This window comes from Prosopis cineraria, unplaced genomic scaffold (assembly GCF_029017545.1).
Source record: "Prosopis cineraria cultivar Desert tree isolate PC_DT_omini unplaced genomic scaffold, ASM2901754v1 PC13, whole genome shotgun sequence".
Lineage (NCBI taxonomy): Eukaryota > Viridiplantae > Streptophyta > Magnoliopsida > Fabales > Fabaceae > Prosopis > Prosopis cineraria.
In genome coordinates this window covers 9,140,447-9,212,535 of record NW_026555344.1, presented here as the reverse complement: position 1 = coordinate 9,212,535, position 72,089 = coordinate 9,140,447, and the positions used below count along the sequence as shown (strand labels likewise).

At 30.3% G+C, this 72,089-nt stretch overlaps 6 protein-coding genes across 6 annotated transcripts in view; 4 read left to right on the top strand and 2 right to left on the bottom strand.

The window, feature by feature from the left end:
- Nucleotides 1-23,423: 23,423 nt before the first annotated feature.
- Nucleotides 23,424-23,987, bottom strand: LOC129289866 (uncharacterized). The gene is made up of 2 exons (XM_054926628.1): nt 23,963-23,987; nt 23,424-23,866 (listed from the first exon to the last, which is right to left on the bottom strand). Exons 1-2 carry the CDS (start codon nt 23,985-23,987, stop codon nt 23,424-23,426), a joined length of 468 nt encoding a protein of 155 aa, XP_054782603.1.
- A 9,207-nt stretch (nt 23,988-33,194) lies between these two features.
- Nucleotides 33,195-35,258, top strand: LOC129290132 (transcription factor NAI1-like). Its single transcript, XM_054926840.1, has 3 exons — nt 33,195-33,408; nt 33,571-33,954; nt 35,003-35,258. The coding sequence occupies exons 1-3, from the start codon at nt 33,373-33,375 to the stop codon at nt 35,069-35,071; spliced, it is 489 nt and encodes a 162-aa protein (XP_054782815.1). The 5' UTR covers nt 33,195-33,372; the 3' UTR covers nt 35,072-35,258.
- A 9,103-nt stretch (nt 35,259-44,361) lies between these two features.
- On the bottom strand, nt 44,362-50,196 carry LOC129290129 (3-isopropylmalate dehydrogenase 2, chloroplastic-like). Its single transcript, XM_054926838.1, has 11 exons — nt 49,913-50,196; nt 49,350-49,479; nt 49,130-49,241; nt 48,478-48,553; nt 48,196-48,284; nt 46,607-46,693; nt 45,564-45,680; nt 45,322-45,429; nt 45,170-45,223; nt 44,933-45,085; nt 44,362-44,707 (listed from the first exon to the last, which is right to left on the bottom strand). Exons 1-11 carry the CDS (start codon nt 50,133-50,135, stop codon nt 44,633-44,635), a joined length of 1,224 nt encoding a protein of 407 aa, XP_054782813.1. The 5' UTR covers nt 50,136-50,196; the 3' UTR covers nt 44,362-44,632.
- A 7,705-nt stretch (nt 50,197-57,901) lies between these two features.
- Nucleotides 57,902-60,192, top strand: LOC129291334 (pentatricopeptide repeat-containing protein At1g80550, mitochondrial). The gene is given in 2 exon segments (XM_054928624.1): nt 57,902-58,178; nt 58,181-60,192. Coding segments are annotated over 2 exon segments (1,329 nt in total). The 5' UTR covers nt 57,902-57,967; the 3' UTR covers nt 59,299-60,192.
- Nucleotides 60,193-62,039: 1,847 nt separating this feature from the next.
- On the top strand, nt 62,040-63,821 carry LOC129289865 (putative UPF0481 protein At3g02645). Its single transcript, XM_054926627.1, has 2 exons — nt 62,040-62,556; nt 62,602-63,821. Exons 1-2 carry the CDS (start codon nt 62,092-62,094, stop codon nt 63,796-63,798), a joined length of 1,662 nt encoding a protein of 553 aa, XP_054782602.1. The 5' UTR covers nt 62,040-62,091; the 3' UTR covers nt 63,799-63,821.
- A 7,910-nt stretch (nt 63,822-71,731) lies between these two features.
- The window catches only part of LOC129289864 (uncharacterized), a 1,867-nt gene continuing 1,509 nt past the window's right edge, over nt 71,732-72,089 (top strand). Inside the window, exons 1-2 of the mRNA XM_054926626.1 lie at nt 71,732-71,976; nt 72,087-72,089. The exon at nt 72,087-72,089 is cut by the window's right edge and continues 173 nt beyond it. Of these exons, the coding sequence (XP_054782601.1) occupies nt 71,871-71,976; nt 72,087-72,089 (109 nt within the window). The 5' untranslated portion in view covers nt 71,732-71,870. The remainder of the gene's footprint in view (nt 71,977-72,086) is intronic.

Here is a 72,089-nt window from a genome sequence, read left to right as displayed (position 1 = left end):
AGTTAATACTTGATAGTTATTTATAAAAAAAAATCAAATATATACACATATTTGAAACAGACTTAAGTAGTACAAAATTTACCATAATTACATGACCATTAGTTCATAGTTGTCGAGTATGTGATATAACCGTAAAGTACTTTCTCATATTTAATAGTTATTTTGACATAACTGTCAATAAATTATAGTAATTTTTTTTAAAGAGGAGAGATGCTTTACATTTGTATTTTAAACCAAAAAAATATAGTCCAAAATATCATAGCAACAACAAGATATATATTTACATTAGATTAAAATCAAACCTAAACAACATATTCATGTTTAATTTAATCCGGTGCCTATATTTACATTACTATCAAACATAAACAATATGTGCTAACTGCAATACTAAATAGCCTAACATATATCAAAAGTTGCCAAGTACTTAATAAAATTCAAACTAGCCCTCCCCTTATTTGCACATGCTACTTAAAGACATTACTCACTATTTGAACAATATCATGGCTAACTTTTAAGGACTTCCTCCATATGAGCAATTGAATATTTTACATAATATACACCCTTAAAGTACTATGTGCAAAGAACCACAACATAATCAAGTTAGTTAACTAAAATTGGTTATAATTTATAATTTAAGCTAAGGTTTATTGGCATATATACTTTGTCAAGGATTGTGTGAGGGGTAAAGGTGATGGTATCCTTCATAAATTTCAAGAGGAAGTAGCCACAATCTTGACTTTGATTTGGGTATAGTGGGTATTGTAAGAAAATAATAATTAAAGATCAATGAAATAGAATAATAATTGACAATTTCTTGATTTAAAATTTAGCCAAACAAATACCTTTACTTAGTTTCGTATGTATATGGCATGGTATGACTTCAAGTGAGGGCAAGAAAAAATTGCACATAATGCGATACATTGCCATAGTTCTAACAAGGAAGTATAATTTGATGTGAGAAATTATATGGAAATTAAAATGTAAGTGCAACTCTTATTCAACTTACTTATTAAAGAACTCTAATTAACATGCCTTTTCCTATTGCTTGGTTCTCCATTAAGAAAATCCAAATACCATATTTTTCTTAGCTATATCATTAACTGCAATAAGCATCTAGTGCCCTCTTACAAGAAATAACAAAGGTTAGCAAATATCTAGATATAAAAAAAATTTAGTTATATCAAGTAGCTAGATAGTGGCTTACCTTTAGTAGTAATGAGCTAAGAAAAAAGTATCATTGCTTGTTGCCCTTTCCTTGAATTAATTTGAATGCCTTATTACTTGATCTGAATGCCTTATTGCATGATCTTTAAGAACTTCTCGAGTAATGTAATTGTAGGGAGAGATGTCATGGAAACTAATAAACATAAACCTCAATTATAGGCCTTTAAGGACAAGGAATGAGTTGTAAAGTTACCTTACATGTCAAACTAAAAGGGTTAAGTGTGTGTGTGTGTGTGTGTGTGTAAATAATATAATATAATTCAAGTAAATGAGCACGGTTAAGGAAATACCTCATATAAAAGCTCATCAAACTAGTGTTTGTCATATCATGCTCGAGGAATTCATTTAAAAGTTCATCTTGAATGGAATCAAATGATATTAATATGTCGTATAGCCCATCCTAAAAAAATAATGTCTCCAAGATATTGAGTACATATTAACCTTAAAGCCTCAGTATCAGCTCAAGTATGATGTGATATTTGTTTCTTACAGTTTGAGGCACTGACATTGGATGCTTTGAAATCATGGTTGACTCTTTATTGTACCACTGTTGAGTCCACATGTGGAGTTAGCTCATCCAAGGCCAACAGGTTTGATTCATTAGTATCTCATATGTAAGGGTTACCAGTGTTCAACTCGACGATCTCTCATCCTCTACTCTTTTGTGCTTCTTTATCATTCCTTTATTTATGATGGTTGAATTACAATTTCTTCTACCTACTCTATCCTTAGCATCTTTACATATCAATTTATGATCCAGTTTTTGCTCCCTTGCTTTCTTCTTTTATCTTCACAAATCATGGTTTTATAATTTATTGCTTTTATAGAATTGAAAATGGTGGCAGCTTATAGTGGTTTTTCTTGAAACTTGGAATAAAGTTCTAATAAAACTCTCATAGATATTTTTCGCAATATGTATAACATTAAAAAAATGCCTAGCATCTAAAGTGGTTTAATAAGAGAGTTCAAAGACAATAAACTTCTTCTTCCACCCACTTATCCCAAGGTGCCTCACACAAGACTTTCCAAAAATTAATATCTAAATTCTTTATCTTCTCAAACACTTATCGCTTGTTAATGACAAAGATGGCTTACCTTCTTATGAATTTCAATTAAAGGATTTTCTTAACTGCCAATAATGATGATCCTGATGTAAAAATCTATTATACCTGATGTAAATATTTTTCATACCATGTTGTAACCTCATGAAATTTTCACCTTCTTTGCAAATAGAGCATTTAAATTGCCTTTTAATGCAATACCTTAATAGACTATCATAGGCAAGAAAGTCATTGACTATACTAAAGAGTATAGCTTTTAAATTAAATCTTTCTTCTTTGTAATTATTGTATACTTTTACACCTAAATCCCATTAAATCTCCCCTGTACCCATTGTCTTGCAATTAGCATGTACAATATCATATACTTGTACTTCATGTAAAGCTATGAAGAAATGTTATAAACCAACAAAATCACTAGCCAAGTATTACAGATATTACTTTGAAACCAATGTAGATTCATCTTGTCTGTAGACAAAGCAAGGCATAAGTTCTTAGTTTTTTTTTACCTAAATTCAGGATACTCATGATTAATCTTCTTCTATTATGGAGAATTGATTGGATGTGATGTAACATCCGAGAAAGTTTAATCATGATTTATTAATCTAATGAGTGTAATTGTGAGTTAATGAGGTGTATGGCTAGAGAGGCCTAATTGGTGTTGTAACTAGTTATAATTATAGCCCTAAAAGTAGGTTTGGATCGATGGTAGGCCATCCGGGCATGAAAAAAGGGAGAAAAAGTAAAGGAATGCCTTCTGTACCACATGCCACGACGTTGTGGTCAATCCGCTATGGCGCATAGAGATAAATTTAAATGCAATGGGCCTCTCTATGCCATGCATCACAGTGCACGGTCAAAAATTAGATATATCTGGTTCATATTTACATGAGAAAGACAGAGAAGAAGAGGAAGAAAAAACAAAGAACAAGGTTAAGCTCTAGTAAGGCATGCACATTGAGACCCTTGAGGATAGTTTGAAGCTTCAAAACACCCAAGGTTAGTAAACTAAGCTTTCTTTCTTCCTTTCTCCATCATATTTATAAAGATTTAAGTTAGGGTTTGAATTGAAAAGTTGATTTTCAATTAATAAGAGTTATGGGTTCGATTTCATTGGATAAAATGGATATATTGGGAGTTGTTTATGGTAGATAAACCCTATATCGATAATTTTATCAAGAGTTAGTTAAGGTAAGTTATTGTTATGCAAATTTTACAACAAATATAGTTGTTGGAAGTGTTCGTGGACCATTAATAGTGGTTTGAAGATCTATTAATGATAATGTGCGTTAATGAAGTCTAATTAACCTATTAGTTATGGATGGGTAGAGATTTATAAGATTGGTAAAGTAGAGAAAATGTAGAATTAATGTTGATAAATTTCTAAGAGTGAGATTATGATGATATCCTTGTAATGTGATTTAGTTTAGCACCATTCAAGTTTAGAAGAAGCCTTAGAAATGTTTTATATGAAAGGTAAACCTTTGACCTTTCAAAGGTTTGAGGTAACCAAGGAAAATCTATTTTTGTATAGTTGTATGTTAATTAAGTTAATTGTTGAATTTCACATGTTGAAGCTTATTTGTTGATATAATATATGAATGCAAATTTTGGTAAATGGTGAACTTGTGAAATGGTTTTAAAAAATAAAACCTCTTGTATGCCACCCATTTGTGATTTATGAATTTACTTATGGCATGTTGTTGTGAAAGTGAAAGATTGTGATATGTAATGTGTTAAGTATGTGGACTATATGAAAATGAGTATGTGAGTTTATATGACATGAATTGAATTATTTAAATGCATAATCATGTGAGTTATGCATAGTTTGATCATTAGTGGGAGTTTACCTAGGGAGAAGAGTAGTTTATTTAAATTCACGTGGTATTGGCAGTGACCGTTGGAATTGAGAACTTGCCTTGACACCAACCATTATAATCATAAGATAGCTCATGTCCCATGGTTGATTTGAGATTGTCCTACTAGTTTTATAAAGGACTCAAACCTAACTAGTCTCCACCGATTCATGAGAAAGCTAGATTAGGGGCACAACACTCTATGGTTCTTAGTATTAGGAAAAATTGGATTACATAAGTGAGTGAGTTAACCCCTGGCCTGATAGCTCCTCACAAGTGAAAGGTTGGGTTAGTCTGTGAAGGACATAACCATGTGATAGCCACCAGTTTCATGTATAAGGTAACAAGAGGATATAAGGCTGATATTCAATCATGCATATAAATTCAGCCACATAATTGTTAGTATTGTGGTTTGGCATTTGTTAAGGGCGCATAGTTGATAGTATTGCAATACTGTATTGTGCATTATGATTTAAAATGAATATATGTGTTTTTGGACCCAATCACATGGTTGTTAGTACTGTGAATTGTGGCCAAGTTCCTTACATGTGTTGTATTATGTTTGCCTATTTATATATGTTTACAATTGGTATGTAACTATATAGATTATGTGAAACTTGATTACTGAGAGGTTGTACTCACTCTTTAATTTTTAATATTTTTAGGGCCTAGCTCATCGAATTTAAGGTGGAAAAAACACGCAAAGGCTTAGGATTGTAGAGTAATCCTTTTGTATGCCTCCCTTAGTTCTTTTATGTGTATAAATGTTAATACAATTGCCAATTAGGAGTTACATGTTATTTTTATACTACCTGCATGATGGTAGCATATAACTTACATATTTTATGCCCTAGGTTAGAGATTTTTAGTTGTAAACCCATGGTTAGAGCTAAAATACTTGTGCAAGTAGAAACATGTGTATTTTGAATGATTTGAAATGAAAATGATGGTTTTGTGCATGATTTTCCTCCCTCTTGTGTTTTGTGAAATTTGGGGTTGAATGGTGATTTTTAGAAATATGTGTTTTCAATTATGTACGGTGCATTGTATAGGTCTACTAGAGTTCATTGAGTGTGGTCAGATGATCGGTATAGGCTTTTTACATGTGAGGTTAGTTAGGATACCATGATTGTGAAATTTTAGTGAAAAAGTGGTAAAATAGGTTTTGGTATCTAAATTTTTATAGAAAATAAATTTAAGTGTGAAACTTGTGCCATTAGCTAGAGTTAGAAGAAAGTTTCATGTAGACACTGAAACCACCTCAATCGAATGTCAGACAAAGATTTGGAATGCATTTGAAGTTCGCTCCTTGTGCTATCATTTTGACAGCTAATATCTATCAAATTCGTGCAATGTGTTGTAGCGCATAGCATAAAGGTGAGTGAATCACGGCACATGGGTCATTTCATATACAAAACACAGTTTTGAATTTTAAAACTCATTGTTTTAAGTCCCATATGATTTTTTAAGCTTCCATACTATTTTCAAACTCTAATTTGAGCATTTCAAATGTGTTTGAAATTGAAAATATTGAATTTTGGGATCTCATTGTAAATGATTTGAGAATTCTTCATTTTTTTAATTTTACTATTTTGGTAATCCTTTGATGGTTAATCAAATTAATCCTTTGATTACCATCGTTATGAAGTTATTTAGGTTAAGTAAAAGAGAACTTACAACTTGCTTACACGTGGAGCATGATGTCTTCAATCCTTTGATTTGCATTCCATGTTAAGTTTTTTTTTTGCAACTTTTGCATAGCTATATATGTATCTAAATCTAGGTAAAATTAAAAAGTACTAGAAGTCATTTGCTAAACTCAATCCATTCTACTTGTAACATGAGGCATTATACTTAAAACACTCAATTAGGGATGCATATTCATTCTTAAATAAAAGAAAGTCATTAGGGTATGCATGTAAATTTTTATAACTCATGGCAATAGATCGCAACACTAGTTTTATCTCATATGCCAAGCTAGGAAGCTCATTGTCCTTCAATAGCATTTCTTTCACAATTATAATCAATTCTGTGAAGCTCATATCACTCCATCTATTCTTTGCTTCCAAGTTGTACAATTCAACATTGGCAATTTTGTGAATTCAGTACAACCAGGGTACAACAATTTCTCCATATCACTTTTCAATTTCTCAAACATTTCTAAACAATCCTCAACATCCTCCTCAATTAGTTTGGCTATCTTTTTAGGATGATATTTCTCATATGTACTTATGTGTGAAATCAGGTGATGATATACAGCTTTCATCATACTCCTAACTATTAATAATATCATCCTTTGTCTCGATTTTCATTATTCAATACTCGTAACTTTGATTAGTTCTATAAATTACTAAGTATTCTTCACAAGTAGATGGAGTAAACCACTTAGAAAGGAATTACTTTAAACATAGGCAAACAATTCTATTAAAGTCCTTGACATGCTTAACTGTATGCTTAATGAAGTCTACCACCCCAACTCAATATTTTTTAGATAGACAATTAGTAAACATCTATTTCTTATCCATAATTCTAATTTGGCATGAAAGGTTTAGAGAAAAATGTGATTAGTGACTCACAAATATTAGGAAAGCTAAGGAGATAGGAAATCAATTTTCAATCTAAAAAGAAAAGGGGTAATATATGAGTCACTAGATACTTTCTTGCACAAAATTTTCCTCTTTAATCTTGTTAAGAACTTGTAACTAGTTAAACTAACAACTAAACTAATCTAACAAAGATCTTATCTTACAAAATAATCCTATTTCATAAAACTAAATGCTGGCAATTGATAAAAATTGGATAGCATAATGACTTAAAAACAAGAGTTTCCTAGACTTTATGGCCTCTCTTAATACCAAAATTTCATCTTGTATGTTTTAATCTAACTTAATTTTACCTAATAAAGTTACCCAACAATAATAGCAAAAAATTCGACAGCATATAGCTTAAAAACAAGTATTTCTTAGGCTTTATGCTCTCTCTTAGTGCAAAAATTTCATCCTGCAAGTATAATCTAACTCAATTATTCCTAATCAAGTTACCCAACAAATCATACCTATCAAGAATAATAGCAACAAAAATTTACAGACCATTAACAAGAAGTTACCAACAAATTCAAACACTAATTCTCTTTATAATCTAAAAATTTACAACTAATTAAGAGAATATATATATATATATATATATAAAATGGAACTATAAGCATCGAATTGAAAAGAGAAAGAGTAGAAGAGGAGGAGCAAGAACAAAATTCACTTGAAAGAAGACACCCACGAGAAAGAACAAGAGAAGATGACACCCACAAAGACCTTCATCCACGAACTCACCACCTAGTGAGAATTAGAGGACACGAGACACTAGACCTTAGTGTGAATGAGAAAAAAAAACCCACAAAATTGTTGTTTGGGTGTGACATGGAGGTTTCAAAAGTTATGATAGGGAGTTTCATTAAAAAAAAAATTATCGTAAGGAGATAATGAAGAACAAAGATGCTCAATCAAAGAGAAATATCTATTGGGGATCAGATTTAAAAAGCAAAACTTGATGTAATTGATGCTTTTTTTATAGATAACCAACAAATACATGTTTTAAATATTTGATTATTATTTAATATCAGGCAGAGATTTATCTTCTAAAAGAAAATAAAAGTATATATATTCATTAGTTACTCAAAATAATCATCAGATATGTGTTTATATATTTGACAGGTGTTTTAAATAACTGTCAAATATTCTCTGCCTTGGCTTATTTGTTGGCTTTTGTAAATAAACAATAAGTATGAAATGTCGTATTTAGTGTATTATGTATTAGAGATAGGATAAGAAAGAACTTTGCTATAAAATCTATTTATACTCTCCCTTTTTACATTTTGTAGGAAAAATAATAAATTAAATTTTAAAAATACTTAAAATAATATGCGCATGTGCGTATGTAAGGAAGAAAGAACTTGAAACAAATCTTATACACACATATGCATATTACATATATTTGAGTACCATATTGATAAGGAGGAGGAGATGGAGTCTCAATTTTAATTACAAATACTCCTTCCCATTATGGATGGAGACATCCGATCATTTATCTGAGTAGTTCAAGAGTTCTCATGAAGTTAAGGGAAGAGAGATTATTAGGGAATTCTTCACATCTTAACTATTCTCTTCTAATACTCCATAATTTTCCCTACGATTTGTATTTAAGATTAAAGATTTTAAAATAATGTTTATTGCTATTTTCACATGTTTCAAAAATACCTCATTGTGGTAGGGATCTATAACCTACTACTGTAGAAAGGATTTTTAACAATAATTATTTTAAACTTTTAATGTTAGTTATTAAAAAGAAGTAAAAAAAAAAAGGAGAAGTGAAAAGTAGACTTTTAATGTTGGTTATTGAACCAATGTCAAAAATCATTTTTCACGTCGATTATACAACTAACTGATGTGAAATGTCTATAAAAAATCAATTAATTTTTTTAAATTAACTTTTAACAACAATTATTTGAAAATCATTGTTAAAACAACAGTTATTGACTTTTAACAATGGTTTTTTAAATAACAGTTGTTAAAAGTTAAATTTTTAAAAAAATTATTTTTTAACATCGAGAACTTAAAATCTATATTTTTTTCTTAAAATAGGACATTCAAAAATTTTAATAATCACAAAATACTATCCAACAACAATTAAAAATATCTATTGAAAGCATAATAATTTTAAAACCTTAACTATCAAAATTACACAATAAATTTAATTCTTCTTATAAAGTATAAATTTTACTTTATAAAAAACTCAACAAAAAAGCAAAAAATTTCAATTTCTCCCCTTAACATAATATTAGAAAAATAAAAAATAAAAAAAATATAAAGAACAAAAATAAAAATGTGAAGACAAAAATTCAAACCCAGCTACTATAATTTTCATAAATCAATAAAAAATAGAAAAATAGCAATGAGACTTACTTGAAGTTTACTAAAAAAAAAACACAACTCAAAGAACCCACTTAAAGTAACACCCAACAATGGAGAAGGAAGAAAGCAGCAACCATCCATGAAAAAAAATGCATCTAAAGAAGATCCACCTACAATGGGAGAAGAGGGAAGAAGGAAGAAGGAAGAAGCAAATGGAGATCCAAAATCAAAGAACTCACTTGAACCCATACACAAGAGACGGTAACAATGGATTTGCTCCAAAGATTAAGATTGACAGCAACGGAGCTTGACAGACTTCGAACGGTGAACTGAGATGGCCAACGAATGTTGATGGACGGTGAACAGAGCTTCTTGGAGACAAAAATAGGCAAGGTTGAAGCTTTAAATGCTAAACGAGTTCAGCAAGAGAGAACTTCAGAAGAGAGAGAAAGAGGAAAAAAAGAAATGGCTGTTCGAATGGGGGACGGAGATGTAAAGGAATTAAATTTGCAAATAAACAACGTTAGTTTTTTGAAAAACTAATGTTGTTTCTTTTTTCAACATTGGTTCTATGAAAACCAACATTGAAAATTTTCAAATTTCTCCCCTTTTTATTTTTTTAAGCTTTTTGATGTCGGTTATTTGAATAACCGATATGGAATATACTTTTAACATCGGTTATTCATATAATCGATGTTAAAACTCTTTGCCTTATTTACAAGCTACCACCGCCTTTTTTTTTACAACAAATTTTTGCTTAGCCGATGTTAAAAAGCGATGTAAAGAATGGTTTTTTAGTAATGAACTCACCTGAGAAACTAGTTTCTATTTCTTAATTTGTTTGACTTCTTTGGATTTTGATTTGTAATTATATTTTGATTTATTTTTTAATTATATTTATCTCTTTTATTCTTCTTGAGATATTAATTTTGATCAACATATAAATCTAATTAACATCTAGTTAATGGGTAAACTCAATAGAGTGAGAGGTGAAGGGTGATCCTGGATCTAGAAGAGATAAACCCAAATAACTAAATTAGAGATAAATTTAGGAATCCGTGATGACTTAAATTACATTAGGAGTTTGAGTTGCACAAGAGTGAATTCAATCCTATTTTTTTTTGACTGAAAGAATTCAATCCTAATTACATAGGGACTAATTACTTGAGAGGTAATTAGGACAATTTGAAAATGATTACCTCTGTAGTTGATAAAGAATCAATTTAAAGAATAGAAACTACTCCCCCTATCCCAAATTATAAAACACTATTAAGTGAGATTTGTCGTACCAAAATATAAAATACTTTGAAAAAATAAAGGTTTTATTAAATATATTTATTTCAATATTACCCTTTCTCTCTCTGTTTAATATTAATTAGGTGTGGATTTAAGGTTATTAAATGAATGGTATTTTTCAAAATTTACATTTTTGTTTTGAAAAAATAAAATTGTTAAAAGTCTTTAATGAAGGTTATTAGTATGTGAGATTTTGACTAAAAATATCTTATAATTTGAGACGGAGGAAGTATTAATTGCTAGGATGAATCCTAAGTCCCAATACTTCTATTGACTGGAAATTTGCTATATATATATATATATATATATTTTCTTTTAACTCTCAACTCAAATATTTTTTCTCAATCTTTTATTGAATTAAAATAAATTGAATTAACAAAAAGTTGGCCTTTTGAATTCAACGGAAATACCCCCAAATAATTTATTACAACAATCCCTACACTGGCGGGAGTGACAGGCATGTTTCAAAACAGTATGTATTCCTTTTACAAACCACCATTTTTCACAAAAAAATAAAAATATGTTTATTTATATGCCATCTCAATGCCATATGATTTAATTTTTGAGAAATTAATCTCTCGTTCACACACACATGCATGCGTGCAATCTGTTAATTAACAAAAAACATGAAGTTTCAAGCGTTGGCAAATTATACCAAGAGACTGGAGTCTTGTTAACAGGCCCAGTGTGTTGAGCATCCACCGACTTCCTAGGATCTGTACCAAAGAAACAAACATTAGTTTCTTTCATTAATTGATCGTAATAATTTGAACACAGAAACATGGGAGAACACACACACACACTCTCTCTCTCTCTCGCTCCCTCCCTCCCTCCCTCTCTCTCTCATATTTATGTATGAATAAAGAAACATAATTATAAAAAGAAAAGGTGGTAACATGACGTGTAACATTGATCCGTGCTAGTGTATCACACAATTCCAGTACAAACCAAGCATGGAGTTGAAGAAGAAGATGAAGACGGTGAAGGTGCGTGATACACTAACAAGGATCAAAATTGCAAGTCATGTAGAAATAGCTAGGATGAATCTGATCTCAAGAGAAACGAGAAATTAAGACTGTATAGCAATAATTAATTAATTAATTAATTAACTAATAACAATAACGATGGAATCAAAGCACAGGGCTGTGTGGTGTGAGGAAAAGAAAGAATGAGAGATGGAGAAGAAGGATGAGGTGTGCAATGCAAAGTGAGAAAGATTTGATTTGGCTTATAAACCATCCGGTGACGAAGACGAACGACGAGACCACACGCCACGTTCATTAACTCAACTCAATTATATATCTCACTCGTTTCACATGCAAATCCTATCTCCACCCTCCGATCCTTCTCTTTCCACGTGTACTTCATCTACCGCCTCCCCTTCTTCTCCTCAACATCCATACTTATGCCAGTGCTGTGCCATGTTGTAAGGACCGAATCCAACTGAATTACTCTACTTACTAATGGCTCGGTTTAAACCAAAAATAAATTTTTATGGTTGAGCTAGAGTTGAGCCACCGTTAAGTAAAAATCTAGCCCTCACATTAAAAAAACCAAAAAGAAAAAAAGTAAACTTTCAAAAAACAAAGAACAATCTAAAAATTAAACTATTCTAAAGTTAACTTTATTTTTTAACTCTTTACAAAAATATATAATATTATTAAGGACTACATTCATGGAAAGGTGTTCACAATTGTTTATAAAGGCAAATGCAAATACTGTTAGCCTATTCATGTTGGATATAATTAAAATTCACCTATTTTTTATGAGTTATAAAATTATAATTTATAATATTATTGAGTTATGATTATGATATATTGTTTTATTAACAAATAATTATAGATTTATTCAATGAATTCTGATACATAGTTTATATATGTATTTAACATTTATTTATTTTTATTTAATTATTATATTATCGGTTTAACTAAGGTTAGATTATAAAAATTGGAACCTGCCAGCCTGTTTTTAAGATATTAATTAATGGTTGATTTCGCCATGGCATTTGCGCCAAATACTGATTCGTTGTCCTCTTTTTTTTTTTCCGGTCAAATAATTTGTTCTCATTTAAGTTGGGGAGCACCGTGGCGTACATATTATGGTTAGGCTTTCGCATATTTGTTACGAATTAAATTAAATTAAATCTGCAACGGCAAGGACATGCCCCCGTGGTTCACGTTGTGTTTAATAATAATAATAATAATAATAATAATAGAGAGAATTTCATTCTAGAATCATGAATGTAACTTAATCATAAATCAAGATAATATAAATTTAATAATACATTTCAGGCTGTGGAGATTGAAAAAAAAAAATAATTCTACAAGGAAAATGACTAAATTGTTCTTAATAGAAATGAAGAAAGAGAAAGTGAATCATTCCTTAACATAACTTGTTAAATCTCTTGATTTATTAACAAGTAATGTAAAGGATTTAATAAGTGTTGTGAAGGAAGGATTCACATTCTCTTTCTTCATTTCTATTAAGGGCAGTTAGTCATTTTCCTTAAAATTATTTTTATTTCAGTCTCAATAGCTTGCAATATTTTCACATTTATTTGATTTTGATATTTAATTAAGTCACATCCATCCTAATATGAAATGCACCCATAGTAATATACACAGCAGAGGGACTATATTCAATGCTTATCAAGGTGATGAGCACATGGTGGTCATCAGATTTGAATTGTCTAAATTTAATTTGATGGTCAAAATTTAAAAATTTTTATTTTTATTTTATTTACAAAGACATTTATAAAAAATTTAAGAAATTTGCTCATCACCAATTTGGATCATTCAGATTATCCAAATTTAATACTAAAATTAAAATATTTATAATGTTTATAATTTTTAAACAAATGCAATATTAAAAATAAGGATAATATTTGAACTAGTGCTTTCCAAATTTTTTTAAAAAATTTACAAGTTTAAAGCTTTAAATACGAATTGTCCAAAATAAATTTGTATTGTCAACTTATAAAAATTATAAAAATTAATAATAAATTTGGACCATTCATATTAGTGATGAATAGATTTTTTAAAAAAATTTATAAAATTTTAATTTGATAAATACAAACAAAAAGCTTTAAATATGGATCGTCTAAATTAAAATGGACAATCTAGATTTGATGAACACTTAATGTGTTGCCCAAAGCAACATGCACTTGAATCAAGAGGATTTTCTTAAGAAAAATAAAAACAAGATAAAGAATTATTTTCCTTCTTTTACTAGTAGCAAAAATTATTTTCCATCAAAATATAAAGTGAGAATGACAAAGAGATCATCTTCAAGTTAAATCCCAAATGTCAAACTTTAAAAAATTTATAATTTAATCTCTCAATTTTACAATTGTATTGTAATAAATTTGTAATTTATTTTTAAATTTTAACATGATTGAAGAATAAAAAATTATTTTTTCTATTAAAATTTGAAATACAAGTTACAAATTTATCACATCAGAGTTAAAAAATTTAGAAATTGAGTTGCAGATTTTTAAAATTTGACATTTAAAACTTAAATTGAATTAATTAATTTTTTTGAGACCTCTCTATCATTCTCTCAAATATAAATGACAAATCAAAGGGATAACTAAATCAAAGTGTTAGGAACTGAATTCCTATTAATTTGTTGAAGAAACAAGAGTCATGCTACTTACACAGTTACACTAAATCATATTAAAAAAAAAAAAAACTAATAGGGTTGTATCTAAAAAAAGAAGCTAATCCTTCACAATATGATGAATCATCGAATTCTTGTGAAAATAGATGCCCACATTTAATTTTCAATCACATAATTTAAATGAGACTATATCCAATAGAAGACCATCAATACATAATAAGATAATTATACTATGAAACTATCATTATATTTTACATAAAATGAGAGGCATTTTACATCTTATGGTAATGAAATAATGTAGTTTTACATTTTTTATTAAAAAAACAAAATTACACAATCTTAAGATAGTTTTCTTAGATAAATCATAAAAAAATACAAAACTTTCCCATTTCATCACTATAAGGTATAGAAATATTCCTCATTTGATGTAAAACCTAATAATAAAAAAAGAGTTAATATACAATTTGAACTCTAAATTATAGGTTTAGGGGTTATTTAAATCTTAAACTTTTAAAAAGTACATTCTAAATTCTAAACAATTAAAGTTGGAGCAATTTCATCACTACTATTAAATTTTAACAAATGTCCGATAATTTTTAAAAATTGAGGCATAATGTGCGATTTTCACCAAATTCACTCTCCTTCCTACTCTCACTTGGTAAAAATTACACATTAGGTCTTAATTTAATAAACGTTTGTCCAAACTTAATGATGGGGACAAAATTATATCAACTTTAATTTTTTAGAATTTAAAATATACTCTTTAAAAGTTCAAGATTTAAATTATTTCTAAATATATAGTTTATGATTTAAATTGTATATTAACCTATAAAAAAATTAAAAGATTAAGGCATTAGAATGAGCATTAAAGAGTGTGGCACTATAGGCCTATGCCCCTAACAATCCCCTAATTGGTGGGAGTTGACTTCTCTCCTCTAAGCATCCCTCCACTGCCTCTCCTCTTATTTTCAAAAGATATATGGAATGTTTAGATTTAATCTGAACGATTTATATTTATAATTTTTAATATTTATTTATTTTTATTTTATATTTATTAGAATAAAGGTTTATAAATTTGTTAATAAGTTTGGTCAGCACCCATATGAACAGTTCATATTTAATCTAAATAAACAAATTTTAGTATTAAAAATTTTTATAAATTGATTGTATAGATTTACTCTTAATAGTTTATATTTGCTCCCTTTGTCTCTATATATAAGAGGTCTTCTAAAAAAATTTTTGTCCTTAAATATAAGAAGTTGTTAGTATATTTTTTTAATAAATAGACCATTATACCCTTATTAAATTGAAAAGAGAAAAATATAAGTACTCTCATCATCAATTTACTTTGAAAAAAGAAGTTTATTTTTTATTTATAATAATTAGGGGCAAAACTAAAATATTGTTGTGCTTTTAATTTAATAACTAACTTTTATTTGTTGGCATGATTTGATTAAAACATCTCATATATAAGGATAGAGGGAGTATGATTTTAACTTGTAAATTTTTTAAAATTTTTTGAGAAGTACCAGTTAGGAGATTATCTTTATATTTAATATTAATTTATTGAAATAAAAAGGAAAAATTGGTGAAAAGAACCTTGTTGAAAACAAAATTAGTCCCAAGGACTAAATGCAATTCAAGGACCAAATGCAATATTTTATTCATTAAAAAAATGCACAAATGACCAAAATACCCTCTCTTTAAAATATGAAATTGAAAAAAAAAACAAAGGCTACTCATTTAACACATGCACTCCAAGCCTATGTTAGAAGCCATGCACCCTGAATCAGAAGCCTTGCACCCTAACCTAAAAGCCTTACACCCTAAGCCAGAAGCCTTGCACCTCATCCCAGAAGCCTTGCACCTTAAGCCAAAAGGCTTGCACCCTATTTCAAAAGCCTTGTACCCTAACTTAGAGGCCTTGCACCCAACCTAGAGGCCTTGCACGCCAAGTCTTATAAGGCTTTTGAGTTGGGATGCAAGGCTTTTGGATTGGATGCAAGGCGTTTGACTTAGGGCAAGGCTTCTGGCTTGGGCTACAAGGCTTATAGGTTGGGTGCAAGACTTTTGGCATGAGACACAAGGCTTTTAAATTAAGTACAAGGTTTTTGGCTAGGGGTGCAAGTGAAGGTATTAATGAGGGCCGGCCTGGCCTTAAAAGGGGCTAGGCCTTAAAGGGCCAAGGCATAAACGGGCTAGCCCTATAAAGCCCAATTACACCTTAAGGCTTCAGTTTGACCATCCTGACCCTGGCCCTCGAGGCTAAAAGGCCGACCCTTAGGGCCTCGGCCCTATATTTTTTTTAATTTAAAGATTAAAAAGAGCATATTTAAAAATTCAAAAAAAGTTATTACATGTAACATTTAATCTATAAAAATAAATTGAAGTCAATACACATAATAATAAATGTAAGTCTAATAGAAAGCAACAATATTATAAAATCAACACTAATAATAATCAGACTTTATTAGCATTATCAGCAAGATCTTGATGATTTTTATCATCATCAACATCAATATAATTCTATCCTTCTCTTTATGGAGCCTTAATAGCGGCAAAAATATTAAATTTTTTATATATTTATTCTTCATCCAAGTGAAATAAGGCTATGGTTTTAGAATTAGCATAATATTTAATTTTTTTAATATTAAAATTTTAAAAAATTATAAAAGGACATAAAAGGGTCGGTCCTTTTATTTTAGAGTTTAAAAGGGCCAGCTCAAATTATCATTTTACACTCTAAAATAGTAGCTTGACCTTAGATTTTTTCGGTGTTAAAAGGCCTAGTCCGATGGGCTCGACCTTAATTGATGGCTTTAGGTGCAAGTGGGTGCAAGGCTTTTGACTTGAGGTGCAATTGTTGAATAGGTAGCCTTTGTTTTTTTTTTTTTTTCAATTTGATTGTTTTAAAGAGAGGGTATTTTGATCATTTGTGTATATTTTTTAATTAATAAAATATTGTATTTGGTCCTTAAATTGCATTTGGTCCTTGAGACTAATTTTGCTTTTAACATGATCCTTTTCACCAATTTTTCCAAATAAAAATTACAAGAAATTTTGATATTAAATATGGATCATCCAAAAATGAATATATATTGTCAATTTATAAAAATTATTAAAAAATTAATATTAAATTTAAACCATTCAAATTAAATATAGACTATCCAAATGAGTGATGACCAGACTTAGTAAATATTTTACAAATTTTTATTTTAATAAATATAAAATTAAAATTAAAAGGTTTAAATTTGAACCTTTTGGATTAAATCTGGATGGTCAAAATATCATTAGAAAATAAAAGGAGAGATATAGGAGGGATGTGCATTGGAGAGAAACTAACTCCTGATAGGTGCCCCCTTTTCTTTCTTACTTATTGTCTTCACCAAGTGATTGAGAATATTTTTAGAAAAAATTACAAGTAGGTTCTAAACATAAATGTTTGTGTTAAAATATAAATTTTCCCCTAACCTAATAGCCCATGTAAGTCTTCTAAAGGAGAGAAATTTTTTTTAAGGGGGGGGGAGGACTTGGTCATCCCAAACTTCTTTTCACAAGAGTGAAAGTGGAGGAAGTTCTAGAGAAAACTAAAATGAACGAACCTTAAAAAAAAAAAAAAAGAAGGTGTGGGACTAAGAAAAACTATCACTTTATGTCTATAAAAGGAAAAAAAACCATCATTTATAATGACTTCTCCAACCTCTCTCCAATTCCAGTCAACTCAAAAACACTCAAACCAATACAATACTTGGTCTGTGACCAAATTAGAAACTTCCTCCTTTAGCAAATTAAGCATGGTTCCCTTAGAGTAGCACACATATAGTAGATATCGATGAGTTCTACACCCAATAGCACATGTCTCTCAATGGAATAGTAGCACTACTTCCCTGACATTTTTCTTTTATTTTTCATCTTATGTTTTATGTAGTTTCTTTTATATTAGTATCAATATCATGTTTGTCTTTACCATGCAATACTTCCATTTTTCTCTATATATATTTCTTCATTCTCTTTATTTTTAACACTTGCATTTAGGGAAATTATGGTAAAGAATCCCAAAAACTCAGTTTAATTTAAAAGTTAAGTACTTATAGCACCATGTGAGAATAGGCTCCTTTAGCACACCCACTCACCATGAACAATAACTTATTTACTTTATAGGCCCTAATGTTATCATGTAATATACCAGAGTGGAAATTAAAAAGCTTGGTCTTTATGAGCTCATGACCTAAAGCCCTTTTTAATATAAAATTGTTATTTTTTTTCAAATTCAACTCATATTGATAGGACTTAGGACTAGAGCCTGAAAACTTTTTTTATTTTTTAGTATTAAGTTTAACATTATAATATTACATATTTATTATTTGAAATATAAATTATAATGTTTTAAAAACCATAATAAGTAATAAGTCATCATTTTAAGGCACAAACACATAGTCTAAAGTTCAAATTTAATCAAAAAATTTAAAATACCTCAATTTTTCAAATTTAAAATAAATAGAAGATTAAATAAGTAGCCTCAATATATTTTTTACAATTTTAAACGGATTAAATATAAAAAATTATTCAAAAAAAAAACCTCACTTTTCAAAGACTGAAATTGAAAGAACGAGAGCTTAAATGAGAAGTGACAAGCCCAACTCTTATTCCTTACTTTCAGGTTCGGTGGATGTGGAAAATTCAGGGAAGGTATTTGTAGCCAATGAAATGATACACAAGCAACGTGTGTAGTCTTTTTCCATCCGGTCAATATATGCAAAAGTGAAGCACATATCAACTTCTCAAAAGCTAATCATTCATCATGTGTTCGGTAAATGTGCTTTCGGCCTCCTCCCAATGATTTTTCCCAAACAACGTTTGGCCAATTGCAGCTTTTGGAAAACGACTTTTTAATTGTAAAAATCCAAGCCACTAGTATTCTATATCCGACAGTGTAGGTGCACACCCACTCTAATTTTATTTATAAAAAAAAATTTTAATTTTATTTATAAATTATATCACTAAATTTTTATTATAAATTTTTCTTATTTTTTATTTATTAAACATGTTGAGAGAAATTATATTATTAAAGCATATATATGTATAATATGGGCATAGTTGAAATTTTTTTATTAAATTTTTACAGAAAGCTAATAAGTTTTAATTTTTTTTATTCTAGTAAAACATATTATAAGTGTTTTATACATAGGATCTTGGATCTTAGGAGTATATACTCTATTTGGTGTGTTTGGATTAATAAAAAATTAAATTTAAATTAAATTCCTCATTTGAATACACATAAATATATGGATTTGGATTCTATTCAAATACAAATATATTTCTTATTATTTTTTTTTTGTAATTTCAAACTATCCTCACACCATAACCATTTAAAATTTTAATCATTTCAAACCTTTTATTCTTTTCATGCTCTTACTATCGGTGCCTCTATAACTATTATGTACTTTTATCTCGAGTTCTCATCTTTTATCAGTTGAAAAATATAAATAAACTTTTTGCTTTCAATTCAATTTTTTGAATTATTCAAATAAAAAATTTTAATACATAAATTTTAAATGTGATATTTAAAATGCGAGACTTTAAATTTAAAATTTAAATTTAAATTTAAATTTACTAATCTAAACACTACCTAAGATTGATTTGATTCTTCCCCTCCTCTTTTCTTGTGTCATTTTTTAAAGTTTTGAAGTGTTCTAATTATTAGTGGAAAAAATGATCAAATTAAAACTTAAATTATTTATCTTTATTTTAAACTCCATGAATTTAATCAAAATAATCTATTTTATTTATTAAAAAGAGAGATAGAAAGAAAAGAAAGACTTGGGTTATGACATCTGGCCCATGGCTTAGTACCAAGTTGTGACCAAACTAAACTAGGCCCAAAATGAAATAAAATATAGCATATTCTAATTAAAAATTGCGGTATATTGCCAAAAAAAAAATGCAGTAGAACTTGATCAATGTTACCAAAACTGAATCGAATATTAAATTGGTCAAAATATTAATTTATAGTTTAATAATCTGATCTTTGTCTAACTGGGTCGGACCACTTATAATTAATTTAATATATTTTAAATATCATATATTAAAAATTATAATTAAACTCAAAGAAAATTATTATTATTAATCCACATACTTCACAGTTAAACAAACACAAACCATTAAAAAGGGTTCACATAATCTAGGTGCACACTATAACACTAATACACTCTAATACAACCATGAAGCAAGTCCAAATCTGATAATCATAAATACTCACAACATTTTCAAAAAGTCAACATTAATTTTAAAAATAAGCTAATTAGATTTAACTGTAAAACATCCAATGTCATATAATACACTATTGAGATTTCGAAGACGAAGAAAAGAAGCGAGAAGTGAGAACAAAGAAAGATGAATGTAGGGAGCTCAGGCTTGTTGATGATGAAGAGGCGGATGACTATGAAAATTTCCTCGTTCACATGCAAAGACTCTATTCAATATATAGATTATTGGATGAAATGAAAATTAAACGTTGAATGGTCAAATATGCTACATACAAACTAGGTCATAAGAAAAGAAAAAAAAAAAAAAACTTCTATTACAAACAGAGCATAGGCGTAATGAACACATGCAACACATATTATACATATATAGGTTTATCCAGCAAACAAATAAATCCCACCTAAATAGACAAATAACAAAATATTATCACGAAATAAAATAATCACTTTGAAGTGTCTAGGGACTTATTTGATTTTTTTTTTTTGTGAAATTACGTTCTTCTACAAAAATAATAGAAAGTGTGGTAGTTAAAATTCAAATTGAAGTCGTTAATAATAAAATAAAATAAAATTGTTAATATAAGAAGTGTAATTGTTAATTTAGTTATGCAATAACCAAGTATGCTTTCTATTTTAACAATTGTTAATTTTGCCAAAAAAAAAATGTCACATGAGTTTTTAGGAACTTCAAAGTAATTATCCTATTTTATGGTACTCTTCTGCCATTTGCATATTTGAGTGTGATTTATGTGTCATTCTCCCTATAATAAACTATGGATAATAATAATTGAATTATACTCGGGTAAATACACACACACCAGTTACTTTTCCTTGTTGAACGCTGATATTAAAGTTGAGATGCCTAGAACAATAAACAATAAACCAAACCTGAAACAATTATCTACAGTTCAATCAGAGAGGGGAAAAAAAATATAAGGGATAACTCATTAGAATTTATATCATAGAGTACAAACGCGGTAAATGTATGCAAGGCATATAATACATAGGTTTATCATCAAACAATCAGTGTATATAATAATGGAAGAATACCAAATAAATCTCACCCCAAATGACAAAAGAATTCCACGAAATAAGATAATTATTCTGGTGTCCTTTTATTTGATATATTTTTTGTGAAATTACATTTTTAACCTTTTGCAAAATAATAAAAAGTATAGTTACCTTGTTAAAACCTAAATTGAAGTTGTCAATAGCAAATGTAAAGTTGGTAATATAGAAAATGTAATTGTTAATTTATTTATGCGATAACAAGTACAATTCCTCTCTTAACAACACCAACTTAGTTATTAATAACTTTTATTTATGTATTCATAACTATTCAAATTTAATTATGTAATAACAACTATACTTTTTATATTAACAACTTTATTTTTCCTATTAATAATTTCAATTTAGTTCTTAACAACGACTTTTATTATTTTGTAGATGGTCAACAACGTAATGTTAAATAAAAAAAATATGTTAGTTGAGTCTCTAGAGATCACTTCAGAGTAATTACTTCATTTTGTGATATATTTTTTTGTCATTTGTATATTTGCGTGGGATTTATTTATCATTCTAACTTTCTATAATAAATTGTGAAGAATAAGATTTGAATTATACCCGGGCAAAAAAAAAAAATTATACTACTTACTTTTCCCGGGTGAACGCTGATATTAAAGTTGAGGATGCCTAGAATTGTAAACATAATCAAGTCGTTGGTCGAGGGGGAAAAAAACATAATCGAGTCCAATCACACACACACACACACACACACACACACACACACACACAGAGAGAGAGAGAGAGAGGGATAACTCATCAATGACGACTGGGTCGAAAAAAACTTGATATGAATGAAAAAGTTTTTTGACCACAGCATGAATAAAAAAATGAATTTTTTGAATGAGAAAAATAAATTGATCATAGCCAGCTCCTTTTTTTTTACCTAAAGAGAAAATATTATTAAAAGGAAAAAAATTACACATAAAAGTCCCAAAAAAAAAAAATGAATCAATAGCTTCTCCTCTTGATCAAATTAACGCAGACAACTTGAAAAGAAGATATTATGAAAAGGAAAAATGTGAATGAACTTTTGGAGAGTTTTCCCTTTGGAGTGTGAGGTTTTCCTCTTCCTCTCACATTCTTTCTCATTATCTTCTATCTCTCCAGTTTCCTGCTTCTTCTTCTCTTCTTGTTTCCATCTTCTTTCCCAGCTTTCTTAGTTATTCTACGAATTCTTTGTTTATTGATCAAGACTGGCATGAAAATCATTATGCTTTTGTTCAAGTTCATGATTTTAGAAGATTTCATATCCGTCCAAGTCTCAAGCTTATATTTCACGGTTTTGGATTCTTAGAGGTGACGTTCAAGTTATCCAATCTTATAACAACCACTTTTTAATCTTCTTTACCATATGATCTTAACCGTGTGCCGTATGGTGGACCATGGGTGACCAACGGATGTTTGGTGGTTTTTCAAAAATGGAAACTATTAGGATGGAAGAGCAACCGTCTAAAAACAAGAGAGGAAAAACGGGAAAAAGTAACGGTTAACTCAACCAAAATGCCCAAAATTAGCGGAGGAAAGCTACATCTTTACTCAAAACATTAAAACTTAAGTTTATGAGTCATTTTCTTTTAATTAATTATATATTAGTTATTAAGTCTAACTTTATTCAATGTGAAACTTCTTATATTATCTTAAATTCACTTACATTTGGACAATATAACAAAAATCTCAAGAAATGTTTCTTTTTGCATATGGACTTGTGTTTGATTTCATTATTTTTATGAAAGATCTACCAAAATTTGCTTCATTTGTCATTTGGTTGGGCATGTTCTTCAATATTGTTGAAGTTATCTTCATTGATTTTATTCTCGTTGGCTAGATCATGGTTTTTTAAACCCTTTCATGAAGAATCTATATGTGTTTCACTTAATTGGCTTCTTCTTGCACGTATAAAGTTTCTAATTGGCTCACAGATAATAAAATATTTTGTAATTCAAGTATTTGGACCGAGCCGAAAATCTTAGGGTTTTTGGTCGAGATTGGCTATTTAGTCTTTTTTATAAACTTAGATTTATCCAAGTTATTTAAATTGAGCCCAACTCAAATAAATCAGGCTCACCTAAATTAACAATCTTTTTTTTTTGTTTACAAATGGCAAGCTAGGCTTGAAAAATAAAAATAAAAAAGAAGAACCTAAAGATGGTTCTTATCTTCAAGATACATGGACAAACAATTTACAAGTACATGAGGTACCAAAGTCGTGGTAGGAGGGCCATTGTGACCTTGTCTTGCCATGAAGTCCATGCATCTGATGATGTCTCTATGAGAATGGTGTAATTCCACATCATGCATGAGAAATAATTGATCTCTAATGTAATCAATAGCATCTCTTAAGTGGTGATCTAAGGGATTGTCTCGTCTCAAAGTGTTAATGGCCTCAATGGAATTAGAGTGGATAGAGATTTTGCCAAGATTGAGATCTTGGCAGACCTCGATCCCAACTTTGATGGCCAATATTTTTACATTAGTAACTGAGCAGGCTCTAAGGTTCTTATGAAAGCCCATCATCCAGTTCCCCTTGGTGTCTCTAACGACCCTTCCACAAGCAACATGTTGAAAATTCCATACACAACCATCTACATCAACACGAATGTAGTCAGTCGTGGAGTCCAAATGTCTACTGAGTTGGCATCTTGATGAAAGATTGAGTACTTCAATTCATTATTGACTACCTGCTCCAAGAGAAAGTGTGTGCATTTATGTAGAATCTCTTTTGTGGTGGGACATCGTCCTTTAGAAATGAGAGTGCATCTAAAGGTCCAAAATCCCCAACAAACTAGACTAAAAACTCATGTCCAAGGCCATTTCCTGTATTCACCTCATCCTGGATTGGAATTGGAATTCCAATTAAGCCACATCTGTAAGTTACCAGCAAAGAAATTCAAAAAAGAGTTAGGATGTAAAATTTCCTTCCACAATTGTTTTGCTCTCTCACAAGCTCGAAGAAGATGAATGATACTTTCCTCATAGTGACAATCAAAGGGACAAGAAGCTGAGGCATTTATCCCTCTTAAGGCTCGGAGTGAATTTGTCATAATTCTCTCACAGGCCACTTGCCACATAAAAAAATTAACTTTTTCTAGAATTTACCAATACCAAATTTTAATCTATAAGGAAGGTTGGGTAGACATGGTTATATTGATACAAAAATTTGTAGGCACTCTTTATTGAGAATAAACCATCAGTAGCTGGTCTCCACACCACAGCATCATCATTTGCACTTATAGGAATGGGAATGTTCCAGACTATATTGATTACCTAGCTAGGATGAAATTTGTTGCAATAAGAAATATTCCATCCACCACTTGAGTTGATGAAGTCACAAACCTTATCAGATTGGTGTATTGAGGAGCTATTTCTTTCAACAAAGCATATAAGGGGCCTATCAAGGGGGTTTACAAATCCAACCAAAAAAGTATATTTCTGCTATTGGAGATTTTCTTGCCTATACCTATCATGAAAGTGTCCCAAACTTCACAGATAGATCTCCAAGTTAGCGAGATGTATTGTTTTTCTTGACATGTGTTTGCGAGAGGATTAAATTTGTACTTGGATCTCAAGCATTTGACCCATAAAGCATTGTGTTGAGTTAACAGCCCCCAGCAGAGTTTGAGGATGAAAACTTGATTCTAGTGCCATAGGGATTTTATATCAAGACCTCCATCTTTTTTGATTTTGAGAACTTGCTCCCAAGAGATCAAATGCATGAGCCTGGTTTTATTATCTTGAGACCAAAGGAAATTTCTACGAAGCTTTTCCAACTCATCAAGGGTACCTTTGGGTAGAAGAGCAGGCTGCATGTGGTAGCTTGTAAAGCAAAAAGAACAACTTTGATAACGACGCTTCTCCCTGCAATGTTTAGGCATCTGCTTTCCAACTAGATAGGCGATTGTGTACTTTTTGTGTGATGGGAAGAAAGGTAGATTTTGTGACACGAGAGTGGATGATTGGCACCCCAAGGTATTTTTCTAAATCCAAAGTTAGCCTTATGCCTAGGCTTTGGCACGATTCCATCCTTCTATTAAAATGAACATTTTTAGACACAAACATTTTAGATTTGTCCAAGTTTACTTTGTGGCCAGAGACAAGCAAAAGCTGTGCAAGATTCTTTTCATTTCTCTCATTTGTTCCATTGATGCTTCAGAGAAGAGGATAAGGTTCTCAGCAAAGAAGAGATGTGAGATAGTAAGACTATTTTTGTTGAATTGAGGGGTTTCCATTTTTTGGCATCACATTCAGCTTTAATGAGGTGGCCAAGACACTCCGTGTATAAAATAAAAATGTAGGGACTAAGGAGATCACCTTGCATGAATTAACAACTCTGACATACAACCAACAATTACAAACCAACAAAGTTAAAAAGTGATTGATTGTTGTAACGTTGATCCCTGTGCTAGTGTATGAAATAATGCCACTCATTCTAATGCAAGCATTTCCAAGTGAAAGTAAGCTCTCCTCGCGGCCACAACAAAACAACGAAAACCTTTTCAACACATTAATTGTTCTTCTCCTTTCTTACAGGTTATTCTACACAAGAAGATCCCTATGGTATGTTGTAAATGTTGAAAATTGCCAAGAATGATACAAATTTCATTAAATCATATAATCTTAGGAATTAAATAAAACATGAGAAAGAAATAGCTGACAGTATACAATATCAATTAATAAAATCCCATTTTTTAAAAAATAAGCATTAACTAGTTTAAATTTCTTCCTTGCATGGCACATAAAATAAGCCACATTATTCATATGTTATGAATAATCACACTGTTAGTAGAGGCGGATGAAGAATTTGATTAATGGGGTACCAAATAATTATAGAAAAGAATTTTAAAAATTATAAAAAATGACCCAAAAGAATTACAAATAAGCAATATATAAAAAATTTTATACTAATTAAGTTCTCTGAGTTACAAATAAATATCAAGAAATAAATGTTACTAATTTGTAATTTCTTTGATCTTTTTTTGTAACTTTTGTTGTCATTTTCTGTTTTTTTATTAACTAACAGTTAAAATTAACATTTGTTAATGATATGAGTGACATGTATTGTTTCAAAGGTTAAAAGAAAATATTATACTAAAAATAAGTTTATAAAATTTTTAATATATATTAAAAATAATTTTTAACTATAAAACCCTGACGTAAAAAGTAGATTTTTGTATTACTGAAATGTACGTATGCATGTATAAAAAATCCTTGAAATGACCCTTATAAATGCCTTATTCATATAACTTCTATTTTGATGGACTAACTCTTTGTTTGGATGGAGAGAAAAATAGGGAGTAAAAAATATTAGAAGGAAAAACTCCTAAAAATATTAGAGTAATTTGGTTTTTACAAAAAATGTTTTAAGAACAAAAAAATAATAGAAATAAGCATTTTTTTGCATTTTCTCTTGTTTTACAAAATAATAAATTCCAAAGTACCTGAAAAGTATTTTTATCTTTTATTCTCCAGACCAATACTTGATTTTTTTTGGTTCTTCAAAATATTTTTTAAAAACACATAACCAAAATAATTTTTTTTGTTATGATGAATAAAAAAATTATTCACAAAATATGTTGTCGAACAAGCCTGACGTTTTTTTTCCTCCTTATTTTCTTTCTATTTTTCTCTCCATCCCAACCAAGTCTAAGTGTCTTTTATAAGGACACAAGAGAAAGACATTTAGTGAATCATCTGATTCTTCTTGTTTTTTTATTTTGTATTTTGAGGAAATAAGAATTAAAAGAGAGTTGCTCAAAAAAAAAAAGAATTAAAAGAGAGGAAGTAGATTGATTCACTAAATGAGAGTGGCGTCGCATGTACTGAAGATATGGCTTCAAAGTCTGCATTTAGTTGAAAAGATTGAAATAAGGAAAGAAGAAATAAGAGTGAATGGGAAATTCGAAACAGTAATAAGCTTACGGTCTGCTTTCCTCTTATAGCCATCTGCGAAAGCTAAACCCACTGCCAGATCATCAGATTTTAGGACTGATTAGTAATTAAATTATTAAACTACTTCTTCCCTCCTGCCTTGGTTTCCTCGTCTTACACGTGTCACCATCTCACTCTCTTCACCGTCCAATTTCTTTTTTATTTTGTGCTTTTCTTGCCATTGGCATTCTCTTTTAAATATTATTCTTCTGCTTATTGCCCGTGAAATGATCATCATCATCATCATCATCATCATCATCAAAATAAAATAATGCCAGCCATTCAAAACTCAATAATCAATCGCTTGTCAGGAGGTAAAAACATTTCTAATGTGACTAGACAAATATTTGTTTTCTATTCTTTTTGTTTTTTCTTGTTTGAAAGGGATTCCTAAAATGAAATTAATTGCTGATGTCATCTAACAATTAATTTGGCTTCATATATAATCAATAATTTCTTGGGGTTAAAAAAATGAAGAGAAAGAAAATGTAATGTGTCCTTGAACTCATCAAAGATGAAGATGAAGGAGATTGCCAAATTTTTGGAACCAAAAAAGAAGAAGAGAGGAAAAGTATAGTATTTTCCAGTGCTTTCATACATGGATTGGCTTAGATGGTTGTTTGAAAAAGAAAGCAATCTAGTTTAATCATTTAACCTGTTTTGACAATTGACCCCAGCTAGCCACTTTGATTTTAGTGGTTTTTCAAGATCCAGAAAAAAAAAAAAAACATAATGACCCAAAATGGGGTGGGTTATTTTAGCTCTTTTTTTAAATATTTAATTATTATATCATTAATTTGATCATCTATCTAATCAATTAAATTATGAAAACCATAGCATGCTAACTTTTTTTGGTTCATTGCCCATTTTGGTTTTTAAAACATTGATATTTTTGGAAAAATAATGAGATCAGGAGATTCTTACTAGAAGAAAATACTAAAAAAAAAAAAAGTGAACTTTTTGCACAAATGGCTGCGCGTTTTATTTGAAATGCCACTAGTACATTGTAAAGATCAAACGCCCCTTATCAGTAGCATCTATTTACAGATGTCATCATTACAAGGAATAGCCGGGATACATGGAAGAATTTAGAAAAAAGAAAAAAATTATACAAAAATGATACAATTATATTGTTTATAGCTTATGGATTGCATTACTCCTTTTTATATGTTTTTTTTTTATCGACAATTTCATTGTTATTAAGGTTTTTACATTGTTCTAGTGGTCAATTCAAATAATAAGAACTGTTTTGTTGGCTGAAAAGTAGCTTGGAGAAAAAACAACTAATTTTTTGAATTGTTGAAGACATTACAACAACTTATTCTAAAATTTCAAGTTCAAGCTTTGCAACATGTAACTCTTTAAATAAATATATTGAAAGCATTTTAAAAATACTGATGAAATTACTATTAATAATAACAATTTCACATAAGATGGTTTAAATTAGTCTAACATAAGAGTTGATATGTTTTTGAGGTTACTAACTGATGAAATGAAAAAAAAAAATGTTGTACTCACCTTTGGTCAAAGGTCCATACTAGGCCAATTGATCAATTTTTTTTTTTTGGGTTTAATGGTCCATCCTGTTCTATTTTGTATTCCTCTGACTTTTCCCTTTCATTTTCTTTTTGTTCTCTACCTTTTTTCTTTTCATCGTAATTACTTTTGGTGATCCAAAAAGGTCTGAAGATTATATGTTTCTTTCAGAATTTTTTTTTTTTGGAGTTAGGGTCTACTTAGATTTCATACTATCAGATTATCAAATCCTAATTATTGCTTCTTATGGTGTGTGTATATATAAGACATTTTCTAAAAGCTCTTATTTGTTCCAAAATATAGAATATATGGTATATAGTTTATATATATATTTTTTAACTAGACCCTTATTTTATTGTTACAAGAAAATGACAATAAAATCTCATTAAATTATATAAATAATAATTTAATTCCTTAAAATGCCATAATTTCACTAAAATTCTTAAAGACTTTTCTATCATTAATGAATTTATATAAATAACTAAATTACCCTTGTTGAAAATAAAATAATTACAAGTTTTCTTTAAACAATCATAACTTTTCTTCATATATTTACAATAATGCAATAATAAATCACACCTTTGTATACCAAATTCCTGATATTACTACAAGTATTGAAAATAATAAGTAATGATTACAAGTTTTATTTAAATAATCATAACTTTTCTTCTTATATTTCTAATAATGCAATAATAAATCACAACTTCGCATGTCAAATTCATAATATTGCTATAAGCGTTAAAAATAACAAGTAATGATCACAAGCTTTATTTAAATAATCATAATTTTCTTTCTTATATTCACAATAATGCAACAAATTATAAGTTCACATTTCAAATTCCTGGTATAGCTACAAGTTTAGGAAATAACAAATAATGATAACAAGTTTTGTTTAAATAATTATCACTTTATTTCTTATATTCACAACAATGCAACAATAAATTATAACTTCACATGTCAAATTCTTGATATTACTACAAGGGCAATTTATATAAGTCAAAGGAATTTTAGTGAAATTATAACATTTTAAGAAAACGGATTGCTATTTATATAATTCAAGAAGATTTTATTGTTATTTTTTTATTATTATTTCTTTTGAAAAAATGGTCCATTTAAATTTCAATATTGATCAGTAAGCTGATTCCAATTTATAAGACATTTTTATAAATAATTTGATATCCTAAAATATAATATATTTTTAAAAATAATGTTTCATTAATGATGATTATTCCAATATTATTTTTTCAATATTTCACTCAAATATATTTTCCCCATCTCTTTCTTTTTAGCCAATGATATTTTAAAAAAAATTTAAAAAAATAAAAATTATAAATTAGATTTAATAAATTTTATTAATATGTATAATTTTATTTAAAAAAAATATAAATTGAGACTGGATGAGTATATTTTAATATGGTCCTCATAACTTTGTAACGATTCTGGAGTAGGGTCATGCGAAAATGACAGACTATGTTACTTTGGGACAAAAAGCCTATTTTTAGGATTTTACTATGTTTTCTTTTTGTTGTATCCGATGTAAAGTCAACCGACTGAGACTAATTAGGCATATCACATGACTCAGTTAATTAATTAATTAATTAATTATATCCCATGCTCTTCATGCCTGTTCATATTGTATGCAACAATTGCAAGGAACAATGATCCTCTGTGCTCAGCACGATACTTAGAAGCCAGGACTTACTGACTCTGCATAGTAGTTGTTTTCAATTACTTTTTAACCTTTAATGCCTTATATATATATATATATATATACATATATATAGTTAAAGTGCTTTTTTATTTTTAAAATATTTCTTGAAAAGCACTCAATATCTTAAATTATTTAACGTAATAATTTTATCCCTAAAATAATTAAAATATAATATCCTTGCTTCTAATATTAAATATCTTAACGTTAACTATTAAAAATGTTGATTGAGACTGAAGTCTAACTAAAAATATCACATATTTTGCCAAGTAAATTTGAGTTAAGATATATTGTTTTCATTGAACTATTCTCCAAAAAACACCAATTGTCATGAACTATTTGAATTGAAGCAATTTTGCTTCTAAAGTAAGTAATTATAATGGAAAACATAATTTTAAATTTATGCATTTTGCTCGAGTTTTACTGTAGATTTATGCACTTTTTTCAATATTATTGATTCCTACACTTTTATTTTTTTAGTGTTATAGTTATAATACTAAAAAATAAAAGTGTAGGAATTTAAAATACTAAAAAAATGCGGGGATTTAAAGTTATGTTTTTCCTAATTAAAACATAATATATTTCAAAACATCCTTAAATAACTAAGACAAGTTCCTTTTTTTGCCCTTCTTCCATGCAAGATTTAATGCTAAGCTACAAACAAATAGAGAGAGAAACAAGTGTATTATTGAGTCGGACCTCTTTCTCTCAATTGACCATCCCATCGTTTTTAATTATTGCTTGTTTAAATGTTCTACTATTAATTAACCCTATCTACTCATTCCCTTGCTATAGTTCACAATTTTTCTTACAGTTAAAAATGTTATCCTCTCTCCCTAATTTAAAGTTGTTAGTTTGGACAGGCCAAACTTATTTTTATTTTAATTAAATTGAACTAAGAAAGGCAAAATAGGAATTTGCTAAGCTATTTGCATATGTTTGGAAATCTACACGTTTTAATTACTATATTGGCTAAATTGCAACAGCACAAATAATTTAGAACATTGAGTGCTCCTCATAGGATAGTTCAAGGGCAAAATACATCTTAACTCGGATCCACCTAGCATGTAGGTGGCATTTTTTGTCAAACCTGAGTCCGAATTAGTATTTTTAACGGTCAACATTGAAGTATTTGATGTCAAGAGCAAATATGTTATATTTTAATTATTTTAAAGGTAAAATTGCTATGAAAAATGATTTAAAATATTGAATGTCCTTCAAAGAATAGCTTAAAAGCAAAAATACACCTCATGGATGTGTGTGTGTGGATAATTCCATAAAAAGTACAGCAAAAAGCAGTTTTTTGGGTAAAACAACATACAACAATTTTTATTAACAAAGGCTATATTTTTTTCATAGACAATTGGTGTATAATATAATTGGAACTCTAAAATATAGGTATAATTCTATATAAACCAACAAAAATTAATCTAGTTAGTAAATAATTAATCCATGTTTTATAAGAACACATGGGTTCTTTCGAATCACGCAACCCATGTGAGAAATTTATTGATGATGGATAATATGTAAACATATTTGTAAGTTTTCCTTAATTAAACTCTAAAGCATACCCTTTTAGCTGGACCAAAAAAAACAAAATAGCATACTCCTTTTTAACTATTTTATGATTTTGAAAAAGTTAATTCAAATCTTAATCTTTTAAAAATTTTTATGTCTTTTCAATCATACATTTATTAAATATCCTATGCAAGTATATACCAAAAAAACAATTAAATTTTAATGAACTATTTTTTTAAAATAAATAATAAATGAAATAGAGACATAGCAAAAAAGAATCATAATGACCATCTAATAGCTTATATTTTCAACTAAGTAAGATTTGTAGAAAATTTCCTATGTTATAGTGAGAGGCGCTTAATTCAATTGGTTCGATGGAGCTAATTAGTTTATTTTAAAATTTCGAGTTCGAATCCTAAAATATTCAATAAAAGCATTCCTGAGATATGCATGAAATTACTGTGGACAATAATAATCTCACGTAATATGATTTAAATTAATTTGAATGAGAGCTAATAATATATTCAGGTTGTTTAAGATACCGAGCGGGAATAAAAAAGGAAAATTTCCTGTATTATGAACATGACGAGTATTTATCTATTTTGAGTTCAAGTTTTGTTAAAATTTTAAATAAGTTCTCTTCATATAATTAAAGAAACAAATAAAAATAAAGAATTGTTGAAAAAAATTTATATCAATCAAGATGAATTATTATTAAAATTTAAATAAAAAAAGCCTACTATTATTAATTTATAATAAATTATTATTAAAATTTAAATAAATATTTATTGATAAAAAATTAACTCAAATTAATTAATTTTTATTAAGTTTTAATAATAAATAATTTGTGATTAATATAAATTTTTTTCGGCCAATCCTTGATTGATAGTTTTTCATAATTAAATGATTATTTTATATTACTGGGACCGATGACCAACGGCCTCTAGGTAAAGACAGAGAGAGTCAGAGATCGGATAAAAATAAAAATAAAAATAGCATAGGTGGGCCATGGCTGCAGAATCAGCAAGCAGCACGGGCAATGCACTTTTGGGTCCACGTGTGAGGCTCGATACTTGACACGTGTAACAGCATGAATCTAACGGTGAAAATGAGCTCTGCATGTTTAGCGAGCACAACATTTTCTGGTATAAACTTTGGAACTAGGTCTTGTCCACGTCTCGTTTCCTCATTTTTTTAAACTTAAAAAGCTTTCACTTCTCGAGCATTATTTTTATAGTACCTCATCCAAACTTGATCACCATCACAACCCCACCTTCTCTTCCTCCTCCTCCTCCTCCTTTTCAAAACTTTTCTGTAGAATCATCACACACACATATCGCACCCGGAAAGCCATATATATCCATATCGAGTATCGTTCATTCTGGTGATCTATCTTCTTCCATGGAGGGATCTGGAGAGAATTGGCCCTATTATCAGGTGGTAATTACTATTAGCTATATGCGATGATGCTCAATCGTCTTCTTTAGTTACACTGTGATCATCTTTCTGAATTACACACACACACATGCGTAGTGCTTGATGATGTATCTGTGTTTATAGAACTAACTGATTAATGAAGAGGTTGGTGAAGTACTGTAGATGGACATTAACACGAACCTTGAGAAAGCGATTGACTATGTGAGCTATCTGGAGGAACGAGTGAAAGAGCTTGAGAAGCAGAATAAGACGAGTGCTAGGAAGTCCCGAGGTTACAACAACTATGCCCGTGGCAGGGGCGGCGCGTCGTCGTCGTCGTCGTCGTGCTACGAGACGTGCGCGGCGGATGAGTGGTATGAAGCGTCGCTGCCGGAGGTGAAAGCTAGGGTTTCGGAGAATGAAGTGCTGATAATAATTCACTGTGAGAAACAAAAGGGAATAATGCACAAAATATTGTCTCAGCTTGAAGCTCTTCATCTCTCTGTAGTCAGCAGCAGCGTCTTGCCTTTTGGCAAGTTCACTCTTGACATCACCATTGTTGCTCAGGTACTCTCCCACACACACTCGATCAGCTCAAGTTAGCATACTTTGTAACAAATTGTTTGTTTGTCTTTGAAAAGCTTTAGGCATATTTTTAACCTTCTAACTTTATATAAAATTTTAATTTATTTTTTTAATTTTAAAAATTATCTTTTCAATCTTTTAATCCTAGCAACATTAATTTTAAATGATTATTTTTATATCATTTATTATTATTTTAGAAAAATTAAAATTGAAAGGTAAACATTTGAGAATCTTTTGTCAATATCTAAAATTAATATATAAATTCTTTTATAATAAAACTAATAGTGTTAGGACTAAAGAATTAAAAAAATAATTTATAAAATGAAGGAATCAAAATAAAACATTACATAAAGTTAAATAACTAAATATATATTTTAGCTAAAGTTTTTTTTAACAATTTGTTTGTTCCACCTTTTGTTTATCAAAATGTTCAAGAAAATGTATGTTAATTAGGATTGGGGTTTTTAATGCTTCATTTTCTATTGCTACTTGTAAAATACCCCAACCTCTTGAATGATTTTTTCATCATTAAATTTTATACAAAATAAGAGATATTTTAATTTTTTAATTGATGATGAAAATATATATTCTGTTTTGAATTTCTTGAAATTTTTTAAAGAAAAATATCCAAATTTTGAGCAGTATTTATTTCTTTATTTTGAAAATACTTAAAAATTCAACAATGGCACCTTATACCTCTTTCAAAATGTCTCTCATATACGTAAATCTAATAATAATAATCACAATAAATTATTAAAACGTTGAGACATTACAATCAAGATTAAAGATGTTTAGTACTAGAGGTCTGGCCACGCCCCACCTTATGATTTCTTTGTCTTTTTCCCGCGTCAACTTATATTTCACCCCACAACACTTTATTGAGTTATACTTTTGAGGTTGCCTTCTGACTCGTCTGAAAAGTGAAAAGTCGAGCTTTTAACTTCTTGGGAACTACAATACAATTTCTTTTCTTTTCTTTTCTTTTTTTCTGTCTGTTCTAAGCAAATAAAATTGAATATATTTGTTGCAGATGGGGGAGGGATTCAACACGACGGTGAATGGCATAGTGAAAAGCCTGAGACGAGCTATCTCTACGTGATCTTATATATGTGGTTGGAGAAGAAGATCCATTCTGGGAGTGTTGAAGAAATTAATGGAAAGTTTTTGACGAAGCCTTGCAGTGCGATCGTTTAGTTTAATTTCATTTGTTGCCTTGTCTAATCCATGCTTTTGTTTCTTTCCACCAAAACAGTAATTTAATGATATTATTTTATAATTATATATACATCCACCAATCTTTCATGTAATATATAAGTTAATGATATTTCAAATCATTAATTGAAAAATGTTTGAGAAAAGTCGTTGGGATAAGCAAACTTCCTGTCCCTTCGAGTTTAATTTTTTATTTATTTAGTCTCTTAGTTTTTCTTAAAAAAAATTCTCGTATTTGTCTTTTAAATTTTAAAGTAACATGTAAAATATATTAATGATTTAAATTTTAAATTATTTTAATTTTTTTCAATTCAATCCCTATTTTGTTCCTTTCCTTTTAAAAATTTATGTGTTTGCTATTTTTTTACCCAAATAATTATACATTTTTATTAATTTACATTAATATTATAAATTAATATTATGTTATCTATGTACGTATTTTAACAAGTGTTTTCTTTTTTTAAAATCAATAAAAATTAAATTGATAATTAAAATAAATTTATGGAATCAAAATCATTAAAAAATAAGAGAAAAATACTATAAAATCCTTTGGAAAAACCTTAACTATTCTAAAAGTTCGATAAAATAATTAAATAACTGTACTCTTTTTGTCCCTGACTAAATCCCTCAATGTAAATATAATTTACTGACAGCGATATGAATGCGCTTGATATTTCAAATCATTGATTGAAAAGGATTTAAATCCTGAAGTTAATATTGATGAATTTACATGAAAATTTTCATCTAAAGAAAGAGAAAAAAGATTTTATATTTTATAAAAAATAATAAAATAAGTGAAAATATTAAAAGAAAAGAACTTCATGTGAATTTCACCGATTTCAACTTTAGATTCATCCAATTAAAAATGACTGAGGAAGTGATTGTGAGTCGTTTTGATAATTGAAAAATACAAATGCGCTTGATACACAATTGGTAAATTTGAAGTAGACCCACTTTAGCCCAGCTCTCATAGTTTAATTCATTTTTAATAAATTAAATTAAGTTTATATTTACTTTTTTACATATAAATTAGTAATTAACTATTACTAAATTCATAATATGTTTTATTATTTATTTTAGACTTGTAGTCTTTTGTAGGTTTACGCCAATTTAATTATCTAAATTTGTGGATTTGAGTGCCTCCTCTTTTATACTTTAATCATGCCTGAAATTGGATATTTCTAGCTGATCCTAAATTCTTTTTTAAAAATGAAAAAGAAAACGAATATAACTAATTATATTTTTATTTTTTGTTATCACTTTATTCAGGAGAACACAAATTGCTCTCCCTAGATAGTTGAGTTGATAAAATTAAAGGAAAATACAGTAGCAGGTCCGTCCATATATTTCGATCACGTTTTGTTTTTAAATCTTTACAGTCTTATTTCATTGTTTTCATTTCATTTAATTAGATCTATTTACAATGTTACTTTCTATAATTTTAAAAATCTGCACAAGATCATGAGTTGGTAATGACAGAGTTAATTTTATTGTAACTCTACTAATCCTTTTTATTGACATGATAAAAATATGTTGATATAAAACTGAAGTGATTAGATATGATTAAAAATGAAAAAAAAAGGCAAGGAGGAAAAGTTTTCTTACATATTTGGATTAAATAAAATGTGAGAGACCCAGACAAGATTAAGTACTCGTTAGCGAATGTGTTGATAGGGTTAAGTACATGTAAGTAACATTAACTCCATTGATATCAATTCATGATTATTGCGTACATTTTTAAAATTATAAGACTATGTTTGGTGCCATGGAATTCTGACAAAAAGGTTGGAATCTGACTCGATAGGTGGGTTGATGACATTGAGAGGATTTTTTAAAATTAAATGTGTGTTTAGTTTTTAGTTTACGTCTATCAGAAGTTTATTTGAATGATCTAACTCTTTATTAAGTTTGATAAAAACACATCTTAAATGTAATTTAAATGTATTTTTAATGGTTATCCAAATAAGTCCTAAATATGTAAAGACAAAAATTTGTGCTCTCTCTCGCTCCCCTCATACAATATAACAAGTTGCTATATGTTTTATTTTTGTGCCTGTGCAGACTCAACTCATAAGAACGACATTTTTAAGTTTAAAAAAAATATTTGATCTTTTCATATTTTAAATATACATATTAAGTAAAAGTTATATTAAGATTCCATAGAGTTCTATCTTTATACCAAATATGTTTTCAAATTTAATTATATTTCAATTCTACTTCCATTAAAAAAAAAAATCTGCATCATATCAACAGATGCCTAAAAAACTAACATTTTACATGAATCAAATTAAAACAGTTAGAAATAATGTAATAAAATTATAAGAACTACAAACAAAATGCATTCAAATTAAAGTGCATGGACCTACTTTTATATTTTCTCTAAAATTCAAATCCCATCCTGCCAACAAGTAAATTAACCCAATCAAATATTTTACTCAATTGATGGAGGGTCAACCCATATGGACTGGGTTGATCCCACATTAAATGGACAACTTTGATTTAATCTCGCAACAATCAGGCAATTTTGTTCCCTTAATGAGTGAAAACAGAACCATTTTAAAAAAGATTAAGGTCCTGTTTAGTTATTAAAAATAAATAAAATAAAATGAATTAAAAAAATAAAAGTAAAAATAAGATGATCAAAGTATGATGTGAATAATAGTAATTTAGTTCATGGCATTAGAAATCATGATTTATAAAGTTTTGGATGATGTTATAATTTTTACATTTGTACCATATAATATTGAGTTTTATCATGTTTATCATAAAAAGGATGGTTGATTTAGTTGTTTTTTTTTAATTCATTCCATTTTCATCATTTTTAGAAACTAAATGATCCAAAGAGGCATTGCAGAGTAAAACCAAGAAAACAAGTCAAACTTGTCAAGTCAAATCACTTAAGCTGAAAAATTAGGTAAGATCAGGCTTGCAATTTAAGAGTTAAAAAGGACATTCAAGTTTGAAAGGGTCCAATCTAATGCTTAAAAATAGAAAGTCCCGTCCTTTTAGACCTTAATATTTTTAAAAAAATTAAATAAAAATACAAATTAATTAAATTATATTAACAATGAAGGATGATGAAGGCATGAAAAACTTAATATTTTTATCACTGAAAAAGTTCCACACAAAAAAAGGATCAAATTATTTTACTGTTGAGGATGATGATAATGGTAATCTTGATGATGTATCTAATGTTGTTGCAAATGTTTAACTTTTATTATGTTATTTGCACAATTAAAGAGTTGTTATTGAATTGTTGTGGCTATAAATTGAGCTTGTCTAAAGTTATTTATTTTTTTGGATTTTATCTATCAAATAATTTTTTTAAATTATAAACGTGATTAAAGTATTAAAACTTTTAAAAAATTTAAAAAAAAAAAAACATGTTAGGGCTGCAGGCCATGTGAGCTAAGGAGTCATGGTCAGGCTTTGAAAAAACTTGACCCTGGACTCTATTTAATACAAGATATTAAATTTATGAGATTAAAATTAGGATTGGGATTGAGAATAGAAATAAGTTTTAAAATCATGATATAGGATTAAAAAAATGAGACTTAAGTTTAACTACAACAGCTAAAATACAATATTGCCCTCATCTTCTCCATCATTATCCTTACCGGCGGGCATCATCATCATCTCTCTCTCTCTCTCCCCCTCCCTCCCTCTCCCTCTCCCGCTATAACCTTCACAGTTGAAGCATATTTTCATTTGCAGAAGGCAAAAAAAAAAATCGAATAAGAACAACAAACACAGATCTGGGATTGAAGATGGCGTCAATGCTAAATCAGAATTAGAAAATCAATCTCATGAACCCTTGATTTGGAACCCGACTTCATGAACCCAGAATCAGATGAGGAACGATGATGAACCCAGAAGAACGACGGATGGCAAGGAGCAGCTCAACCCCTGCCATCTCCGCTCCTGTTCGCACTCGTGTTGATGTCGTAGGTGGAGGGTGGCTCCATCTCTGTCTCCCCTTGCTCCTGTTCTGTCCCTGTCATGCGACGGCGATGACGGCTATCCCTGTTATCACCGGAGTCATCTTCAATGGAGGAGTGTGCGAGGTCAAAGATGATGGAGGAGATCCCGTGTGTGATGATGGTGGAGTAATCGTGGTTTTAGGAAGGAGATAAGTCTGATTGGGCAACTTTTTTATGAGGGTATTTCAGTCATAAAAATTTCAATTCGAGGATTGAAATCACAATAGTAAGTGGAGGTGGTACTAGATATTTTTATTAAAATGGAATTGGGTTGGAAAATAAATTTATCATTATCACCTACCAAATATAAAAACTTGGTATTCTTCAATTTCAAACCCACTCTCACTTAGCTAGTCTTGCCTTCCAAATGAGCCCTAAAGTATTTCTAGGCTTTTTAAGGGCTTGCCATAATTCATAGCTTTATAAATGTAGAGAATATAATACTGCAATATAGAACGCCATTGAAAACTTACATTTTCAAAATACATTTTTATATCTGGAAAAACTCTAATGATGATAATTTTAGGTCCCATTTGATAGCTTGAAATCATGGAGAAATAAATGAAATTGGACATGAAATCTGTTAACATGTGTGTTTAGTATGCAATAATTATGATTCTTTAGAATCTGGATTTAAGAAAATTTGGTAAAATCTAATTCCATTACATGCATCATGGAATCCGATTTCATGGTTCCCTTTCTCCAGTTTGCCCCTTCTCCCTCCTCCAATATAATTTTTTTTAATTTTAAAAAAGACACTTTAGTCTTTTCTTATTTTAAGTACTTATATTTTATTAAAATTATATCAGGATTTCATCATCATACCAAACACACTTTTAAATCCAATTATATTCCAATTTTAATTCTAATTCCGATTCTGATTCCGATTCCAATTCTATTAAAAACTCTTTCATCATACCAAACATGGCCTTAGTGTTCGTCCTACTTATTCTTTCCTTGCAGGTACTAGACAGTCTGGTAACCCAATTTGGAGCAAATTTTGGAAGCGGACGAGTCCTAAGAAGATCAAAGTGTTGCTGTGACTTCTATCCAAAAACAGGATACACACTGTTGAACTTCGTGCTAGGTGTGGCTTAAGAACATCAGACCTTTGTCCTTTGAAATGCAGAGGAAAGTAGATGCTCTTCATCTATTGAGAGACTGCCCCTATGCATAGGAGATAGGGCTGTGCATGGGCAGGGTTGAGTAGGGCAGTCCATTAACTCGATGCCCTGCCCTAAATGTCTTCAGGCAAAAAAACTATGCCCAAAGCCCAACCCTACTCGAAAGATGCCGACTTTGGAGAGGTCGGGCGGGCAGGGTCGGGCAGGGATCGGGCACCTCGGGCAGGGTCTCCAACCTTGCCCTACCGAAATAAAAAATCAGAACCATCCATACAAATCTGAAATACACTGTAGCAAATTAATTATTTCCATCAATAAATCACTTCAAGCTCTTATTTTAAAAGTAATAGATTGTTAAATATCACTAGCAAAAATATTATGGTGTCATCAAAAAACTTAATGGCAAAGCAAATATGGAAGGAATTTTTCATGCAAGTCACAAGTGCTGTTCAATTCTAAATTCTAAGGAATATAAAAATATTTAACCTAAGGTTTACAAACTTGATCATCAAGGCATCTAAAAAAAAAGAACTACCATTTATGTCCCCATCAAGTTAACAAATTACATCCTATATTATTTTTTTTATAAAAAAATATATTATATCTCGAGCCGGGCAGGGTCAATTGGTTGGATACCCAAGCCCTAAACCCTGCCCAACTCGAAAATCGGGCTCAGCCCGACCATGCCCAAACAGTATTGGGCAATTTTTTAGGGCTCGGGTTGGGCATATTCTGCTCGGGTCGGATCGGGCATCTCGAGCTTATGGGCATCCTGCACAAGCCTAATAGGAGAGATGGACTTGCTTTGTCAACCCGAACCTCCAGGATACTTTCAAAAATTTGAACAGCAAGGAGTGGCTCAAATGGAATTTAAGTAATGAGATTGGTAGAGATATTATGAAACAAGTTCCCTAGGATGTATTATTTAGATATATCTGTTGGTAAATCTAGTGCTCTAAATGCAAATAGGCTTTTTCAAACGAGGAGGCAGAGAGTACTAGTCAAGGACTCGCAACGCTTTATGAAGTCAAAGGTGACCTCCATATCTTGGGACGTCCTCCATGGTGCAAGGACAATCCAACCGCCTTTATGAGGTTTGGATGAGACCAACTTGCAACTAAGTGAGACTTGATGTTGATGTATCTCATAAGGATGGAGTTGGTAAGTGTGGAGATGTAATAAGAAATCATAATACTGATTGGATGTGTGGCTTTAATGCAAATATAGGCAACTATCCTCCTCCTATTTTTGAAGTGATTAATATCATTCATGGTCTTCAGTTATGTTAGAAAAGGAATCTTTATAATGTACAAGTCTATACGGATTGTGCTGAAATAATCAATTTGATTAGTAAAAGTGATATTACTCATCACCCGTTTAAAGAAGTTATCAACCAACTAGAACTTTTTTTTTTATATTATTATTATTAAGATAGGTTCATTTGAATTTCGTGTAGAGAAGTTAACACTTGTGCTCATCTATCAGCCACCAAGGTTTAGAATAATTTTGTTTGTTATATTACCTTTCATCAACCTCTCTCTTATGGTATTGAAGTGGTAGATGATAAAAGAAAGATGTCTGGCAAAAATGATTAGCTTGTAATCATTGTTTATTATTATGGATCTATTTTCATTCAAAAAAAAATACATTTTTATGTATTAAAAAGAGTACTGTTTATTTTTCTTTTTTCCTTATCCAGACCTGATGGAGAGCATTAATCATGTCCTCAAATAATGTCCTTTTGCAGCAGATATATGGAAAAAAGTTCTTCCCTTTGATATGTATGCTGACTTCTATAGGAGGGACTTTACCGCTTAGCTGTTTGACACAATTTGAGAACACCACATTGGAATTTCCTAAAAAATTGAAATTAGTATTTTAAGCTGAAAATTATAAGAACTTCGCAACAAGCGCATCTTCACAAAGCATATTATTGATGAATTTTCCTTCCTAGTACAAATTAGAGCTATAGTTGATCATACTCACAGGTTTTTTTTTCTTTCATTTTTAAAACTCTAATGTAATTGCTTTTTACTCTCCTCATACAGACTGCATAGTTTAATTTAATGAACTTCCTTTCCACACACACACACACACACATATATAAGGAGTACTGTTTCACCTAAAATGCTGCATTTCACAAGAGGGGAAAAAAAACTAGAAAGCTGCATTTTGAACCACTGCATGTAGCGATGTGATCCAAACAAATATATGACTAGCGTGCATTTCAACCATGGCATTTGAGATGTTTGAGAACTTCATCTTTGATGAAAAGGAATTATAAACGACACTGATTCATACATAGTTACTTATTCAAGGAAGTAAATACCACATCGCTTGGACGCTATAGAGAGTACAGTACCTGAATGTAGATTCAGTTTCCAGAATGACAGTGATCATCAAACTACATTGTAAATGTTCCATTTTTCACTTGACTAGCATTGTCTTGCCCCACCTAAAGCACTATTATAAAAATGACAATATACAACGTCATTTATTTAACGGTTCAAAAGAAACTTGTTTTATATACATAGGCAAGAATATGAAATTCAAATATTGAACGATTCTTAATAAAACTATTAAATATTGCATCACAATACTCAGTTGTTGTATCATATAACTGTTGAGTATTATTTTATTTTTTTATTTTTTTATTTTTTAAAATTCCACCAATATTCAACAGTTATTTACAACGAGTTTAGATACTCAACAGTTTTTTTCATGACCACCATTGAATATCTTTTAAATTATTGTTTATTATCCATTTTTATTATTGTTTATTCAGCAGTTATTTCTTAACAATTGTTGAACATCTTTTAAATTATTTTAAATTTTTCTTGAATCATTTACTTGAAGTAACGCAAAACTTTTCATTTTCTCTTTAAAAACTCAAATACTTTCATCGAATTCCTTCCCCAAGCTTTAAGATTGCATTTCCAGCCAAACCCACCTTTTCTCCATTGTTGAAACATCATTTTTGGGTTGCCATTGTCAATTTCTCCTTGCACTGCCATGAATTTGTTCGTTCGTAGGTCTCGTGGCACCTTCATCTCTTCATCTTCATCTTCCTCTTCCTCTTCCTAGCTTCATCCTCCTCTTCCATTCCATTCATGAATTTCTCTTGTCCTAGCCATTCTCACTATGGGTTGCTCTAAGCACAATTTTTTTTTTAAAAAAAATTCATATATAAAATAATCTAAGATGTTTATTTGTGCTTTCAAAGTACTTTAGCCAGTTATTTTCATATGTGTTTTTCTTTATTTTTATTTTTTTTACACACTACACATTACAGATCAAATTTTCCACGAAGATTATAACATATTTCAAGTATGTCAAAGTTGTACCAAGGACATAGTTGCCGCTACTGCTCGCGAATTCAATGGTATTATCAATTTATATAAAAATTACTTAATTTATATTACTTTTTTTGACTAGATCGAACTGAAAAGGAAAAGAATAGCTTTGGAATTGGAAGAGGAGAAGAAAGCTCAAGTTGAATGGGAAAAAAAGAGTAAAGGAGCAAGAAAAAAAAATAAATAAAAGCTTTTCCCCCATCTACTACTAGGCTAAGAGAAAGAGTGAAGCTGAATGTGTCAAGGGTATTTCCTTGATGACATAAAAGGTTTTTCCTCATCCACTAGATTGCTAATTGTAGTATTTCTGTGTGCATCTTTCAAACACATCTTGCTTTTCTAAGAAAAACATTTTAGTGATTTTGCTAGGAAAAGCATTTTATTATTATTAAATTTTGAATTCGTTACATATTCATGTATATGTATGATAATTGTTAGCTAGAATTTGTTTCTAGGTGCTAGAATATAATTATGTAATTTACAACATAGGGTTTGCTAGAAATGAAGCCCCTCTATTTTAAAATACTTGGTCATAATATTCAATGGTTACAAGGAAAAACTGTTGAATATTTTTTCATTGAACAAATATAAAACAGTTGTGCCATACAACCATTTTATATTGCAAACTATTCAGCAGTTCTAAAGTTAGAACCGTTGAATATTGCCAATTCTCTGAAACAAATATTCAACAGTTTTTTGTAAAAAAATTATTGAATAAAATAAGAATACTTTAACAGTTAAAAACCGTTAAAAAAAGTTCCAAAAATATTCAGCGTCAAATTACTCAACAGTTCAAAACTATTAAATGCGAGTTAAAATAACTATTTTATATTCCTTTTTTAATAGTAGAGAAAGGAACCTGGAATTATCCGGTATAGGAAAATTCTTAGCTTCTTAGCATTAAGAAAAAGCGTTGATGACAATCATAGTCTACCAGAAGAGATCTTCAAGCCGAACTCAGTACGCAAATACTGTCATGTCTACGCCTGATTTATACTGCAGCAGGAACTTGGGATTCAACTGACTTAATTATCTCTTCACCTATCTGTTTGCATCCTACTAGTATCTGCATGAACAGACAAAGCAAGCATTACACAATTGCAATCAAGTTAATTTAGCAGAAAGATAAGAATTACAAGAACAGCTAGAGAAGCTAAAAGTTGTCAGGGACATTACGGACAAAGTGTAAAGTGTGATGAAATATAGCAGGCATTTGGCTTCAAGGTCTATTTAAGTGCAATGAAAAGACTTCTTGACATTGAGATGCCAAGAGACTGAGAGGCATGCCTACCATTCCAGCAGAATATATGTCAGCAGTTCGAAATCCCCTATTCAAGGTGTCCAAAACTGCATTTTCTATTCTCTCAGCAGCCTTATCTTCTCCAAGACCATACTTCAAAAGCATGGCTGCACTAAGAACAGTAGCAAATGGATTTGCTTTGTCCTGTATAAAGATGATAATTATGTCTCTGTAATGGGAGTTGCCTGAAGATAAATAACCAAACCATAGAAAGTGTAAAAAACTAACCTGTCCAGCAATGTCAGGAGCAGAACCATGTATAGGTTCGAAAAGCCCAGGTCCCTAAACCAATTAAAACCCAATATGGTCAGGTGAAAAAGATAGTCCTTTACTTGAAACATGCTCATGATCTAAAGATGATAACGATTGTTTTTTCATACCGAATCTCCAAGACTTGCAGAAGGAAGCATTCCGATGCTTCCAGTGATCATTGCAGCCTCATCTGATAATATATCCCCAAATATGTTGTTTGTTACAATTGTGTCAAACTGCAAAGTTCAGTATCAAACATTGTAATGCTTGCAACTTTTTCATTCAAAGAATTTTCCTCCTGTGAGTTACATTTAATAGAGCGCCAATTGAAATGAAACACAGATTATGCTAATACATTCCATAAGCAGACCTGCTTGGGATAGCGAACTAGTTGCATTGCAGCATTGTCAACATACATGTGTGAGAGCTCAACACCCGGATAATATTGTGCCATCGCCAAAATTCTTCTCCTCCAGAACATTGATGCCTGAAAAATATAGAGACAGATCAAGCTAATGCCTATATAACATCTGTCGGAAGAGCACATAATTTATCGCATACCACATGTATCTTTTCCTCATTACTGTTCAATAGTAGCCAAATTATAGGCAAGTTTCAATTATTTTTAAGTCATGTAAAATTTTGAAGATAATATAAATTCCAACTTTTTAGTTTTATTTAAAAATTCCATTACTTGATTCATGCTGCCAATTATTTCGCATATTGCCCACCCCAATCTCAAATGCTGCCAATAATATTCCTGAGGCATTAGCAAAACATTGACGAATATGTTTATCAAGAACCGCCAAGGTTGTGTCTTCATTAAATTGGCGACACTGACTCACCAAGTTTATTATTAAGAGAAGGTAGACTTACAAAAAGAATCCTATCAATGGCACTTCCACGTATGATTTCAGACAAGTCACGGACTTAAAACTATATCAAGTCAAACGTAATTATGCTTACATACTTGTCACCACACATGGACACTACATCTCAAGTCCAAGAGATTATTAGGTTGCTAAAAAGACTTCAGAAACATAAATTTACAGCCATCATCATACATACTTGTAAATACATATCGACATTGGTAAAGGGTTAATAAAGAATTATAATCAGGAAAAAAAAAAACAGATTGACTATATTGGCATTGTAGCTAAGTCATTGTCTTTAAGGAGAAGCTAATCTCTGAAGATTTTTAGGCAACCCTAACTCAATGACAACACAACTGAGACATATATTATTGACAGCATAATAAAAGAAAATGTACATAAGCACAACAAAAAATTAATATATCATACAATCTCACAACCACAGACTAGCCATAAACTTAGCGTGATGATTCAAAATAGTATTATAGCCAAATCCCAATTCATGAGTAGCAATCATAACTGGGGATCCAAAACTAAGTACCTCCAACACATTGGCTTTGTCAACAGAGCAAAGCTTCCCATGCCGTTTCCGAGCAATCTCAAATGCAAAGCGTGCTATGCGATCAATCTGGTGCAAGAATTAACATATGTCAAGAACATACAAACACAGTTTTAGGGATTATGTTGACACTTTCTATAAGGACAAGAGAGTAACAACAGATCTCAGGAAGAAAAATAAAGTTATTTTTGGAGGGAAAATAGAAATGTGAATCCACAGTTTATATATTCCCATATACTTCCTCTTAGAAAATGCTGATTGTCCAAAAGTAACTAGAAATTCTTCCAAGGGACAGAAGAAAAACACATCGCATGCATACGCTCATCCACATGCATTCACATCACATGACGGAAACTGCACTGCTACTTCCATCTTTAAGCAGAATTTAAGGATTGTTAATGTACTATAAAAACTAGCCCAGGACTCTTTAATTTGGAGTCAACGTAGATTTTAATTCAAACACCAATTTCAATTCTTCGAATGAATTCTATTTCACAAGCAAATTCTTCCTCCAAGGTAAACAGTCTTTATGAAACCTGTCATGTGCATATCTTTTCAAGCAATTTGAGCCATATCATCTTTTAATCATGCTAACTCTTCTCCATGGTGATCCCTTATTTTAATCTTTTTAACCTTTACAATCTGCCCACTGTTGTTTGCACACGTCAACAGCATGTATATGGTTCTGGCCCATTCTATACAGTTCTTGGGTTCAGCTTGCAATTCTTCTAAACTTTCTTTTCATATATAGCTAAACAGATTTAAGGCCCGTTTATTTGAGATTAAAAATATGTGATTTTTAGGTAGTTTAGAGATTTTATAAAAAGAGATTTACTTTGTAAAGATTTTATAAAAAGCAGACATCATTTTATGTTTGGTTATAATAACAAAAAAGTGATTATTAGTTAGCTATTTTTAAATTTTATGATATCTTCTTTTATTTTTGTTTTATAAAAATAATTTATTATTATATTGTTTTAAAATTTTATGATATCTTCACATATCCCAACACTTTAAAACACTCTTTTTCATCTACTACATTAGATTATTTTAAGAAGCTACTTAGAAATCTTCTTCTTCTTTTTTTATTCTGATTATTTTCAAAAGTTTAAACCAACATAATAATAACTCACAAAATATATTTTTTTTAAAAAATAAGTCATTTTTTCATGAAATAAACTAAAACAAATGGGCCCTTACCTTTTTAAGGGGAAAAAAGAAAGCACAGACCATGTTAATTTTCATGTGTCATGAAAACACATTTTGAATGCTAGAGATCAACATAGAATCCAAATATTTTGGAGAAACTGGAATTTTGATAAAAGGATAAACCAACACAACATCTTTCATCAGATTAAATTATGTTGCCACAAATTACTTCAAGAGCTTTCAAATTCAGATTAGTCATGGGTTATAAAATTCTAGAAGAAAATCAACAGGAAGACAAGATAAAAGAAATTGTTAAAATAATTTTTCAGAGGAGATGTTAAGTAGCAATAGCATGAAGAAATGATAACATCATGATATCAAAGATGTTTTATCTAGAGGACTAACTTGGACTAGTGAGATACCTCATGTGCAGCATAAATCTCAGTATTGAAGCCAGTCTCTTCACCACTTTCATTAGTACCAATGCCCCTGGGTTTTCCAAAGTAAATACCTAATACAACAAAGCAGCAACAAACTTAGTTACATATGACTTACTATAGTATTTTAAAATTATAAAAATGGAAAAGAATGAAGAATAGATAATTAAATTTAAAAGTTGTCAAAATAGTTGAAAATTAACATTTAAAAGATCATAAAAGAAAATCAAATGCACCATATAGAGTTAAACTCAAAGACCGACAGACCTCCAGTGAGTTCCCTTACAACCATGAGGTCAACCCCTTCAACAGTTTCTCTCTTCAAAGTTGAGGCATCCATTAACTACAGGACAATTAACAAACATTAATAGAATGCTAAAGCCAACTTGAAAACTAATACAAAATGGTAGATACTAGGTAGGGAATATCATTCGTATCTGATTATAATATCAAACATGAAGTCATGCCCTTTGTTATTATAATATAGGATGGTCTAATTTTGATAACTGTGGCACAGAATAAAGCTAAGATTTCACCAGATACTATACTTAAACTCAGCCACAACATAGTCCAACCTGGATTTTAAAGAATATTAACTGAAATAATTGCATACAGACAGGAAGTTTTTGTTACATGGACCTTCTAATGTTCTTAATAAGTATAATCCTCTTTATGTGATGTGCGTGTATTTGATAGCAAAGATAGAAGCTAGACTTGACTTCTGTTTACATGTCTGCTTATATGCTACTAGGCATGAGATGAATGGGAAATTAAAAATCCCCGTGTTTCAAATTTCATAAGCCACCATTAGAATGTCAAATTTTCTTCTTTTAGCATATAGGATATTATATTTTCCATATATCTTATACCTAAATAATAAATAAATGACTTTCCAAGTATTAAGGGGATTATCTTTTACCTGTGGGAATACAATAGCTGGTCTCAAATTGGCAAATACTTTAAGTCCTTGTCGAAGCTGAAGCAACCCAGTTTCTGGCTTTAGACGCTTCTCATAGTTATCCCATTTATACCTTAAGTAATTAAATGAAAGGACACATAATGTATGATGAGAGAAGAATTTGAGGATAAAAGTTATCTAGCGTCAAATTCCAAACACAAGAATGCGAAAGGACAGCTACCCTCCAATTGCACCAAGCAGAATGGCGTCAGATTGCTTTGCTACAGACAATGTCTCATCTGGTAATGGAACTCCTGTCTCATCCAATGCAGCTCCACCAAGAGGCATCTCACGGAAATTAAATTTGATCCCTAATTTAAGAAAGGAACAGGATAGTACATGAGATAAGAGCTTAAAGTAGATACAGAAGGATTCTACTCAGTAATGCTTGGTATGCAGAAATTACAAACTTGCATATTCCCATTATCTAACCCAATTTCATCTTATAATGCATCAACTTACAGTATGAATTCTACTTAAGACAAAGCAAGAAAGTATCCAGTCCACTGTGCATAGCAAAATAATCCAGAGAGAAACAGATAGCCTTTGCACAAAACCCAGTCCAAAACAATTCAAAAAGCTATCAATACAACCAATGGAAGATCATCAAATCCCAAATACAAGAATTACAGGGAGACTAAATTGCGTAACACAAATCAAAGAAAATAAAACGAGGAGAATAAACAAGACAAAAGGCAGTGATTTTCAACGAAAGCAAGCCACCCCATTAAGGTTCAGACGGACCTTCAAGAGATCCAGCGACATCGAGAACGTTCTTGGCAACCATGGTGACTTCAGGGCCGATGCCATCACCAGGAAGTAAAGTGATAGAGTAACTGCGTTTGGAAGGAGGGGAGGCGGCGGAACACCTGACAAGGCCAGGCTTAAATGATTTACTGAAGGACAAGTGAAAGTCTCGAGGAAATGGTCTGAAAGCTTTCAAGTTAAACTGAAGAGAAGCCGCCATTTTTGCGATCGGGAAGAAATTTTGGCCAGAGGCTACAGGGGGGAGGGAGGGGGAGAGAGAGAGAGAGAGAGCATATAGGCTGAATTTTGAAGCTTTTTTTTTTTTTTTTGGTGACTAAATGGCCGTGGAAACACCATGCTTCACGACAAATTGTATCATGTTAGTGCACACAAAATTTCTGCAATTAAGTGATGGATTGTCAAAAATATGAACATTATGATTGTGAATAAAAGCTTCATGAGTCAATACATTTGTTAATTTTTTTATAGACATAAGTAGGGGTAATTATTCAATCTTTTATAATAAAATTTTTAATTTTATTGATAAATGTAGTTAAAGGGTAATCTATGGGGACTCATGCCACAATTTTGATGCTTTTAACCTAGCGCCTGTGATGGTTAAAAAAATTAAAAAACGCATAAAGTGCCCGTGGTCAATTTTATTTTATATGAATATATATATATATATAATATATATAGCTACTAGCTACCGCGTGAAATGCCAGGTTAAAACATATTCCCTTCATTTTTATATATATAAAAAAATTACATTATACAATTTAAAAAATAATTAATTATAATAATTATATTTAAAAATAAAACAAAAATAGACTAAAATGACTTGTGTTATTTAACATAATCATACATAATTATTTCTTATTAATATAAATTATGAAGGGTAATTTAAAAAATATGTAATAAATACTTATTGAAATGGTTAATTTTACTTAAAAAAATACAAGTCAAAAGCAGTAGTTTCTTTGTCAACAAAAACAGATGGAGTACTACACTTATATTAAATTACATTCAATTTCAGTATTTTGAAACATGAACTAGACTGGACAATTTGCCCATTACTTATTGATCAAACTGGCCTAATCCAATCAATTAGATCAATTTAGCATTTGAATTAGGTTGACTCCACCAGTTCTAATAGAATCGGATTTGACTTGAAAATCAGAGCAGGTTAACCCGATTTAAATCCTAAAAAAAAATTAAGCTAAGTTGTTCAAATTTGCAATTTCTCTTCTCTAATATTTAATTCTTTTCTTTAATCTTTGCTCTCTCTTCCACGGCCTATACTTAATCTTTGACGTCTCCTTCAGCCTCTATCTCTAGCTCTAGTAATCTAACTTTTGACATTAGGATTGAAAGTTTGTGATTCATAACATAACGATGTGCCTCCAGCTCCAGCATTTGGCTTAGAGATTGCAAGTTTGTGCAAACATGCCTTTGCCCCCAAGTCCAACAGTCCAAGCACCTAGCCTTTGCCATTGAAATCCCAAACATCATCAACAAATTAATATTTATTTATATATTTGTGTACGTAAATATTATTTTTTTTAACTTTTATGTTATCAATTCGACTGTCGGTCTAATTGGTTGAATCATGAAAACCATAACTTGTTGCTCTTTTTAATTTAACGTCTAGCAAGTTTCAAAACATTATTTAATTTAAAAAAAATTAACCAAAACAATAAAAAGCCTACATAAAAAAAATCATGAAAAAGCCTTCCTACATTATAAACAGAGCAAAATCACAGTCAAGGATTCCTAAAGAAACATACCCACAGTTGAGGACCAATGAATTCTAATTTACCATTACAATTCTTGAGGTCCTAACTGTAATTAATTGTGATTATGAAAATAAGTAATTGCCTTGGTGTTTAAAGCCATTTCTATTGATAGAACTAAATGTACTCATAAGGTGAACAAGTCACTATTTACAAAATCATAACACTCCATTTCATTTTAACCAAAAAAAAATTTTCATAGTAACAAGTTCAAAATAGAGTCTTTTTCATTGACAGAATCAAGTGTATTCATGTGACGAATAACTCATTATTTGCAAAATAACAACACTTTGTTCATTTTAACCAAAAAAAAAATCTCATGGTGACAAATCCAGAATAAAGTCATTTTCATTGACAAAAACGACTCTCTTCGTGTGGCAAACAAGTCACTATTTGTAAGATAACAACACTCCATTATATTTTGACAAACAATAATTTTTATATTAATCAAGTGTATGAATCTCGTGAAAGTCACCATTTGCCAAATAACATTTTAACAAGAAATAATTCCCTTGTGTTTTATCTAGAATACGATTAAAGGCAATTACTTATTTTCACAATCACAATTAATTACAATTAGGACGCAGGAGATTGCAATGTTAAATGAGAATTTATTAGTCTTCAATTGTGAGTATGTTTTTCCAAGGATCCTTGGTTATGATTTTCCCTATAAACAAAGCCTACATTAAAAAAAAAAGATCACAACAGTGGATCATGAATAGATGAAAGAAATAAATATCCATTGCATCAATTTTAAAATAACAGTATAATTCATAAACTTGCACGTTGCTGGCCCAAAAAAAAAAAACAAAACAAAAACCTTGCATGTTGATAGCATTATTATCAACATGTGTGCAAATAATAGAACACCTCTTTATAAACAACATTAATATAAACAATACCAGTAGCTTTTGAACCATAATTATCATTGCCATGCAAAAAACAATTTCAAACTAACGATCCTTCTCACCTTTGAAAATGCAACATGCAATTGTTTATGTTTAAAAAATGGCTTTGATATATGTGTGCGTGTATTCCCACATGATGTAATGATCGTCATTGGCTTTTCTCAATGGTCATCGCAAAATGAAATAATTATTAGAAACTGTCTTCTCTTCGCATGAAAAGGTTACTCACTTTTAAAAAGATTCATGTTTATTCAATATATTAGTACATTATTATTTCACTTCGATTCATTCATTGTTATGGCTTCAATATAATGACAGTTTTACCAAACTAAGTTACATGCAATCTTGTTCTATTGCAAAGATTTAAAGCTTGATCAATATTTCTTAATAACATGATTAGTATTCCTACCTTCAAAATAAGTTTGTGCAGAGGTTAGCCATAGTTATTAATCGTATTCAAAAATTCAATTGCATATAAATTATTAAAGAAATCATTATTTAGTGTTGATTTGCGACCAGTATCATGGCCCAAATATTCAATTAATTCATTAGGCAACATAGCACACATATATAATCATTTAATTGATTAACACTTTTGACTGTTGGTGCGAGAATTGCACTATCAATAAAGTAATTTTATATTTGATAGATTATACATAAGATTTGGGCAGTTGAGGACACAATTGCACTAATTGAATCTCCATAATTAAGTATCAACAGTACAAGGAGATCTCAATATATGGTATTCCATCATGTGGCCATCCTAACTTACCATCACCTACATCAAAAAGCCATCTTAATTTTTTTTTCCTAATTTGTCACGATCACACTTTGATGAAGATGATGACAACTTATATTTTTTGTCAAATTAAAAATTGTACAGTGATTCCAAATATATAAATAACTAATGCAAACATTAACAATAGTAGTCCTTGTACCTTTATGAATTATTGGAAGGATTTGTCAAAAATCACCTCTCAGTAGAATGCATTTATTACCTAAAACTTGATTAGAATGCAAAATATATCCTTCAACATATGATCGAATACCTTAATGGAATAGTGTTGCATCATCAGTGTTTCATCTTGTATGATTAATTTTATGCTGAATGGGATTTCTTAATTGAGAATTTTGCTCAATACCATACAGATTTTTCAATAATCTGGATATAGATTGCAAACCTTGAATCCGCTATATATCCTAACTAAAGGCAATATTGTTATTTTGATGCTACTTGATGCAATGCTAAGAACAGTACTCCTCATGCTTGAAGTGTTGATTTCAACATATTCCATATATATGTTTTCCCAATCCTTCCATAGCTATGTACAAAGTAAAAACCACGATTTGCTAAAGTTGAAGAAGACATCACAGTATCAAAAATGTGTTTTTGTCCTGAATTTAAAGAATTAATTAAATTACTTGACTTTTCCAGCAATGCAACATGGTCATAAATTAGTTCTTGTAAAATGAGGTGGCATGTAACATTAGTTGTGGGACTTGTTGAAGGGAAAGGTAGTACTGAAGGAAAGTTAAATAGACTCATTCTTTCTCAATAATAACCCGGATTTTGTTCAGGGCAGCTTGCTCCTTATGGCCTTGAGATATAATTGAATAACATATTTTATAGACAAAGCTACTTATGGGAACTTACTTGAAAATAATAGATCAACTAATGGTACATACAACAAATCTTTTGAAAGTATTTTTAAAGTCTCCTTCCAAATAAACTTGAGACAATTAAGGCAAGAACACAATAGCATGCTTATAAACAACTTTAGTAAGAAATTCCCATATGCATAGACTGCTACTACTTTATAGCACAAATGTATTCCACATTGTCATTTAGCAACCCCACAGCAAAGCAGGAGACCCTAAATGTGGGATAGATAATACCACCAAAAGTTTGGTTGTTTTAATATGCTCACATGAGGTAGGCCCTTTCATCTACGTAAGAAGGATACGAAGGTAACAAAACATGAGTAATTCTACCCACTGCCAGTCCCTTTTTCCTCCATTTCCAGCTTTGGTTACTTTGCTGGTAAATATAATAATTCAGAAACTCAATATGTACTCTTTTCGTTCGAAAATATAAGGTATTTTTTAAAAATTAAATATTAAAAATATATATATATATATATATATAAGACATTTTTAATTTTTAAAATATAATTATTACCTCTTTTCTAAAAGTGTTTATATTGAATATATCACTTTATATTTTTTTTAAGGCATAAATAGGGAAAAATATAAAAAAAAATAGCATTAGTTTAAAAATAAATAATTATTTTATTAGAAGATAAGATTCGATTAAAAATGTCTTACATTTTTAATCGAGGGAGTAAGTGTTTTTGCAAACTTATCATCATCATTTATCTTCATCCACACAAGAAACATGGATTGACAAACTCTTCGCATTCGGAATGATCAACAACATCATCAATATTATGATAAATAACATACTTCTGGTTAGAAAGATGAAAAATAAGTCTTTCAATAGAAGGACACATATAATGTATATCAAATGCAAATACTCCCTCTATCCCTATATATAAAGTTTTTTTCTAAAAGCTTATTTTATCTCTAAATATAAAGGGGTGGCAATAAATTTTTTGAATAATTAAATAATTTTACCCTTATTTTAAAAAATGAAATAGATAATTAATTGTATGTTTTTTCTACCACTATTATGATATTAATTATGATATTATTAGGGGTAAAACTGAAAAATCATTGTGTTTTTATATAAGTTCAACTAAATAATAAATTTTTATTAGTATATAAAATTTAATTAAAAATACCTTATATATAAGACAGACGGATATATGTCATGCTATTTCACATGCAAAAATGCAGTTGAAATTAAAATATCGCTAGATTTCATCAATTGATTGGTCAAGACTTCCTAATAATATAATGATATTGGACTGTTGAATGGATGCATGAGAATGCAAAAGTTTTTTTTTTTTTTTTCTTTTTGAAACTCAACAGTGTATATCTCTGAAACAAAATAAAACAAATGTATATTATTTTTCATTTAATTAGCAGCTCAATAATATAATGATTAATGAAACTTTTAGTCTCTTAAATTTACTTTAGTTATTAATTTAGTTCCTTAAATTTAATTTTTATCAATTTAATAGTTTACATTTTATTAAATTATCATATGAGTCCTTTCAATTTTGAAATGCAAATTGATTCTTAAAATAATTTAACATTTAAGATACATTAAAGACTTGTCATGTGGATATAGCAAAATAAGAATAAATTAACCATCAAATTAATTTAATTTTTATCAATATAATCACCTACACCATGTTTTATTATCTTATTTTTAAAAATTTCAAAGTCTATTTTTTCCTATATAAATAATTATATTTTTTTATTAATTTACATGATTGTCATCAATATTTTATTATTCATGTTAGTAAATTTTAATAATATAATCTCGTTTTTAAATAATAATTACAAACCAAATCAATAAATTAAATGAAGTAAATTTAAAAGATGAACTTGATAAAAATTAAATTTAAATTGAGACAAATTTAAAAGACAAAAAGTCACATCATTCCTAAGGAAAATCATATTTGACCATCCACATTTAGAAGACGTTTGCAAATGATCAGCATCACTGGAGAACATTTTAGAAACATCAGCATCTTCTAAAATGTGGCATCTAGATGCTGGTTAATTAAAAGATGATTGAGTTGGCCATGAATAATTCTGAAATTTATATAACATTCTCTTCATAACTGAAATCTTCAAGTTGGCTTCAATATTTCGACGCCATGTGTACATGTAAGAACATTCTCACTTCTCTTCATAACTGAAGGAGGAAAAGCCATAAGAACTCGGTTACAACGTGAAGCTAAGAGACTCATACTGTTTTAGTAGCTGACAAAATACATACATACATACATACATATAGCACGAAGCCCATGCACAAGCCGATACTGTGAATAGTAAAATGAAAGTGGAGCCATGTTGAGCCACTTTCGTAATGTGGCTTGAGTAATTTTGATATATACGATACATTGATTAATCATATAGTTTTGACTTCTTTTAATTCAATTTTTATATTTTAACTTGAAGCAACCCATCTTTTAATTGACTTAGTTATAATATAATCTTTAAATTTTGACTTAATTATAGTTCAGTCTTCATGACGTTAATTATTTAAAATGTTAGTTCATATATATATATATATATATATAATTTAAAAATAAAATTATAAGAACTAAAGTGATTTTTAAAAACTTAAGGATTAATATTTTAAATAACTACTAAAATTATAGGAACTAAATTATATTAGATTAAAGTTTAAGGATTAAATTTTAACAGAGTTAAAATATAAAAATTGAATTAGATTGAGTTAAAATTTAAATATTAAATTACAATCGACTCAATTAATTACACAGGCCAAATGATTAAGAGGAAAATTATTTGGCAGAACAGAAGGGACAAAAAGAGTGAGAGCCTTGAAGACCACTTACATATTCTTATAACTCGTTTGCATGTTTCAAGAAACTGCTATGGATTTTCTGGCTTCTACTCATTTATTCCTTTTCTAATTTTCCAAATAAGTTTGACCAATCTTATTTGATTCGGATTTTCTGCTGAAAAAGAAAACGTAACACACCCTGAGCAAATTCATGTTTCTTTGGTTAGGAAACAGATTAGAAAAAAAACTTTGAAAAATACTCTTTTTGTTTTAAATTATAAAATAACTTTTAAAAGTATTTTATTATTTTAAAATATAAAATAATTTAACAAAAATAATATTTTATTGATAATGCTCTTCTAATACAATGTTAGAGGTATTTTATTATTTCAAAATATAAAATAATCTAAGAAAAATAATATTTCATTAGTAATACGTTTTTAATATTATCTTTTAGGTGAAGAAAGAATTAAAATAATTACAACGTAAAATTAAGTATATAGATTTAAAATTAAATTAAATAAAGAATAGTTTTAGAAGTTTATATTTTTTAAAAAAAGTTTGTAAAGTCTTATTATTGAATTTGTTATATGTATACTCTTATCTTACATTATCTTATAATTCAATATGGAATGGGTAAATATTTTTTTATTTTTAAAAATTTTGTCTTTTAGGATTCACTCCATTTTCAACCAAGCATGAGACTCTGTCCTCCTCCCTGCAGCTGGCGGATTCTATTTCGGAAATACTGACCGGGTCGGGTTATAATGCGTCACTGGGTCTGGATCTTGGACTTTGTTCCGCTTGCGCGTGCCATGCATTATTGTTCTGATTCTACCGACCGGGTCGGAACCGCGCCGTCATACGACTCAAACCCTCGTAAGGGGTTTTAGCAGTTTGGAGGCCTTCAATGGCCTTGCTTAGCTCGTGTCGCCTTCGATTCACCCCTCCCGTTTGCTTCATCCAAACCCTTTTCTATTCCTCCAAACAATTTCCCCACCAAGTCCAAACAGTTGAACCAAATTCCTGCAACATTGATCCCGCCACAGTTCGTGAAACTCTTTTGACCTTCCGCAATGACTGGAAACGCGCATTCGACTTTTTCAATTGGGTCGAAAGAGAATACATTTGCAGCTCCCCACCGATACATATAATCACATGATCGACATACTTGGTAAGTTCTTCGAGTTTCAACTTTCATGGGATTTGATTCAACGGATGCGGCAAAGTCCAAGTTCTTTTCCCGACCATACGACATTCCGAATCATGTTTAAACGTTATGTTTCGGCCCGTCTAGTTAATGAAGCGATAGAGACGTATGAAAAGCTTCACCAATTTAATTTAAAGGATGAAACGTCGTACAGCAATCTTATTGATGCACTGTGTGAGTACAAACATGTGGATGAAGCCCAAGAGTTGATTTTTGGAAAGAACAAGAGTGGAAATGTGGATGTCAAAGTAAAATACTATAACATTGTTCTTCGTGGGTGGTTTAAATTGGGATGGTGGAGCAAGTGTAGGGAGTTTTGGGAAGAGATGGATAGAAAGGGAGTTCAAAAAGATGTACATTCATATGCAACATATATGGATATAATGTGCAAAAGTGGAAAGCCTTGGAAGGCTGTGAAATTATTCAAGCAGATGAAGAGTAAACGGATGAAATTGGATGTGGTTGTCTATAATATTGCTATTCGTGCCATAGGTCTTTCACAGGGGGTTGATTTTTCAATTAGGCTCTTTCGTGAAATGAAAGATTTAGGGTTTGAGCCTTCTCTTGTAACCTATAACACCATCATTAAGCTTTTATGTGATAACTTCAGATATAAGCAAGCACTTGAGATGCTTGATACCATGCGTAAGAATGGATGTCAGCCAAATGCAATTTCATATCATTTATTTTTCGCTTGCATGGAAAAGCCTAGGGATATACTCACATTGTTTCATAAAATGATTGGAAGTGGAGTTCGGCCAAGTATGGACACCTATGTGATGCTTATGAGGAAGTTTGGGAGGTGGGGATTTCTTCGACCAGTTTTTTTAGTGTGGGAGAAAATGGAAGAACTTGGATCCAGTCCAGATGCATCTGCTTACAATGCTTTGATAGATGCTCTTGTGGAAAAGGGATTATTAGACTTGGCTAGGAAATATGATGAAGAGATGTTGACAAAAGGACTTTCATCTAGGCCAAGGAAAGAATTGGGGACAACACTGGAGGTGACAGGAGAATCCCCTGGCGGATAGTTGTGATTTTTAATCCAATTATTTGCATGTGCAATGGTTGTATAGATAGACAGGCACAAGTCTCTCTTTTTCTCAAGTGGTATCATGGGGAAAAAGCAAGCAAGCTTAAGGAGACGCAAGATCCTAACATGCTAGAATTTGAAAATACATATCATAGATGGAAGATGACTTCAAAGGAAGGTGAGAAATGTTCGCAAACCCATGGAAGAAAAAAAATCAGCAAATCAGTAACAAGTTTGTTCTCCATTGACTGTTGACCCTATATTGGGTGGATTCATAACTCGACGCTCCTAATTTGCTTTGCTGATGCTGGTTCCTGACATGCCTGAATGTGATTGGTTGATTTTCAATCTCTACAAGGCATATGTACAGAAAAAAGCCTGATCCGCTGAGATAATCAGCCTGCTATTTATTTCCTCCAAAGTTAGTACTGAAATGCAGTGGAGACTCAGTTGAAGAATTATGTGAGCTTCAGGTGCCTGTGCTTGACTTTGACCATAAATCTCTGTACATAGTGGCTTGCCACTACCACTACTGAGGTTTCCACTTGTGAGGCTTCTATTGTCATGATGTTCTTGTTCATTCTGTGGTCAAGCTGTAGAAACTATGCTATATATAAATTTGTTTAGTCGAGTTGACTAAATTCAACCAATTTCTGTACTTATTGGTCTTTGAGTATGGTTTCAACATTTTCCTGGACATGCATCAGAGACTTGAGAATTATTTCATTATGTTTGTTTGATTGTGGCTTCCGCTTTTGGCTTCCGCTTTAGCCACAATCAAACTTATTTTTGAGGAGCCACTTCCTTTGCCATAATGGCTATCCAGATTGTTAAGAAGTTTCTTTCTTTTCTTTTTTTAAGCGGATTTCATAGAACATGGCAATCATCAATATATCTTTAAAGTCTATTCCCCCTTAGCCATGAAGAGTAGTGGCTTCATTTTGGCTCCTGTCAGATTTCACTATTGATATGAACATTGCCAGCTCTATGAGCAGTGCCGGCTCCATCCTGGAGTGCATGAGAGCTCCTTCCCTCTTCTAAATTGTGTTTATGGAACGAAAAACATTTTTGGCATCTTTACATGATCACAATATATAATTGTTTTCATACTTTTTTAAATGATCAAATACATGGGCAATGTTAATGCAATAATCTCTTTTTTATTTCATTTTGGTCAAGTAATTTTTGCCTACCAAGTTTGAATGATTTTCTTAGCAACTTCATTTTGCTTTTCTTAAATCTTAATAAACAAAATGCTCATAGGGAATGACATACAGGGAGTTGAGAATCTTAAAGAAGTGAATTTTTGAATCTAGAAGTTATAAATAGTTTAGATGTGGCTTTTAATAAGACCTCTTTAAAATTTACATGAAGTGTTTAAGGGAGATCTCTCTCATCTAAATATGAATTGTCTGTCTTATCTCAAGAGAATTTATCTTAGAGGCTATGTAGCAGAGATTTCAATTGGGTAATAGATAACTTTAAAAGCATTACATTGATGGACAGAATGAGAATGTGTTTCGTGCGCGCGCAAAGCATTAGGAATTTTTACTTTTTCACCATCCAGAAATTAGATATTTTTTAGTTCATTCTTTTTCTTTACATCTAAGAAAGTTTCTACGAACTATTTTGCTTTATTTTTATAAAATATATTTTCATGATTTATTTAGGCATAACAATGGAAGCATTTCTTTTTCTTTTTTCCTCGTACATCTGACAAAATATTTTTGAACTTTTTTGTTTTCTTGTCGAACATATCTTCATGTTTCGTTTAGATCATGCATGGCAGTATTTCTTTCTCTTCATTGATAAACTATAGTTAGTTTTTAATCTTCCTTGTATCGCTCAGGCAAGTAAAATCTAGTTTTCATTAAAAACCAAAGTATTTTTATTAATAGCACATACCAGCAAATCTATTGCCAAATTAGAGTCCCCCTTTGGGTTTGTACCTAATCAACTAATAGCACATACCAGCAACAAAGTCACCAATACATGGTCACATCCCACATCACATTCACATCATAGTTACTATCATCTAAAATTTTAAAAATAAAATAAAATAAAATTTTATCCTTTTAATCTGCTGCAAGGATATGGTCTGCAACCTTTCTTACTCTTGAAAGTAGGTTGAGTAGTGATCTACCACACGTATGGCTGGATCATCAGTATAAAGATTATTGCATAAGGTTTTAATAGGCACTCCATAATTTTTGTTTCAATTTATTTTCATGACTGATATGACTCAGATGGAGACTGTTTCATCAAACATACCAAAAAGATGTAATCATGTCACAGTGGAGGCAGTAGAGAGTGATCTTCAATTAGCAAAGTTACGTTAATTTTTAATATATGCCAGTCGGGCCACTTGAAGGAAACGAAAGAATAATTCAAAGAAACCAAGCTGAACTTTTTCTTTGCTCTTATTGCAGGGTAGGTTTGGGTTTAGCCAATGAAAAAAAATATTGCTACTAATCATTCTTCTGTTAGTATTTCTAATGTAACAGACTGTAAAGTCCATTTTATATTATATATCACACAAAAAGAACGTTTAACGTATGCCATAACCATGTGAAACTTTACAAATTTTCACTTTAAGATAACTTCAGAGAATGTTATTACTAAACCTTTCTGGTGATAAATTACTTTCATGTTTTTTTAAAGCTCTACTAACGCTCTCACTGGCCCTATGCCCCAATTAAAGCTTCCATCTTCTTAACTCCCTCTTCATTAAATATATCATCAAAACTTCTATTTCCTGCAATAAGTTCATCCTACAGTAAACTCATATAACATGTCTTCTCTAAGATACACAATTTCACATGACTCTAAATCCAACTCTGATGAGCTTAGATGGGTCATTCAAATCCGTAGAACCCTTGAAGAAGAACTTGAGGATGATGGCGAGCTACCTGTATCCATCTTCAATGTTCCCAAGCTCCTCATGGTTAGTGATCCAGATTCCTACGTCCCTCAGCAAGTTGCAATTGGCCCTTATCATTACTGGCGTCCAGAACTTTATGAAATGGAAAGGTACAAGCTTGCTGCTGCAAAAAGGTTCCAGAAACAACTACAAAACCTGAGGTTAGAAAAGTTCGTACAACAACTGACAAAGTTGGAGCAGAGGATTCGTGCTTGCTACCACAAGTTCTTAGATTTCAATGGCGAAACATTGGCGTGGATGATGGCAGTTGATGCCTCATTCTTGCTCGAGTTCCTTCAGGTTTATGCCATCGAAGAAGGATCAAAAGTACCTGGGGTTTCCTCAAGGTTTATGTCTCATTTGGTAGATTATGCAGGGAAGAAATCGGCTCATAATGCAATTTTGAGGGACATAGTAATGCTTGAGAATCAACTTCCCTTGTTTGTTTTGAGAGAGATGTTGGAGTTCAAGTTCACATCTTTAGAAGATGCAGATGACTTACTGTTTTTAATGGTTATAGGATTGTTCAAAGAGCTTTCTCCTTTCCAACTGATGGATGATCATCCGAACGTCCAAGTCTCAGAATGTGCTCACTTGCTGGATTTCTTTTATGACATGATTGTGCCCAAATTGGAACAACAATCTGATATAGTTGAAGTTGACGAGGCTCATCAACTTGAAGAAGAGCAAGAAGAGAATGAAAAATCAACCTCAAATCCAAACTATGTTAAGAGATTCCTAAGTGAGCTCTGGAAGTTGCTTTCAAAAATAAACAAAGGGCCAGTACGTCTGATTAAGAAGGTACTACTATCTAGACCTGTGAGATTCATCATTAAGTTGCCTTGGACAATCATCTCCAACCTTCCTGGACTTAAAATTCTTAAAGTGCCTGTAGAATCCTTCTTCTTTTCCTTGCTAGATAAAGAAGAAGAAGAAGAAGAAAAACCAGAAAATGGGGATTCAAGCTCCAATAGTCTTATTAATAGACCACCATTGGTAGAGGAAATTGCTATTCCATCAGTTTCAGAACTCTTTGATTCAGGGGTTCGTTTCTTACCCACAAATAAAGGCATATCAAGCATTGCTTTTGACACAAAAACACGCACATTTCACCTTCCCACCATTAATCTAGACGTCAATACTGAAGTTTTGTTGAGAAATTTAGTTGCATATGAAGTATCAGCAGCTTCAGGCCAGTTGGTTTTGACAAGATACACTGAACTGATGAATGGGATTATAGATTCTGAGGAGGATGTGAAGATACTGAGAGAAAAAGGGATTGTTCAGAACCATTTGAAGAGTGATGAAGAAGTGGCTAACATGTGGAACGGGATGAACAGGTCTCTAAGATTGACTAAGGTGACATTCTTGGACGAGGCCATTGAAGATGTGAACAAGTACTATAATGGAAGAATAAAGGTGAAAGCTTGGAAATTAATGAAGCTTTATGTGTTCAGTTCATGGCAGTGCTTGACATTCCTGGCTGCCATCTTGCTCTTGCTCTTGATGACCTTGCAAGCCTTCTGCTCTGTTTATACTTGCAGTCGCATATTTCAGGTGGATGCTACTGATGAATGATTGATTCATTTCAAATTAACTGAAATTTGTGTTCTCTCTCTCGCTCTCTCTAACTCTTGGTAATGTACCTGTGCTGTGGCTTCTGAAAGAGAAGCGCGTTTTGATCTGTGAATTTTAAATCTCCACGATTGAGTTGTTGAGATTTTCAGTTGATTGTCGTGTACTTAACTTTTCTCTTTTCTGGCAAGATGTTGTACTCACGTAATTGCCCTTGATTGATTGAAAATTGGAAAAAAAAAAAAAAATTGTGTGTGTGTGAAGGCTTTTCAAAATGGATTGGGAGGTTACTTATCAGCATGTGCATGGAAAAATAAATGTATGTGCTGACTTCATTACTCACTTTTATTCAAAATATTGACATGAAGTTATAGTTTTGATGGAGCCTCTTTATGATTATAGATACTTACTTTCTTTGGACCTTGTTGGTATCTATTGAGGCTGACCTTTTCATTTTATTTCCCAAAAAAAAAATTAAGCTTTTCAAAATTTGTAATTAATTTTTAACATATAAACTCTCGTTGGAATATTTGAAAAAATATTGAAGTAAAGACAGTGTTGAAGAACACAAAGAAGTGTACAGAGAAAGGTAGAATAAATGGGTATTGGGTAGAAGGATTAATCATTCACAACCTAACAAATTAATATTTAAACCTACACTTAAAGAAATACTTATATTTAATATCTGACTGTGTTTTGAATATAATTATCTTTAGTAAGAAGTCATTTGTGCACAATTAAAAAAAAACTATTCCCTTATACCAAAAAAAAAATATTTGTTTTAACTCAAACTATAAGATACTTTCAACTATATTTCACATATCAATAAAAGTGGTTATTTTCTTTTTACCCAAAAAAATGGTTATTTTCTTATGTAGATGAAAAAATGACATGTTTTTCTCTTTTTGCATGAAAAGTGAGAAGAAGTATTTAATCAAATTATATTTCACATGCTCACATTAATTAATATAAGGATAAATTTTAAAAATAGTTTCAAAAAGTACTAAATGTCATGCTATTATAATCAATCGTAGTTGGAAAAAATGTCATACAATTTGAATTACAGTGGAGTAATATATATAATAATGAAAAAATATAATTTTTAATTCTAATAATTTTATCAAGTTTTGCTCTTAATTCTTATAAATTTTTCAGTGTTTTCAATTCTTATATAAATTAAAAATATTAAAATTATAGAGACTTATAAAACAAATGTTGTAACATCCCAAAATTTAATGCAAGATTAATTAAGTTAATCAAGGTAAGTGAGTAATTTTAGAGAAATATTTAGAGATAAATAATTTTAGTAAGGAGATTATTATTGAATTTAATTTAGCATAAATTCAAATTCTAAATTATGATTTTTAAGAAAATAGAAATAGTAATGATAATATTATAAAAAAAAGGAAAGAAAGAAGAAGGAAAAGGAACGTAAAATAAATTGAAAATTGAAGAGGGGGAAGAGAAGTAATTTTTGCTTTGGGTGTTGAGGTGTAAATAATGCAAAAAAAAAACATGAAATGAAGAGATGTGGCAGACAATTCGACGTGCATGATGGATTAATAAAAGACAAAAGAAAAGGTGAGGAGTAAAGACGTACGGGTCTCACAGTTTTCTTTTGAAAAGTAACACATCTGATTCTTTTCTTCATTTCCTTCATTCTTTCTTCATTCCTTCTCGCACAACAGAGAGAGCGAAATCAGAGAGCGAGCGAGAGAGCGAGCGACGCTGCGGCTAGAGGAGTTGATTTAGAAAGTGAAGCTCTATAGTAAGATATTTTGATGAGATTTTAAGTATTCTATGACTAGGTAAGTGTTCTAAACATTTTTTCTTAGTCGTTTTTCCCTTTGAGCTGTAGATTTTGAAATTTTGAAAAATTTAGAGTTTGAAAGAGGGATAAATTTTTGGTGAGAAAATCTGATTGTTGAGGTTGTTGGTAGTGTAATAAATATTCTAGAGTATTATTTTAGAATTTGAGGCATTTGAGTTTATCCCTATATCCCTATGAGTAGATTTTTGGTTAAATCTGAAAATATAAATTAATTTGTTGATATTTAGATGATTATTTGAGATGAGAAATAAATTATTATGGCTATAGAATAATGATTCTAGGCTTGAAATAAAGTTTGTAATTTTTGAGTATTTTTATGTGCGAATTTTTGAAATAAAAAGAGAAATTTTGATATTAGAAAATTATTTGGATGAAATTATTGTGAAGGAGACTATTGAACCAAGTAGATAGGTTCAAATATATGAAATTAAATTTTAGAATTCAAGAGACTAAGACTAAATTCTTAAAATATATATATATAAATAAAATAAATATAAAATAAAATAAAATAAATACTTAGGTATTAGAGTATGAGTGAAAATTGTGTTAATAATATTATTGACACATTGGATATGATCAATTGTAGATTAATTTCTTTTGACACCATTCAAACTTTGAAAAGCTTTGAAATTGTTATAACTTGAGGGGTAACCTTTGACCTCTTAAAGGTTGAGGTAACCGGGGGAAATCTATTTTATACATTTGTATGTTACTTAATTAATTATGTTGGTGAAATAAAAGAATATATATATATATATATATATGTCTAAATTTTAAAATGGTTGTTTGTAATGCATGTGACTTTGTTGTGACTTTATGACTTGTTAGTAATGAGATTGATGGTTGATGATTATGTATACACTCTTAGTTATAAGTTGTGGATTATGCACAGTGATGAAAGTTGATGAGCATGTGGAATAATTTTAAATTATATATATGAGTTTTTGAAATGCATTTTCTCATGAGCATGATCATATGGCGGGAGTTTGCTTTAATGAAGGAATTAGCGGTTATGCAAAATCCATATGGTACTTGGCTATTAACCAATAATCCTAGGGGTTATAGCCGCTACTTACCTTGTAAGGTACTGTAGCATTGTTCCTATTAAGGGACTTGACCCTACTGACCTACCTGGAGTTTTGGGTAAAGCTAGTTTTGGGTATGACACCCCATAGTGTGTGATTTGGGGGAAACTGTGTTCATAAGTAAGTAAGGTAACCCTGGCCCGGTAGCCCCTCATGATATGATTAAGGCCTTGGGTAGTCTCACCACATGGACGATCCCTTTCGGTTGTTGGCCCACAGATTTCATGTCAGAGGAAATAAAGGAGGATATAAGGAAAAGATCGATCATGTATATTATTACTATCATGCCATTTGAGTGATTGATGGCTATGTTGAGAATATGATTATAATTGTAGAAATGAGAACATGCAGTAATTATGTGAATAACGTATATGTGGCTATTTGTACAAATTTTATACTTGACTTTATTTTTAAAATTATTCACATAAGTTAAATGTTAATGTGATTAACATGTTATTAATGTGATTGTTTGAATGGTCACTTTGATAAATTTATTGGTCACTTGTATTCATGATTAATTATCATGCATTTGTATAATTTAGATATACCCTGATTACTGAGTGGTTGTACTCACCCCTCTCTTTTAACATATTACAGAAGCTAGTTCATTTGAGAAGAACAGAGGAAAGGAGCATTAGGCCAAGTGATAATAATCACTTCTGTAGGCCTCTCTCCTTTTATTTGATATGTGTATTTAGTTATGATATTGCCAACTAGAATAATATATTCTTGATCCACTTGCATTATGGGTTTGTGTTAGGGGAAATGTATTTTGGGCCCTGGGGAATGTGGTTTGATGCTTGTGTTATAATTACGGGTCAAAATATTTGTGCAAGTAAAAATAGTTATTATCATGCTTCCGTATAGATTTAATTAAATGATATGAGTTCTTAAAATATTTTAAAGACTTGGGATCCCTTTATATTAAATAGTTTGAAAAAAAAAATACATATTAAGAATTTATTTGGGTTAATCTCGTATTGGATAATCCATTTGGGTTAGTCCTTGATTAATCATGGTTAGTATGATGATTAAGTCCTAATATAGGACGCCCTTTACAAATGTCACCCAGTATTTTTAAAATGATAGGAATTAAAAATATTTAAAAAATTATAAAAATTAAAACAAAATTTGATAAAATTATATAAACTGATAATTGTTTTTCTCCTATAGGAATTGAATGACTTATTTATGTGAGTCCTTAGAGATTTTATATTTTAAAATAAACATGCGGGTCCTATGTAAGGGTTTGACGATAAAACCGGCTGTTTAGGTGCCCATGAGTTGTGAACTTGTGATCATTGCGAGCATTGCAACATACGAGGAAAAGCTGCTAATGCAAGATCATATGCTCCTGACTTCCTTTTTCCAGATTTTGCAATATATCTTAGGTATTTTCTTTATTTTTATATTGGTGTAATAAGAACTTTATGGTATGTTTGAAAGTATACAGTGAAACTGAAAGGAGAGATTATTAATGAAATAAAACAAGATGAAATGAGATGGAGTGCAATGAAATATAAAACAGGATGAAATGAGATGGAATAGAATGGAATGCCCATTCCATTCTTTAGGAGTTTTATCAGATGAATGAACCATTTGTTTAATCATTATTTAATAATTATTATAGAATTAACATATTTGAATTATATATAATTATGTTTTTTAATTTTAGAGTGAAGAGAAATAAAAGAGGGAGAAGAGGTGAGAAGAATGAAGATAATCTTACAAAAATACTACTTATATTGGTCATTATGTCCTCAACTCTCAAATTAGGGGTTAAAAAAATAAATTTAAAATGATTAAGGATAACTTGAAAGCTCATTTCAAATCATTCCACTTTCTCTTTAAAAAGTTTCTCAAATAATTTTTAACTGTCCACATCATTCCAATACATTCCAAAACAAATTCTCAAACACTGCCTTTGAGACTTGGGCTGACCTTTGGTTCAAATCATTCATTTAGGCTTTTTGAGAGAGGGGAAAAAAACAAAGGAGAGGTATACCTATTGGGAATTAAAAAAAAAAAAAAAAGAAGATAAGTAACAATCAAGCAATTTTGGCGCTTGGTACGAATTTAAGGAACAAAGCCCACAAAATCTTAATGGCTTGTTTGGTACAATTAAAATTAGAAGGAAAGAAGTAAAAGTGGAAATAAAACAAAAATTTTAGCATATTTGATAGCATGGAATAGACATCCTTGTGGAAGTGAGTTCCATGAAAAACAATGGAATCGAGTTTCATTGGGAGGACCATGAAACTGGCTAAACTCTCATGGAATTGAGAGTAAAATGACTGTTGTGCCACTGTTTAAGAAATTTCAAACATGTTTGTCCCTTCGTTCCTTCAACACATCGGCGAGCCTCAACCATCAATCTTCCTTCCTTTTGCTTGACCGACATTATCTCTGACTTTGAGACGGTGTAAAAACTAGATTAGTCACCTCATCATTTTATGGGTGCAACGCTCAATAACTATGGGTAAAAAGTATTTATATTTTAAATCAGATTTATTTCAAAAATGGCTTGTGGCGAATGAGACTCCTCATTAGAGCCGTCAATTACGAGCTCAACCTTTTTAAGCTTGAAAAAATTGAAAGTTAAGCCGTTACTTTAGTCTTTGAAATGATAAATCTAATCCTTTTAAGTTTGAAAATAAAAAGGCCGACCTTTTAAGGTTAGCGCTGGCTCTTTTAAGTCCTAATATATTTAAAAAAATATAAAAAACAAAAAGATACCGCATTACTCAAGCTTAATATGCACTCTCTAATCTAGATAGTAGACACACATATTATTATTTGCTTACTTTAAATGTTTTTACATTCTTTAAATACCTTAAAATTATGATTTTGGTTTATTATTTGTTGTAAATAATGAGGATGAAGAAGGAAGATATGAAAAGCTTAACATATGCCATTGATGAGGATCAAATCATATTGATGTTGATGATGATGAAAATAATTAAAATTTAGCTGATGATATCACCAATGTATAATTGATATCGAAGTTAATTTTGGAATGTTATTTTTTATCAAACTTAAAATTTTTGTTGTGTAAATTGATTTTATTTTATTTTTATAGACTTAATATGATATGTAATGACTTTGTTAGGATTTTAAATATATTTTTAAAATTTTTAAATTAAAAAATTAAAAAAATAATTGGGGCTGAAGCCCTAAGGTTAGGATCGGACTGTTAAAAATAAAATCCTAAAATATAATCAGACTTAAAAGAGCCAATCTGTTTAGGCCATTGTCCTTGAAGGGTTGGTTTTTTAAGATCAAGTCAATCCTAATTGACAGCTCCACTCCTCATATCCTCCATCTTGAATTTCATGTTAACCGAAAAAAAAATCACAAAAAATGGTTGCTATCACATCAGACTTCATGGTTAAACTCATGTCTGAATTTCTTCTTCCACAACAGTCCAAACCCCAAAGTCCTTTCTCACTCTCCATGGATACTTTCTCGAACTCTGATTCAACGCTCAAAGTCCCGTCCTTCACCACCAAACCTTCGTCCACAATCCCCAAAGCCCATATCTCCTCTTCAAACCTAACCCTCAAAACGAAGCCTCTCTCTCTCTCACAAGTGTTCTCCTTCCATGGTCTTTTCAAATTGGTGATGGGAGAAGGTTCAACAAGATGAAGATGATGGAGACTTTTTTATCTAAAATAAATTTATGGACATTTTGATCTTTACAAAATAAAATATATTTATAAAATTAAATTTTTATGTCACTTTCACCTACATATCAAGCATATTTTTATTTTCACTTTTATTTTTATTTTCATTTTCACGTCCATTAAAATTACTTTTTTGTATTAAATGAAGCATAAATTAAACCAAAACTACAGAATAAGGGGAATGAGGGGGCTGCCGCCAAGCAGGAGACATCGCATTATATGAGACATAATTCCCGCCACTCCTTGAGAGGAACCCCAGAGAGGGAGAGGCATGGGCTTTTTTTTTTTTTTAAAAAAAAAAGACAAATAATATTCTCCATCAATGTTGGAAGTTATTAAAGATAAAGGAACTAGGCGACCTATTATGAGATATACAAGAACTGATAACTGAATCCAACTATACTATCAAAAGTAATTGAGAAAGTCCATCTCATTAATTAAAGTAATTATAAGTATTTTTTTTTTGCTCTATAATAGCCTATTCAAATGATTTTTTTTTTTAAAATATCATAATACCAGCCAGACAACATTTGACAAATAATCTATAAAAAAGACTTTTGAGATGTTAAAAGCTCAAACCAAGTAAATATTAAATTGTTACATTCATAAGAGTTAGAAATCAAATCCACGGGAGTCACAACTCACAACCATAAACTATCCACGCTTATTTGAGTTAATATTCATTAATGCTATTAATTAATGTGATGAGAGTAATGGCAAGAAGTTGTGATAATTTTCTTTTTTTATAAAACATGTAATCTCTCTATTTTTACTTATAGGAGAAAAAATTGTATCATATAGTTTTAAAAAATTAGTTAATTATATTATTTGTGTCTGAAAATAAAAAATAACAAACATATCTTCATTAATTGTGTTAATCAAATATTTATTAATTGTTTCTTATGAATGTGAATAATGAAATTATGAGGGATAATTTATGAAATTTATAATAAATGTTTTTTAAAAAATATAATTTTAGTTATATAAAAAAATAAAATAAAAGTAATAGTTTTTTTCATAAATAAAAACAGAAGAAGTACACCTTATTCTTGGTTTGTTTCCAGAACATGCTTTTCTCTTTATTTTGACTAATAAGTCAACTTTTTCCGGATAATATGCAAGATATCTAATTAATTAACAAAAAGTTTTAAAATGAAGAACAACCAAGGATCTGTGTTTGATGAAACCAACCTAGCATTTGAAATTTGCCGAATCCAAATATAGTAAAAAGGGTCTCCATCTCTGTTGGTTCCTGGTTCTTTCTTCTTCTTCTTTTTTCCACTGATGGTAATTATTGTTTTTCTTCATGTCCTTCATTACCTCCTTCTTCATTTCCCTCCTGGGAAATAAACATCTGAAAAAGATTACCTGCAATATGTGGGCATAATAAATTATTTACAATTCGATCCCAATCGCAAATTTCACTTTTATTATAATTGCGTTTTGGGAGCTGCATATATCAAAATTTGAAACTCAATGTCGACGCGTCTCAATCTCATCAAACTTCAACCTCTTGTTCTACTCTCAATCATTTTCCTCATTCTTTCAGCCACCTTATTCTCTCCCTCTCATGGCGCTCAAGGTGTTGAATAATGCATTTAACTCAGAAAACTGGATTAATGTTTTCTGACGTCAATCAAATTATATTTAATTTGGATTGAACGTGTTTAATTGTATGTACATGTATTGTAGGGG

What these genes read in the sequence shown, in the direction of transcription:
- LOC129289866 (XM_054926628.1), bottom strand. Translation starts at nt 23,987, where the DNA reads ATGCACACACTTTCTCTTGGAGCAG. An exon ending in CACACTTTCTCTTGGAGCAG is followed by an intron (nt 23,867 to 23,962) that starts GTAGTCAATAAT and finishes GTGTTGATGTAG; the next exon opens with ATGGTTGTGTATGGAATTTT.
- LOC129290132 (XM_054926840.1), top strand. Translation starts at nt 33,373, where the DNA reads ATGGAGGGATCTGGAGAGAATTGGCCCTATTATCAG. An exon ending in AGAATTGGCCCTATTATCAG is followed by an intron (nt 33,409 to 33,570) that starts GTGGTAATTACT and finishes GAAGTACTGTAG; the next exon opens with ATGGACATTAACACGAACCT. An exon ending in ACATCACCATTGTTGCTCAG is followed by an intron (nt 33,955 to 35,002) that starts GTACTCTCCCAC and finishes TATTTGTTGCAG; the next exon opens with ATGGGGGAGGGATTCAACAC.
- LOC129290129 (XM_054926838.1), bottom strand. Translation starts at nt 50,135, where the DNA reads ATGGCGGCTTCTCTTCAGTTTAACTTGAAAGCTTTCAGACCATTTCCT. An exon ending in CTGCTTGGTGCAATTGGAGG is followed by an intron (nt 49,242 to 49,349) that starts GTAGCTGTCCTT and finishes TAATTACTTAAG; the next exon opens with GTATAAATGGGATAACTATG. An exon ending in CAGCTATTGTATTCCCACAG is followed by an intron (nt 48,554 to 49,129) that starts GTAAAAGATAAT and finishes ATTGTCCTGTAG; the next exon opens with TTAATGGATGCCTCAACTTT.
- LOC129289865 (XM_054926627.1), top strand. Translation starts at nt 62,092, where the DNA reads ATGTCTTCTCTAAGATACACAATTTCACATGACTCTAAATCCAACTCT. An exon ending in AAGGATCAAAAGTACCTGGG is followed by an intron (nt 62,557 to 62,601) that starts GTTTCCTCAAGG and finishes TATGCAGGGAAG; the next exon opens with AAATCGGCTCATAATGCAAT.